The sequence below is a fragment of the Macaca thibetana genome, chromosome 8 (genome assembly GCF_024542745.1).
Source record: "Macaca thibetana thibetana isolate TM-01 chromosome 8, ASM2454274v1, whole genome shotgun sequence".
Taxonomy (NCBI): Eukaryota; Metazoa; Chordata; class Mammalia; order Primates; family Cercopithecidae; genus Macaca; species Macaca thibetana.
In genome coordinates, this window is record NC_065585.1 from 21555750 (window position 1) to 21627838 (window position 72089).

Below are 72089 nucleotides of genomic sequence, written 5' to 3' on the forward strand. Positions count from 1 at the left end.
CACACCCAGTGTGCATCACCCCGGGGCCCAGCAGGTTACAAAACTTTGTTCAAATGCTTTGACTTAAGAGATTTTTAATAAAGGGACCAGTTACAGAGGTGCAGATGATAGGGTTCGTGGAAACTACGAGACTAGCATCTGTGGGAAGCTGTTGCTACCTCTGGGTCTTAAGGGAAAAGGGGAGGAAAGTGCTTTCACAGAATCCAGTGACAGCTGAAATCAGGGCAGAGGGGTGGCCTGGCAGGAACTGAGGTCACAGAAGAACTAAGGCTTAGGTGCTGATGCCTAAGTTCTTCTCATCTTCTGCTAAGTACCTTCAGCGACCAACAGCAACTGGAAACCAGACAGCAAGAGAACCCAGGTGAGGTGGTTTGGAGGGCTCAGCCTCCTTAGGCCTAAAGAAGAATACAGAACGGATTGGAGAGAAGTGAAGGGGAGAGATGCAGAGAATAACCTGCATGGTCCACCCCTTTTGTATCCACTCAGCATCTATCTTGCCCCTCACTCGGGTGAAGAAACTCTCATCCTCAGCATTTTCGAGACGGAGTCTTATACACTGTCACGTCATGGTAAGAGATGTCAATACAGTCATACTCTCACCTGGAACCTAAATTGTAGTGTGCCTTTCACACAACGGAGCGGAAAGGTGAGAGGGAAAAGAAAATTATAATCCATTAGATAAGACGAGCATAACAGTTACATTCCACACCTCAGTAACTGGTCATGTAACGGAAATCAACAGCCATAGCTTCCTCCTTCCCACCTCTCCTTACCCTCAGCATCTCAGATGGGTGGAGTTTTTACCTGATAGAATGACTCAACCCTTTATTTCCCAGGATCCAAGCCCTAGTGATCCTGTATTACTGAGCTGTCACAGTTTGCCATCAACCATTATGATTGCACATAGGAGTGCTAAGAAGTGACCCACTGAGTCTTTTAGGCTCCTAGACATGGTTTTGTTGCCATCGTTAGATAGCAGTGGCCTAATTTCCCTTGATTAAGATCAGTCACTCCAGTCACTACAGTAACCTTCTTGTCTGTCTGTTGATTCAGTAGCATGAGGATCTTAAAATGCCTAGGGGACAGTTTTAGCTTCAGATTTAATAGAAGCATGTCTGTTTCCTCAGTGGCAATCAGAATCTGCAAATGCACCAACCCAGGGTTTCAGGGATGAAAACCCAAAAGGCTACATCTAAGTTACTATGTGTGATAGTCTCAAACGAGATCGGGCTACACCCATTCCTTCCACCCTTGGTTCCAAGACCACGTACTCTGGACATAGAGGAAACAACACCATATCGACCTCCTTCTGTAGGGCAGTATCCCTACATTTTTACAATGTTATTTCTTAGCTGGTCTTTAGAAGGTCATTCTGCAGTTCTACAAAAGCTTCTGAGTGATGAGTTACATATAAGATCAGTTCATTTCACCAATAAGAGCGCGGGCCTGTACTTCTTTTGCTGTAACGTGAGTTTCTTGGTTATTTAGAGGTGATATTGTATGAGTTATCAAGACAATCAAAACTCCTCAGACTACGCAATGACGGCTATGAAAAACCAGTCAGCTATGTCTTCAGTCCCGATTCTCATTTACATGGAAGAAGAATGTTCTTCTAAATTCTAAAGTCTCTCTCTCTGTACTTTTCTCTCCTGTTGACCTCAGGAAATCTTTGAGAGAGGCAGATATGGTAGGATAGGAAGAACACAAGCTTTGGAGTCAAAAGTCCTGGATTCAAATTCCAGTTCTACCACTGGTGAACTGTGTGATTCTGAGCAAGTCACCTACTTAGTTTCCTTGTGAATACAACAGAAATGTTATACCTCCTTTGTAAGGTTTTGAGGTAAATTAAATAAACCAATGTAAGGCCAGGCATGATGGCTCACACCTGTAATCCCAGCATTTTGGGAGGCCAAGGGGGGAGGATCATTTGAGTCCAGGAGTTCAAGACCAACCTGGGGAACATAACAAGACTCTGTCCCTATAAAAAATATAAAAAGTTAGCCAGGTGTGGTGGCACATGCCTGTAGTCCTGGCTACTCAGGAGGCTGAAGCAGGCAGATCCTTTGAGCTGAGGAATTCGAGGCAGGAGTGAGCTATGATTGCACCACTGTGCTCCAACCTGGACGGCGGAGCGAGACCCCATCTCAAAAATAAAATAAATACACAAAGCAACGCAGATGAAAGTCATTCACACGATAGGCACTCAATAAATGTTAGTCCCTTCCTCCTGCCTTCAAACTAAATTTCATGTCTGAAGCATGAATTTTAGAAATCATTTGCAACAAAACACGTGCCTTGGGTACATTTATAAAATCTCGCCAAATGCACTTTCTCTGGGCTCGCCCTTGCTGCAGTGATGATACTCTTGCCATGGTTTTATAAGCAAAATCTACAGCTCTAAGCTTTTCAATACTTCATCTTTGACTGTCACAGAGGGATAATTCAACATTCTTTTCTGTCTCAGTATTTCTAAATCTGCCAGTTTTGTGCAACACAAAATCCTTTCTCTGGGCTTGAGTCCAGTTTTCTCAGCAGATGATTTCTTTTGGTAAGTCCTAATACAAATCATTCTTTCTGGTCTAATTCAACCCTTGGCCCCAGTACACACATAAGCACGTAAGATTGGAGGGGCTCTGGGGAGTAACGGGTGAAGGAGAAGGTGAGTGTGTGTGACCCTGTCTCTGGATACTTCTCCTGCATGGAAGGTCTACACTGTCAGGACCAGTTTGCAAGCAACAGAAATCAACCCTGGCTCAGGCAAAGATTTTATTAAAAGACTATTTGGGTGCATAGTATCAGCAAGAGGCTGAAGACACAGACTTGAGAAATGCAGGAACTGAGAAAGCTCCGGAGGACCAGGCCGCAAGAACCATAGCAAAGCTCCCACCACAGGAACCATTTGTGGTCAGCACCCCTCACCGATGCTGGCAGGAATGCCCTCCCAACAGAGAACCACCAACCTCCTTCCCTCACTCCCCCAGAAGAATGTGTCATTCGCCAAACCTTTTAGTCACATCCTGGTACCCTGGCTGGACCACAGCAGAGAGTGAAAAGATCAGATCTTTTTAGGTCCTGTTTTGGAAGTGAGTGTGACCTCCCACCAACACTGCACGCAGTGAAGCACCCTCTAAAAATCAGGGGGCTAGCAGAAAATGGGTCTTAACCAGATGGCAAAAAAAAAAAGAGAATTTTTACCATGAGTTCATCGACTTACTGATTTCAGGTCATTTCATTATTTGTTTGTTTGGTTAAAATAAAGTTTATTATAACCACTTTATAGAGAGAACTAGCATGATATATAAAATATATAATATATATATATATTCATAACATTTTTAAGGCATTTGAAAATGGAACATGTACAGGAGTGCTGTAACCACTGGCACAGAAAGACCATTTTATTCAAGATGGATCAGATAGGTGAAGGTAACAAGAACAGATCCCTTCTGAATGTTGTTCCAAATACAGTTCCTGCCTCTTCCTCTGGGCAGGCCTGGGCAATTAGGAAGAAATCCTTCCAGCAACACAGGCCATCTCCCCAGGGGCACAGGAAGCACAGAATTTGTTCTGTTCTTGGCCTGAAAGCCAGAGAAAGTGAAGTCTCTCTCAGAACAATGAGACTGCAGTCCTCAGGCTTCCACTCAACCATTTATTTCTTCTTTTACCTAAACCAGAATCTTGAAAGGCCCTGCTTGGCGCTTCCCTTTCCTCATCCCTTGCAAGGAGGCAGTCAGGGTGTCCTACAGTGTTTGCATCTTAGGTATGGAGTAAGTCTGTCCCGGCTCTCTGTGGCACTCCCAGTTCTGCTGCTCATCAACTGCTGCTTGGAAATAGCCACATCCTCCTAACTGGTCTCTTGCCCTCTGTCATGTACTTCTTCTATCCATCTCTCTACTCCGCAAGAGAATCTCCCATAGCGCTATCTGCCCATTGGCGGTCTCCTGCTTACAGCTCTTCCATGGCTCCCATCATTTCAGACAAAGCCCGGGCTTTCCAGTGAGGCACATGGAGGCCTCTGCAATCTCACCCTTGCCTATTTCCCCATCACCAGCTATCCTCATGTCCTGCTCCACATACTATTCTTCACCATGTCCTATGCTGCTCCTCTCCTCTCTGCCATTGTTCCTACTGTCTCCTCTCCCCGGAATGCCCACCCACTCCCATCCTTACCTCCATTTGCTTGATTAGTTCCTACCCATCTTTTAAGACCTAACTGAAGACCAACTCCATGAAGCTTCCTCTGACTATTCCAGGCTGATTAGGTGCTTTACCCTCCTAAGTGTTCTAATAGTACCCTGTATCTATCTCTCTGTCTCTCTGTCTCTCTCTCTCTCTCTCTCTCTCTCTCTCTCTCTCTCTCTCTCTCTCCCCGCCCCCCCATCCCTCCCTACCTCCCTCTCTTCTCCACCCCCCTCACTGCACATAGGCTCAGCTTTAGATATACATATTAATGTCTCTCTCTCTCTCTCCTTACAGCCTGTACACTCACTAAGGGTAAGTGTTCATCTTTGTGTTCTCAAAGCTGCTTTAGAAAAGCCCCAGGATCATAGCAAGGGCATGATGCATCCCTATTGAGACAATGAATGAATAATAATTTGTAGTAAATTTTACCACCCCAAGAATGCTCTAAAACAGAACTAAAGATAAGCATTCCTATTGCTTAGCTGATAGAGCAGGGGAAAAAAAATCTAAGACATGCACCATCTCTTCAAAATATACACAGTTTCAAGACATTTAGCAAAGGTTTTATGGCATACCATTTTTAGCAAAGCAGATGCTTAAAAGACTAAATTATTTCTTAAATTACTATCAACCATGGTTGAAAATATTATGTCCTTTAAGGGACTGAACTTCTCAGGCTGTAGTTGGAATGAAAGAGAAGATGAACATTCTGTACTTCTTTTTAAATCACTTTCTTCTTCCTGAAATGAAGGCACTATTTAAAAGAAATCAAGGATCCATTTGCTTTTTATTCTTATTGAATCGCCTGAGAGAAGCAGTTAAGACGGCTTGCAGTTGATGGGCCATAGTTGACACACACTGAGATCTCCTATGTGCCAGGGATCAGGTATTTTTTTTTTCATAAAATAACTTCTATACAGGATTAGTAGATCTGTTTACATACAAAAAACAGAAAGGACCTCATTACAGTCAGATTTCACATAAATTACACATTGACTTTTAAAAACTACTATTCAATTTCATTTAAAGTCCCTTTTAAGGACAGCATTAGGAGAAATACCTAATGTAGATGACAAGACGATGGGTGCAGCAAACTACCATGGTATGTATATACCTATGTAACAAATCTGCATGTTCTGCACATGTATCCCAGAACTTAAAAGTATAATAATAAAATAATAAAGTCTCTTTTAAAAATTTCATTTTTGCTGGGTACCGTGGCTCATGCCTGTAGTCCCAGCACTTTGGGAGGCCTAGGTGGGCAGATCACAAGGTCAGGAGTTTGAGACCAGCCTGGCCAACATGGTGAAACCCTGTCTCTATGAAAGATACAAAAAATTGGCTGGGCGTGGTAGCTTACGCCTGCAATCCCAGCACTTTAGGAGGCTGAGGGGGGCAGATCATGAGGTCAGGAGATCGAGACCATCCTGGCTAACACGGTGAAACCCTGTCTCTACTAAAAATACAAAATCTTAGCTGGGCGTGGTGGCAGACTCCCGTAGTCCCAGCTATTTGGGAGGCTGAGGCAGGAGAATGGCGTGAACCCGGGAGGCGGAGCTTGCAGTGAGCCGAGATCGCGCCACTGCACTCCAGCCTGGGCGACAAAGTGAGACTCTGTCTCAAAAAAAAAAAGAAAAAACAGATACAAAAAATTAGCCGGGCATGGTGGCACACTGTAATCCCAGCTACTTGGGAGGCTGAGGCAGGAGAATCGCTTGAACCTGGGAGGCGGAGGTTGCAGTGAGCCGAGATCATGCCATTGCACTCCAGCCTGGGCAACAGGGCAAGACTCGGTCTCAAAAAAAAAAAAAAAAAGTCATTTTGAGGCCAGGCACAGTGGCTCATGCCTGTAATCCCAGCACTCTGGAAGGCCGAGGCAGGCGGATCACTTGGGGTCAGGAGTTCAAAACCAGCCTGGCCAACATGGTGAAACCCCATCTCTACTAAAAATAACAAAAATTTGCTGGGCATGGTGATGCACGCCTGTAATCCCAGCTACTCAGGAGGCTGAGGCAGGAGAATCACTTGGACCCAGGGGGTGGAGTTTGCAGTGAGCCAAGACCGCATCACTGCACTGCAGCGTGGGCAACAGAACAAGACTCTGTCTCAAAAAAAAAAAAAAAAAAAAAAAAAAATCATTTTCAAGGCACAGTGCATGAAATAAACCAAAGACTGAAGCACTTGAGATAAGTGGGTGTTGGGCACCTCATATAAACAGTTATAGGTTGCTCTGGAACTGGGAGTATCACTTGGAAAAAACTGGAGAGGTGAAAAGTTTGCAGACTACAACTGCAGACTTTTGCTTTCTGTGAAAAAATGACAGACACAACAGGCAAAAATAGACAAACCACCCCAGAAAAAGGACAGGAGGAATTGTGTTTTTCTATTTCCTAATGAAAAAATGTCATCACTGTTAATGATCATCCTTCAATCAATAATGTCAAAGATCCATACAACATGGCTGTGCATGGTGGCTCACACCTGTAATCCCAGCACTTTGGGAGGCACAGGTGGGCAGATCACTTGAGCTGAAGAGTTTGAGACCAGCCTGGGCAACATGGCAAAACCCTGTCTCTACGAAAAAAAAAAAAAAAATTAGCTGGACATGGTGGTGCACACCTGTAGTCACAGCTACTTGGGAAACTGAGGTGGGAAGATCACTTGAGCCCGGGAGGCAGAGGTCACAGTGAGCCAAGATCACACCACTGGACTCAGAGCAAGACTCTGTCTCAAAAAAAAAAAAAAAGAACCATACAACCACAACCATCTTTATAATGTGTGTGTGTATAAACGTGAAAACAGAACACCAAACAGGTTACATGACTTCTCCAGAATCCAACAGATCAAGAGCTGACTCACACAAGGAAACACACTTAAATGACTCAGAAAACGCTTCTCCAATCACTAGAGTCGACCAGTCAAAACATGCAGTGGCTACAAAAATGTGTGCAAGAATAACCAGCAGCAGATCTGCATTTATTCTGGTGGTCAGGGAAGGGCTTCCAGGGTGCCTGATTTTCAAATCTGTTGTTTCTCTAGGATTCTGGTTGACTTTGAAGAGTAATCGCTTTCGGGGCTTAAGTACCTGTTACCGTTTTTCTTGTATTCTTTGGACAAAACTCATTAGATGAGAAGTCCTGAAAATATTCAGTTACTGGGATGTGTAAATCAGATGATTTGAATTTTACTTCAACATTATATTTCTCAGGGACATTGGTCAGAACAGTAAGTGTAATGGAATATTCTGTCCCTGTTGGTTTGGTCTCATGGTGTCCAATTCTGCTACTACCAGCTAGCTCTGTGTACTTCAGTGAGTCTCTCTTAGCTTTCTCATGGGTAAAGGAGGACTGGACTAGGTCACCTCTAACATCTATTCTGGGTTTTTTAATTTTGTTTTTGTTTTTGAGACAGAGTCTCGCTTATGTGACCCAGGTTGGTCCCAAACTCCTGCTGGTCAAGCAGTCTTCCTGCCTCAGCCTCTCAAGTCGCTGAGATTACAGGCATGAGCCACCACAGCCAGCTCCTGTTATGATTTTTAAGCAGACCTATGAGTAAGTTAACACATCTGAGCCTCAGTCTCTTCATCTGTAAAATGGGAATAAAAAGGTCTACCTTGCAAAGTTACATGAACATTGTTGATAAAAGTAAACCACCAGACACGTATCTAGACAAATTTCAGTCCAAGCTATTTTTGCACATGAGAAATCTCAGAACTAAAATATGACACTCACTCATCCAAGATACCATTTGAAGGATTATTGATAGGCTGGTTTTAACCAATTTCAGGCACTAATATTGTATTGAAAGCTCTGCATCCATAACAAATTTAACATACAAAATTGACGGTCACAAATTTAACATCCTCACTTTAAAATCTTTTTTTAAAGATACACTAGAAATTTGACCTATTGATGTAAATGTTGTGGTTTCATTCACTTCCTTATATTACACAAAATTTAGCAGGCTTGTCTTCAAATCCTTTTTGCTACTTATTAAGAGAAAAAAAAAAAAAGAATTTTCATTAAAACTGAGCAATTGGCCTACAAAGGGGGGAGGAGGATTACAAAATCCCCTTGACTCTCTCTCAGAAACAGAACCAGGCCCACATTTGAGGAATGCCAAATGATTCTCATTAAAGTAATGAGCATACTTTCAGTGACATGTGTCTGACCGCCTTTAATTTAGTTGGCAGGACTTGTGGCAGCCAGAAACCCAAAAATATCACCCAGCTGGCAATTCCTGCTCACACACCTAACAGACGTATTTCACACTGTTTCAGAGATGCCCCACCCTAGACAGATGGGGTGTAAGGTCATATGCAAATTGTTGTGACATTAAACATACATTCCTTGTGACCACACTAACAGGTTGAATTTAATACATTGAATTCCCCTAGTTCCTTCTTTATAAAATTCCCTCTAACTTGAACAGATTTAGTTGCTTTCTGCTCCTGCCCTACCCAACAAGCTAAAGTTATTTTTAACTTACAACTACTACTGATAAGTACTTTTCACCAAAAAAAAAAAAACCCTTTCAGAAAGAGACACTATGAAAAAACAAAGTATCATTGCACTTCAGTGAGAAGTAGTCAGCCCCTCAGCCAAAGCTATAAACCAAAGTCATTTTGGTTTAGAAGCAACAAAATACTTTATGTTTATGATTTTTTTCACAGTCCTTTCTACAATTTCTGTAAACAGTCTTATGAGGAAGTGGACAGATAAATTTGTGTTGTGTGTACCTTTGAAAATATAGTCTTCCAGCCGGGTATGGTGGCTCACTCCTATAATCCCAGCACTTTGGGAGGCCGAGGTGGGTGGATCACCTGAGGTCAGGAGTTCAAGACCAGCCTGGCCAAGATGGTGAAAACCAGTCTCTACTAAAAATACAAAAAAGGCCAGGCACGGTGGCTCACACCTGTAATCTCAGCACTTTGGGAGGCCAAGGCGGGCGGATCACCGGACGTCAGAAGTTCGAGACCAGCCTGGCCAACATGGTGAAACCCTGTCTCCACTAAAAAATTACAAAAATTAGCAGGGCATGGTGGCAGGTGCCTGTAATCCCAGTTACTCAAGAGGCTGCAGCAGGAGAATCTCTTGAACCCAGGAGGCAGATGTTGCAGTTAGCCGAGATCACGCCATCGAACTCCAGCCTAGGCAACAAGAACGAGACTTCGTCTCAAAAAAAAAAAAATTAGACGGACGTGGTGGCGTGCACCTGTAATCCCAGCTGCTCAGGAGGCTGAGGCGGATAATTGCTTGAACCTGGGAGGCGGAGGTTGCAGTGAGCCGAGATCGTGCCGCTGCACTCCAGCCTGGGTGACAGAGCAAGACTCTGTCTCAAAAAAAAGAAAAGAAAAAGAAAATATAGTCTTCCACATTTTCTACTGAATAAGGCCCATTTCCATAGTTCAAGTGTAATAAATAGTAACTAATAAGATGCAAGGAATTATTTCATTATACTTGTACTCCATTAGACACATTTGTCCCACATCTGGAAATTTGCTGAGTGAGCTATGCTCCATGCCCTTAAAACCTTACAGTTTGATGGGGAAGGTGGACATGACTTAATTGAGTAAAAGATGGAGGTGCAAACTTTGCATAAAGATAATGACAATAAAGAGCCATTAGCATTGGCACTGTTAGAAGTCCTTCATACATATTACCTCAATAAATCCTCAAAACACCTTTTGAGGTAGGTACTATCATTATTCCCATTTTACAAAGGAAGGAAGTATGGTACAGAGATGTTAAGTAACTTGCCCAAGATCACACAGCTTTTTAAGTGGGGACTATGATTTGGACCCAGTGAGTCTGGCTCTAGTCAGGGTTAGAGGTAAGCCTGGGTACCCGCTGGAGTCCCACCACATCTGCTAGGTGATCTCATGCAGGCTATTTAACTTTTCTGAGCTGAAGTTTCCTCATCTATAAAATTGGACTAGCCAGGAGATCGAGACCATCCTGGCTAACATGGTGAAACCCCGTCTCTACTAAAAAATACAAAAAAAAAACAAAACAAAACAAAAAAAAAACTAGCCAGGTGCGGTGGCGGGCGCCTGTAGTCCCAGCTACTCGGGAGGCTGAGGCAGGAGAATGGCGTAAACCCGGGAGGCAGAGCTTGCAGTGAGCCGAGATCCGGCCACTGCTCTCCAGCCTGGGCGACAGAGGAACACTCCGTCTCAAAAAAAAAAAAAAAAAAAGAAAAGAAAATTGGACTAGCAATTTCTAGCTCACAGGTTTATGAGGAGTATGAAACAGGAGTGTGTTTGCAAAGTGACTGGCACACTGTCCTCAGCATGGCAGACATCTATCATCAGTGGAATAGGACATTCATTTTTTTTTTCTAAGATGCCACCTTTTGACTACCTTCCCCATCTGCCTCACTAACCCGTAAAGCATCACTATTGGAGAATGCAGCTATACGAGGCAGGACTGTGGACTGCCAACGCTCCCTTTGCCCCACCCTGCTATGTCCCTAGAAGTAATAAAATGTCAATAGGTAAAGACATGGGAGTTAGTGTTAGTGCCTTCCAGGTCAGCTCAACAACATTTGTTGATTTATTTTTTTATTTTTTATTTTTTTTTGAGAAGGAGTCTCACTTTTGTCACCCAGGCTGTGCAATGGTACAATCCTGGCTAACTGCAACATCCACCTCCTGGGTTCAAGCGATTCTCCTGCCTCAGCCTCCTGAGTAGCTGGGATTACAGGCACACACCAACACGCCTGGCTACTTTTTATATTTTTAGTAGAGATGGGGTTTCACCACGTTGGCCAGGCTGGTCTCGAACTCCCGATCGAGGTGATGCGCCCTCCTTGGCCTCCCAAAGTGCTGGAATTACAGGTGTGAGCCACTACGTCAGGCCCATTTGTTGATTTATTGATGTAAATGTACCATGTACCAAGAACCTTGTTAGACACTGTGGCACTAAACTCCTAAGACACAGTCCTGCCATCAAGGAGCTCACACTCCTAGAGGGGAGAAGAAAACACAAAAAATGAAATACCCAGCATGTAATTTGGGTAATGTGTTATACAAAACTACGCAGGAGAGGTAGTAGCTAAGTGTCTAAGCAATGAAACACACAGCCATGGTACACACGTTGTGTACACTGCCAAACCATTATGCTGCATGGGGTCCTAACCAGTCTGTGCTGTGCCTTGTGAAATTCTCTGAGTATCCACCTGTCTCTATGTCTTCAACCTGAAGCTATAACACTGATATTTTGCCTTTGGTGATTCTCAAATGCTCAGCTATGATAGGGTTTACAATCACAGAGCCTTCACAAAGTCAAGCCAGCATCTGATGTGAAGGTAACTGTTCTGGACATAGCCTAGCAAGTTCTTTTTCTTGAGGGGTCCAGCATCACAAAACTTCCCAGTAGAAACCATGTGTTTAAGTAAGTGTCAGCTGCCTGTACTCCTAATGCTTTGGGAGGCCAAGGCAGGAGGATCACTTGAGGCCAGAAGTTTGAGATGAGCCTGAGCAACATAGCAAGACCACATCTCTCAAAAAAATTTTTTCTTAATCAACCAGGCATGGTGTTGCACGCCTCTTGTCCTAGCTGCTCAGGAGGTTGAGGCAGGAGAATCACTTTAGCTTAAGAGTTCAAGGCTGCAGTGAGCCATGAATTGCACCAGTACACTCCAGCCTGGGTGACAGAGAAAGATCCTGGTTCCAAAAAAAAAAAAAAAGTGTCAATTTAGATTTTTTATGGTGGGAAAAATCTAAAACAGTCAATCATACTTCAGAAGAAGCCTGCATTAAGATATGATAGCAACACTTCTGGGTTTTTTTGTTTTGTTTTGTTTTTTGAGCAACAGAAAGCTGAAGGACTAGAGACAAACACTGAGGCTTCCTAAGATTAGTTATTAGACAAAAAGACAAGGACAAAAATAATTGTAATCTCCTATTTGTGCTTGAATTTTAGAAGTTAAAGAAACTTTCACCAACTTTGAGCCACTCAACCCTTTATAGTAGTCAGCCATCGACACAATGATGCTGTGTAACAATAAATCACAAAAATCTCAGTAGCATTCAACAAGACACATTTATTTCTTGCTAACACATCTGTGGGGTCAACTGGCGTGTCTGCTCCATGTGTCACATCCTGGGGACACATGAACATCACGCAAGCCACTCCAGGAGCAGTGGCTACTCAGGGTATGCTCTTTTCATGGAGCAGGTGAACACACAAAACATCAAGACCAACCAGGCAAGTACATACATCAGATCCTCTGCTCACATCACATCCATCAGCATCCCATTGGCTAAAGCCAGTCACATGGCCAAGCCCACTGTCAAGAATTAGAAAAATACACATCACCAAAAAGTGTGGGCGCATGATGCTACTGGAAAGGAGGGAAGAATGGTTACTAATAATTCAATCTACCACAGCTTTTAAACCATCATGAAAGGTAGGCATTATTGGCTCCATTTTTTCATGACAGTTGAGTAAATGGGGCCTTAAGAGTTTAAGTCATTCATCTGAGGGAGGACAGGTAGTAAGTATGCTGCTCCAGCAGAATTAGAATTCAAATCTTCTACCTTCTGGCCCTTTGTGGTTTCTATGGGTATGTAGCTAGCTTACTAACACATAACTAACACACATCTTTAATAATCACATCCCAGCTGGGCATGGTGGCCAACGCCTGTAATCCTAACACTTTGGGAGGCCAAGGAAGGAGGATCAGTTGAGCCCAGGAGTTCAAGACTAGCCTGGGCAAGATGGCAAAACCCCATCTCTACAAAAAATATAAAAAATTAGCCTGGTGCAGTGGTGAGTGCCTGTAGTCCCAGCTACTGGGGCTGAGGTGGGAGGATCGCTTGAGCTGGGGAGGCTGAGGCTACAGTGAGCCATGATCACTCACTCTAGCCTGGGTGACAGAATGAGATCCTGTCTCAAAAATAATCATAATCACATCCCTTAATTATGCAGATACCAATTCTCTCCAACAGAGACCAGACACAACATTGCCTCATTTGTTAGCACCATCACAGTGTTTAACATTTGTTTGGGACTTCTGTAATGTTTTTACAAGCTTTTTTTTTTACTATTATTACACCAATAAATTATTTACAGTGGGAAATCTAAATCAGAAAGCTCTGGCTACTTGAAAACAAACTTTATTAAAAACATCTTCCCAGTCCAACATGTAGCCTCATAGGGCACACACAGTTTCTTTGCCTGAGCCTTAAAGATTACAGCGAGTCATTGGACGAGATGATATTGACGGCAGCAGAGAAAGGAGTATGGAAGAATCAAGTTTGAAGCTAATGCTTGAGCGTGGGATTTTTACTCTGCTGCTGCTGTCCTGTGCAAACTAATTGCCAAATAGACCAGGCTGTAAAGCATCATAACTAGAGGTGATGAAGGGCAAGAAGCCACCCTCACGCCAGCAGCCTCCCATGTCCATTCACTTATTCACACAGTTGTTGAAGGCCTGCACCGGGCCTGGCAGGGTGCAGGGGCTGAAATGCCTCCAGAACAAGACAGACCAGCTCTCATGGAGTTCCCACTGCTGACAGGGCTAGATTGTTACAACAACAACATAAAGTAAAAGCAAACAGGGTAGTTTCAGATTGTACTGTAGCATTGGCCCTGGGTACATCATTTAACCCCTGTCTTAGAGTGTTCGGGTAGGGTGGGGGCGCTGTTCTTTTTCTCCACTCCCACCCTGCGGGAACCAGATACCTCCCGGGGCTTCCTCTCCTTCCCCTCCTTTGCTACCCCAGAGGCAGGCCTGATGGAGGACTGGTTAGTGACAGCTAAGAGGTCCGGAGGGCTGGGAGGCTGTCCCTCCTCCCCGCTCCAACCCCCGCGCGCTAGGGCGGGGTTGGAGCTGTGAGCGAGGTCAGTAGGCTGCGCCCCCTACTCTCCGCCCGGCTACGCGGTGCCGGCCACAGCTCTGCGGACGGTCTCGGAGGCTGATCTGGCTGCGGAGGTCCATCCTGACAGCTACAGGGCAGGAAGGGGGCTGGCCCTGCTCCCCACGCCCACCACGCAGGGACCCAGACGCCGCTCCGGCCGCTTCCCTGCACCTCGTCAGCCCGGGAGCTGCAGGAGACCCGAGGACAGCTTTCCGAGCGCCGGGCCTCGCTCTGGGACGACGGTGTCCTGGGGGAGGGGAGGGCGCGCGGAGGTGCCAGGGGCTGCGGGGGACCCGGCCTGGCAGCACCGCTTCAAGTTTCCACCGGCGCGGTTGTGCAACCGGGAGAGGAGCGTGAGCCGCAGGCGCCTCGGAAAACAAGCCGAGCCCATAAACAAAGCCACGTGGCCTCCGGGCCGGGGGGCCGGGCTAAGAGCAGGCGGCTCTTCCGGCAACAAAGAGCAGCGGCCGGCAGCGGGCATAAATACTGCGGCAGCGACTGCCGCGCAGCACTCCCGGAGCCTGCAGCGCCTGAGACCACCACCCCCGCCCCCCGAGCCCGCCGCCCGGCAGGGTGCCCCGCGCCGTTCCCGCCGCCCCCACGCCTGTTCCCGGCCGTCGTCCCCGTCGCGGGCCCCTGCACCCCGAGCATCCGCCCCAGGTGGCGCGTCCCCGAGGCCACCAGGCCGGCCTCTTTTCCCCATCCGTCCCGTCCGCTCGCGGTGCCATGCCATTCCTCGGGCAGGACTGGCGGTCCCCTGGGCAGAGCTGGGTGAAGACGGCCGACGGCTGGAAGCGCTTCCTGGATGAGAAGAGCGGCAGCTTCGTGAGCGACCTCAGCAGGTGAGGGGACCCGCCACCAACTTCCAGCCCCCGCGAAACTGACCCGGGCTGGTCTAGGGGGCGCAGGGACCGCGAATGAGGGGTAGGCAGGGCTGGAGCGGGCTGAGGAGGGAGACCGTGGCCCGGAGGGTGGGACTGCAGTGCCTGATTTCTGTAGAGGTCTCCGGACCATCGGAAACGGGAAATTCGGTTTCTCTTCTTGTTCAAGGTCAGTGTCTCCAAGTGGACACGACTCCTTACAGAACACCTGGTCCCTCTGAGAGTCTGATGACATTCGCGGATCGTGTCCCCAAACGCTCGCTGAAACTTAATGACACAGCTTTAGTGGTCCATGCTTTAAGGACACAGAAGTCGCGCACTTTGCCCTTGTGGGGGCGCGGGCTGGTGGGCTGAGCCCCTTCACCGCGGGGTGGCCCGGCTCCCAGCGCCCAAGCACTGTGGACGCGACGGGTGACGGGATCCGACGCAGGTCCCGCCTGGAGCGCTTCCAGGCCCTGCCCAGGCACGGGCAACCACAAGTGGCCGGGAGGTTGAGTAACTAGGAAGGGACAGACAGATGGTCCCTGGAGCAGCCGCTTACTGGGCGGACTTGGGAGCGGTGGAGGCTCGGGGCTGCAGAGGTGCAGAGGAGGGAAGTGGGCAGGGGATGAAACCCACGACAGCTCTGCTTCTGGGAGGACAGGGCTCTTGCACCTGTTTCCTCGGTGGCCCTCTCGGTCGATCGGCTTTATATAGAGAGTGCGCTCCGTTTCCAGGGGTGCCTGTCAGCTGCGAAAAGCTTGCCTGGCCCCGGTGAACCTCTGGATTTGAGGTCTTACCTGAGCCCTGGGGTCTGATGGGAAACCTGAGGTCCGCTGCGCTCCCCGCTCAGCTTGGCGAACGACGCTAGCGCCCGGCTAGTAAGTCAGGTAGCCTGGAATTTCTCAGCCCCTGATCTCAACAGTTGACTTTCAGAGACTCTTAGCATTTAGCCTCGTGAGGCGGGGGGGCGATGAAAGTGGTTCCAGAAGGGACTGGTGCAGCCAGAGTCACCCTTGGGAGCCTTTTCCTGCCGCCTTTGGTTAAAACCATGGGCCCCTGCACCCTTAAATTGGCTTCAATGGAGAATTCTGTTTCTGGGCCAGGTTCCCGCTTACTGAGATTTACCAGTGGTTGCTTGGAAAAAGCATTGGCAATAAATTTTGAGAAGACTATCAAGAAAATGTGGTTATTTTGTCAGCTTGACCTCCCGTGCCTCCCATTTGTTTGCGATTTGTAATGCATCAAATTCCCATTGTCTCACAATGTAAAGAAAGACATTATTTAATCCTGGTGGTCTGTCCGGAGAGACTTAAGCATATTAACTGCCAGCATATAACCATTTATGTTGGAGTTACTTGGAGGCAGTCCCAGGGGAATTTAGGGACCACCATAAGGAAATCTTATTTACATAAAATCAGGTAATTTATTTACAATAAAGTAAGACCAACTGCTGTTGACAGACTGTGTCTTTTATCTACTGGAGTTACCAATTATGCCTAAATTATTCTCGCTCAACAAAATGGGAAACGTCCTTCCTCCTTGTTCCTAAGGACAATGATCTAACATTTTGGTACTTTATTTCTGTCTACAAGTTCAGGTTCTTTCTAGAAAAGTGCAGAAAGGGTCTGAAGAGTCATATTAGAGCCACTCACCCAAATATAATTTCAGGATGCTTCTCAGTGGATAGCAGATGATTGCGTTCAGCAGGAGAAGATTTAAAATGTAGGGTTGTATTAATACTCACCCTACTCGGGAGGCTGAGGTAGGAGGATCGCCCAGATGTTCAAGGTGGCAGCAAGTCATGACTGTGCCACTGCGCTCCAGTCTGGGCCACAGACCAAGACCCTGTCTCTAAAAATAAATAAAAAATTAAAATTGGCTTTAAAATACCCTGTACCAGCATCAGGAGAGAAACTGGTGTCACTCTCCTTTAGAAATAAATAGTGGCATCTCTGTCTTCACAGTGTGGAAGACCTGAAGATGGTCTTAACTTACCACAAAAGTTTAGACTGGGCTGGGATCAGGTGGCTTCCTGCACAGCCCCCCTCCCATGTCCCTGTCCCCTTCATAAGCCTCTTTTCTTTCTTCCCATTTCACACCTGAGCTGGAGCTGTCACATCCATCATCATTACCGCAAATAGTCATTGATATACTGACCACCTGTGGTCTCCTTTGAGTCAGCGTTTAGGAATCATTGGGTAGCCTCCTAGCAAAGCAGCTGGCTGTTTGTTTGCAGGGTATTTTTTTTTTCCAGCAACTGTAAACAATCCCTTCCCTACTTAGCATGAGAAGCCTGCCAACTTCTTAAAAGCAGTTGGCCTTCTGTGATCTGGGTTTGTCATCTTAAATATCCTCAGTTTTTGGTGTTGGTGACGTTTCCCCATGATGTCAGGTTTGGGCTGCGTGTCTGCCTACACAGGTGAAGCTGAATGCTTCTCCTGTTTTGAGAAAACAAAAGGCAGGCCCTTAAGCGGGCAAGGATCATGAAACAGAACTACAGAGACATGGTAGACTAATTCTCTAATTCCACAGACCATTCGGCAAGCGGCCCGAACAAGAGCCCAGGATAAAGGATGCATGTGTTGGTTTTCAGCCTGGGGTTATTATTTTGTGTTGACCAAGGCTTGTCCACACAGCACACCTATTCTGGACTCAGCTGGCCATCTTCTCTGTGGTCCGGGACTCCAACCTTCTCCGGTGTAAAATGTTACAAATCCAGTCTCAGCCTTGTGTCCAGGAGTGAGATCATGGGAGGATTTAAGATAAGCTTAAAGCAGGACCCTTTCTCAAAAATGTTGAAATTATATAAAATAGAAGGGGAATGGCAAGTGTTAAATATGGTGGGGCAGATTTAAAATGCAAGGAAAGAGCTTGGCGTGAATTGGGATGATCCAAGAATGCTTCAAGGAAGTGGTGGTTCAGGCGCCTGCACAGCCCTCCTCAGCAACCACCCCCTCACCGCCCACCCCCAGGATGAGTAACCTAAGCTGTCTAAGCCTACACTTCTGTCTTTGAAAACTGACTCAAATGTTGCTTTACTGTATAGCTAAGGCTGGACCCGGAAGCAGGAAGTTTACCTTGGTGCCTGGATAAAAATAATAGTTCAGATTTTATGAGTGCTTACTGTGTGCAAGACACTGTTCTATGAGCGTTATACACTAGGCTGTTGGTTTCACCAGAGCATTCTGGGTACTAGCCTTGTGAGTTTGGCGATCTAGAGATGTGTCAGTAAATTGGCATAGAAATCTCACTGGCTTTCATCAAGGCTATATAACTACAATTAAGCCTCTGGGGGCACGTCACAGCTTTCTTAAATGGTTTTTATTGCAAATGAAATGAGAAATAGGGCTTTATTTTTTTTTTTAATTTTCTTCTTTATCTGCTGCCAAAACAGTCTTATTTATGGTCTTATTTTGAATTTTTTCTACATTTTTAAAAAGTTGCCTTAAAGTGTCTTGGTATGTGGTAATGTGGGGCTGGGGAGTGCGTCTTTTTCTTATTCTAGGCCTGTGCCTATAAAAATCAAGATTAGTAAATAGTGACTACAAAATAGCAACTTGCTGGCTATTATTGAATTTAGTGAAGAAAGCAGCCTCGTTGAGATGGTTTTGCTTATTAAAAAAAAAAAAATCCAGTGCTCCAATTCCTAAATGGTGGTGGTTTTTCTTGTTAAAAATTTCGGTTGTAATTTTCCATTGGCTTTGCATTTTCTTGAAAAGGACACAATTGAACTCTCAAAATAGCCTCTAACTGAATATATTATTGCTTAAAAGAAAACATATAAGTAGGCAACACAAATAAACCCCATAGGCCTTCTTTCCAGGCCCTACCTCCGGAATCTAAAACCTAATACCAAGTGAAAATATAGGGTTTCTCTTTGGTTAAAACTTTTCTACATTCGACAGTGAGAGAACATCATCAATTATGTAAAATTCTTTCTAAACTAGCTTTTGAAATGAGTCACTCAGGCTTAAAGCAGGTTATTGTAGTTTCTGAGGAAAGTGAGTGCTCCAGTTCCTTTAAAGAATGTTTTCAACTGGAAAAGAAAAAGATGAAATATAAATATTTGACCTTGCTAAGTAATGATCACAGTGTATGGCCCAGGCTCGGAAAATCTGCTGCTGAACCTTAAATGTTGAGAATAAGACAACCTCATTTTATGATTCTCTCTATGTGGAATTTATACTGTAGGTTTTTGTTGTTTGTGGGGGGGGTGTGTGTTCTTTCTAAGGAAGCCTTCATGTGGTATTTTTGCACACAAAATGTTCTAGCTTTGCTTTCTAAAGCTGATCTCAGCTGTGGTACATCACGGACCACTCAAATGACCTTCCATCTTTTGCTGTTTTTCTCAACGTTGATTGAAATGTCTTAAGTTAGCCTCAGGAATTCAGCTCTGTTCTTTGTTCTGTCCCTCTTTTCCTTCTGACCTTGGAGCAGAAAATCAACTGGTCAGTGATTCTATACCCCTATAGTCATGCAAATAGACAGAAACACACTCCTGTGTTATACAAAGCTTGGCCCAAAACACTCATCCTTGGCTTGTTTTCAAAAGTGCCTCTGAGAGGACATTTCTGCAGGACTCTATCTGAAACCTAAAAATATCCTGTTTCCCTGGATGAAAAGAAGGCTATCGAGTTTAGTAGGAAACTCAGTAAATGGTATTAAGCATGGCCTTATGAAGGAAGATTAACAAATGATTATTTATCATGTTAGCCCTTAAGGGTCCAGAAAAGCAACACTGAGTATATTGTTGGAGATGTCATATGTGAGCATATTAGCAAGATACTTGTACTAACTGAAGTGCTACTTAAGACAGTATTGTATTAATAACAAAAAGATACTGGAAGTTGCTTCAAATCTTTTTTTCTCTTCTACCATTTATACAATGCCAAGGAAATAGAGAAGTGCAGATGTACATAATTATACCCAACAGATGTATATCCAAAAAAGATATAAATCAAATTGCATTTTAAATTCAGCAGAAAAACTCAGAACATTAAAGGAGTATAAAATATCGGTGGTATAGCAAAAAAAAAAAAACCTAATTTATGTTTTACCAGTTGGCATTATAAATCCTGTTTTATATACTTCGTGGGGGTTGAGGGAGTTAGGGAACCTATCTTATCATACTTCAACATTTCTCCTGCATTCCTTCTGTGGAAATTATTCAGATTTACTTTGAAGTAACATTGTATAGTTGAATAGCTTACTACCCCTCAAATGATTGCTCAGCCCACTGAGGGAAATAATCGCCAGGCCCGAGGTGAGCCTGCCCATCCTTCAGTGACCTGTGAATTAGGCAGGTACATCCAATGTCTGTTCAGCCCTTATAAACTTATCAATTATAAGTTTACCTTGTACAGTCAAGACCCAAAGTCTTCGCCTCACAGCATGATGCCTAGTGTGTGTTAGTCAAGGCACTACATGAAACCTAAGCAACTAGCACTATACACAAAGCATCTCCTAGAAATGGAGTTTATATGTCAGATTTCTGTAAATGTGATTGTGTTTTAAAGACATGTTGGAAGGATACTACTTAAAAGCAGCTTAAGTATACTTTAAATGGATGAATTGTATGGTATGTGAAGTTTATCTCAACGAAGCTGTGTTTTTTTTTGTTGTTTTCTTTTTCTTAAGCAGCAGTAGCAGCTTGGGGTAGATGCTTTCGCAAAATGAAGGCATTGTGTAGTACAGCGATACCAGTAATCACCCCTCCCCTCCATTCATCATTTTTGTTTAAAGTAATATCGTAGTACTCTGCGTTGCTCTTAGTTGAAGAGTAGAGTGCTGTGTGTCAAATTACAATGCAAGGCACTGTTAAGGAATTCAAAAGAAGTAGAAGCTCCCATCCCCGCCTTCCACACAGATGTGAACTTGCTTCATCCTAAAGGAGAAGTCTGTGCCTGTATAGACTTTTTTTTTTTTTTTTGAGTGATCATTTTATTGTTTTATTTTGTTTGAGAAGCCTGTATGTTTGTTTGTCTTATAACTCAGTGAGTTATTGATAAAAACAGCTCAGGTTCATGTATAGCTGTTACATCTCATCCTCTTTGTCTTCTGTTATTCATAGTTACTGCAACAAGGAGGTATACAATAAGGAGAATCTTTTCAACAGCCTGAACTATGATGTTGCAGCCAAGAAGAGAAAGAAGGACATGCTGAATAGCAAAACCAAAACTCAGTGTAAGCCATTTGTTTTGAACTTCAGAAAAAATCTGTTTGAAGATAGTTATGATTGGTTCTTGGAGGAAAAAAAAAAAAAAAAACACCTCCCATGTCACACGTCTGCCTCAGTGTTTTACTGTGTGTCCCTGACAGAGGTTACTGAGATCTTAGCACTCAGAAACCTGGCTGTGCATTTTACAAGCGAGATTAACATATTCTTTATAGTCTTGTTTATAAGTCAGTTGCTAGTTGAGGGCCTTTTTTCCTGCCAGTCATTTGTATTTGGTTATTTTACAGTGATGTGGTCGGCTGAATGAGTTCCAGTATGTATTTTTATTTTGAACTGTTTTGAGGCTTTGAAAACAGATTTTTCTCCCTCTTTCCTTCTATAAATCCTATTAACATTTCTAGATACTATATGTAAGTATCAGCAGAGAATATAAAGTTGTATTAATAGCAGGAATTACAGGTTACTTTATCTGTAACGCATGTTTTCCTCATGTTATCTGTTTGATTTCCACTTTTCATGGGCTTATATAAGTTTCAGGTTTGGCATTGAAAATAAACTTGTACTTGAGTATTAGGTTTGTGTGGTTTTTTTTATTTTTTTATTTTTTATTTTTTGGTGTTTTTTTGTTTGTTTGTTTTTGTTTTTTGAGACAGTCTCTCTCTGTCACCCAGGCTGGAGTCAGTGGCATGATCTCAGCTCACTGCAACCTCCACCTCCCGGGTTTAAGTGATTCTCATGCCTCAGCCTCCTGAGTAGCTGGATTACAAGCACCTGCCATCACACCTTGCTAATTTTCGTGTTTTTAGTAGAGACGGGGTCTTGCCATATTGCCATGTTGCCCAGGCTGGTCTCAAACTCCAGGGCTCAAGCCATCCACGCCCCTCTGCGCACAGCATGTGACTCAGTCTGTCAAAGCCTAATTTCATTTTTTGGTGGGGACGGAGTCTCACTCCGTCGCCCAGGCTAGAGTGCAGTGGCACAATCTTGGCTCACTGCAACCTCCATTCCCGGTTTCAAGTGATTTTCCTGCCTCAACCTCCCAAGTAACTGGGATTACAGGCGCCTGCCACCACACCCAGCTAATTTTTATATTTTTAGAAGAGATGGGATTTCACCGTGTTGGCCAGGCTGGTCTCGAACTCCTGACCTCTAGTGATCTGCCTGCCTCAACCTCCCACAGTGCTGGGATTTCAGGCGTGAGCCATTGCATCCGGACTGTAATTTCTTATGGCATAATGTTTTAGAAAATAATAATAATAATTTGGAGCTTTGGTATAGGAAATCTGGCTATCAAAGATTTAGAGTGCTTCAGACAAAGCAACTTATAGCCCCAGTATTTCTACACTGCAGAAATTAAGCACTTGAAACTCCTTAGGTTGTCAGTAGAGTCCTTATCTTTTTTGTCAAAACTTTTAAAACTTTGGAATACATGAAATGAAATGTTTTAAATCTTGAGCATGTTGCAGATATTAAAGCTGTGTATTCTTTTTGTCTCTATAGATTTCCACCAAGAAAAATGGATCTATGTTCACAAAGGAAGTACTAAAGAGGTGAGCATCCATTCATTTACTAAGTTATGCTAAACCTTATCCCTTCCTGATAGCGTAGGGAGGGAGGGATATGGTAGGGAGGGAAATTACTTCAAATCATGAGTGTCTTCTTGGATGTGGGAGACAGCAGCTATTAGTCTATTATCTAGCCAACCATCAGAGTTTGGAACAACAGAGAGAGAAAGAAGCAAAAGTCACCAGGTGGACCCTCTAGTCGTTCAATGAAATTATGTATGTAAAAGTGCTTTATAAAGACTGACATGCCCATCTCAACCATATTATTATATCGTCCTGGGTTTTGCCTGAGGGCAATGTCTCCCTTTTGTTCTAAGATCTCTTTGGACTTCAACTCAGTTAAATTTCAGTCCTGGAAGGAATAATCACTAAATATAGTAGAAGTTTTCAGTGCCTGCTCAGTGTGATGTGGGAGGGGACAAGACATTATAATAACTACATTTGTATGGCACTTTATAAAGCCCTTTTATGTATATTTTCTCTCTGCACAGGCATTTGCTAAAATAACTAGGATACAAGCATATGAAAGAATTTCTCTGACTGTCAGGGACCTCAGTGAACATCTAGTTCCCTCTGTGATTTGAGGTCCAGAGGGGGTCACTGATAGTCCCAAGACCACCCAGATACCCAGATACCAGGACTACGAGCCAGGACTTTATACTCCCAATTCCCTCTGTGTTCATAGGTTAAAAGATCAAAACTTCTTTGCTTTCTCCCAAAACCTTAAAAACACTTTTGATGATCACAGTGAGAAAAGCACTATTGGTATAAGGCAAGCTGGTGACACAGTTGGCGCAGGTAGGTCTAATTCTCCTCCTAGGAGTACGTTACAGTCACCAACCATCATGACCTCCCGTATCCCATACCTTGCTCCCAGTCTTCTCTTAATACACAATTACTTATGATTTTTCTAGACTAATATGTGGAAAAATCATAAGCAAGGTCCCAAATGGTACAAGTCAAGAAAAGGGCGTGTTTAACATGTGAGGGGCTGACTGAGGCAGCTGCTGGCTGTGTTACCCACCTTGGTGCCTCTCAAGGGCTTGTGGGTACAGGAAAGAAGCCAGTGCCCCAGGTCACCTAAGACAGGCATCAAGCTCATTTGGCAAAATCCAGTTGGGTTGTTGTGACTGGCTCATTCTGACATGGATGACCTCTGCATGCAGGAGTAACTTCTGTGTCTTTGTTTTCGCGTTCAGCGCCATGGATATTGCACTCTGGGGGAAGCTTTCAACAGACTGGACTTCTCAACTGCCATTTTGGATTCCAGAAGATTTAACTACGTGGTCCGGGTAAGTCTCAAATGCCTAAAGGCTCATCCAGGCCCTTTCCCAAGTTGAATCATCTCTTTGGGTTGTCTTGAAGTGGTTTCCCCAAAAAGTAACTTTTTAGGACCTTAAGAATTTTGAGGCAAGCAGAAAACAGACCCCTCAATCTCCTTCTTCCCCAACATACTTCAAGTTCTTAAGTGGGTCGCACTAGGATGTCCCTGAGATTGGCCAGGACGGGCAGGGGCCGCCATATTACCCCCGTGAGTGGGTTAAAGAGCCAGCCTCTTCAAGTGAAATTTCACGCCAAGCCCCTTCCAAGCCCGCCCTGTGGATACATGGGAACATGTCACAGGCAGCACCAGCCCTGGCAACAGCCTTAGCAAGAGAGAATTCAGCAGGAAGCAAACCCTAGAGCACTTTGGCCTGTTTCAAAACCCAGCACCTCTGACTGTTCTCACTGTCTCCCACTTGTCCTACTTCAGCTGACTCTGGGGGACCCCAAGGCATTCTCAGAAGAGGCCACAAAACTGGATGAGTTAAAGCACCTCCGTGTTTTGTGCCTGTGGTTCCCTTCCACCCCCGTGTGATAACAATATTCAATCCCATGTCCACCGAAAGCTTAAAACTGCCTGTTTTGGCCAAGTGCAGTGGCTCACACCTGTAATCCCAGCACTTTGGGAGGCCGAAGTGGGTGGATCACCTGAGGTCAGGAGTTTGAGACCAGCCTGGACAACGTGGTGAAACCTCATCTCTACTAAATTCAAGAAAATTAGCCAGGCGTGGTGGCACACACCTGTAATCCCAGCTACTCGGGAGGCTGAGGCAGGAGAATTGCTTGAACCCGGGAGGTAGACATTGCAGTGAGCTGAGATCACGCCATTGTATTCTAGCCCGGGCAACAGGAGTGAGACTCCATCTTAAAAAAAGAAAAAAATACAATTCTGACTGTTTGGATCTGCCATTTTCCATTTTAAACCCATTTTGAAAAAAAAAAGACTGATTGCGGTGACTCATGCCTGTAATCCCAGCACTTTGAGAGACTGAGGCAGGCGAATCACGAGGTCGGGAGTTCAAGACCAGCCTGGCCAACATAGTGAAACCCTGTCTCTACTAAAAATACAAAAAAAAATTATCCGGGTGTGGTGGCAGGTGCCTGTAATCCCAGCTACTCAGGAGGCTGAGGCTGGAGAATCACTTGAACCTGGGAGACAGAGGTTGCAGTGAGCTGAGATGGCGCCACTGCACTCCATCCTGGGCGACAGTGCGAGACTCCATCTCAAAAAAGAAAAAGTTAATGAGCAAAATATTAATGATGAATATGGTAAAGCAGATCAGCTTAACCATGACTGTCATGTTATTATTTTTAATTGGTTTATTATTTTGTTATCTCTGCCTACCCTCCAAAGCTCCCTTGTGTATTTTTGTCAGCAGTCAACCTGGGAGGTAGCAGCTGTTTGGGTTTTAGGCTCAGAAGTAGGAGGGAATTTTCCCCCGTGGGTGTGGTTGGTTTGGTTTTTATTTTCTTTTTCCTGGATTGTTGTGCTTCTCGGTGCTGTGCCACTGAGTCAGATGATTGCAGAGGCTCAGCCAGGGTGATGACATTCAAGGCCCCTTGAGACCTGGATCCTTCACCTGTCATCTGGGCAGATGCAGGCTTGGCTGTCCAAAGTGACCTGATAAAAACCCAGGCCTGCAAGAAGCAGGTTAGGAGCTGTGAGCTGAGCCTGTGACCAACAGAGCAGATATATTCGCTCTTCAGCTAAGCTCTTCTTCCAATCCAAAAGGGATAAAAATAAGAGACCTTCTTGGGTGAAATGTTCACGCCATTCAGTGTGACTCTGCAAGTTCACGGAGGTCACCTAGTCCTCCTAGGGCCCACAGACTAGTCTAGGCTGGTTGGAAATGGGCCCAGGATGATCTGGAAGCTTCTACTGCTAAGAATACGAATAGTTTCCATCTTCTGGGTATTAGAGGAAGACGCTTAGATCTGATGTCTTATTACAAACTGATCTTCAAAATGGTCAGTTTTTAGATGGCCTTCCTTTCTACCTGCTTTTCCTTTTACAAGAAATAAAGCAAAGGAACAAGCATCATGATAGTGAAAATCTATTTCATCCAATATGTTCATTTTCACCTTTTATCTTTTTAGTAACCCTATAAAATATGGGTGCTTTGATTATCTCTCTTTAAACAAATGCTAGTACAGTAAGATAAAATGACTTGTCCACGATCACAAAGGGATGAAATCAAGATCTGAAATCTGGGCAGTCTTAGAGTCTACACTTTTAACTGCTACCATGAGTTCTCTGTGAGCAGAGGATCTGAAGTAAAACAGCCTGAGGGCAGGTCCCAGCTCCACTGATTTCAAACTGTCTCAGCCTCCCTAGAGACGTGGTTTCCTCCTCTGTAACAATGACTTACCTCAACTTTCCAAGGTAACTGGGGAAACTTAGTGATATAAACAGAAGCACTTTGCACAGTAGAATCTATAAGCACTTTGCACAGTAGAATCTATCTACTGTGCAAAGTCAGCCGCTAATGTTTACTATTACCCACTTACCAAAATTATTGATTTCCCCCTAAGATGCCTTTTCAGTTGAGTTGATTAAAATGTTTTCTACTTTTAAAAAAATAATTGGTGAATCTGGCACTTGCGTAAGACGCAGCACAGAGAACACGTATCCAAGAGTATCTAATTGTAAAATACATCATGAGCATTTTGCTTTAAATAATCTTAGAGAAACTGCTGAATGCTTTCAAAGTTGTTAGGCTCAGAAATAGTGGAAAAATATGTCTATTTTGCAAAGAACAATTTTTCCCCATCACTATTAGAGACCTCTGTAATTTGAGGAATAATATGTTATTTTTATAAAGAACTTAAAACTTTTTAATGATAGCCACCGTGTTTTGAGGTTTTCCTTCTTAGGAACTCAGTATACTTCTCATACACTCTTATCCTTAAACCAACTCTGCAAAGTAGCTTGCCAGTATATTATCCCCATCATACTACTTTGACCTAATGGTGTTTAAATGCTACAATGATTACTGGTTTCACTAAGGAGCTAAACTGATTTTAAGGGCCATTTGGAGGAAAAAAAAAAAAGTTCAAAGCCTTGAGAGCCAAATACATTTTCTGAAAATCTGTTATGTTCATGCTGGTTGTCATCTTCCCAAAAAGAGCCATGCAGAGGTAATAAAAGAGACGGCTAACACTGCTATCTCAAAGTGTTATCACTCAGCATGAAAATTTCATGGAATGTTTAGAGTTGGAAAATTTTTTACTATAACTTGGAAAGATGTTTATATAACATTTCTACATCAATTTCACTGGCTACAAGCTACATGTATTGGCCCTGCTCCCTCCCCTACACAGCCCCAGTGACATAAAGACAGTTCTAGCTATGTGTTTTAAAGATTTCACATCTCTAGAAGCAGCAGCTTACCTACTCGTAGAAGGACATTTAAAACATAGTTTACCCTATAGCTCAAGACCAACACATTTTGGAAATTCCCTCGGGGAGCTGGAGAGGATTCCAGAGGCTGAGCCAGTCGGACTGGAAGTTTGTAAACATGAGTAGGTGAGTGCTGACTAACCAGGTCACAGAGAGGTCAGAGGATTGAGTGAGTCTTGAGCATCAAGTCAACCAGGAGAAGGTTTCAGAGACCATCACCCATGTAATGGCTCTGCAGTGAGCCTGCTGTGATCCCAGTGGTTCTTAGCCCTGGCTGCACATTGAAATCACCTTCGAAGCTTGTTAAACTACAGAAGCCCACCTCTGGAGTTTCCAATTTAATTAGTTGAAGGTGGTACCCAGGCATTGCTACTTTTAAAACGTCTGCCTGGTGATCTCAATGAGTTTTCAAGTTTACAGACCAGCTCGGAAACTACTTTGGAGCCCAGATATTACATTTTGCATATTAATGAGAATTTTTAAACAAAGTGCATGGAGACATTAAACTCTAGATATGACTTCTGGTCCTTCAGGAATTTAGTGATGGAAAGAGGACAGCCCCTCCTATATTCCAGCTCAAAGTTCGAAGCTTGTTTTTTGTGGTACCTTCTGCGCATCAATCACTTTACTTCTCTGAACTATAAAACTGGGATAACCATACCATACCTATACTGAAGCATTTTTATGAGAATGAACAAATAAAATGTAAAAATAAAGGCAGTGGGTGTGAACGTGTTATATACATTTCAAAATGCAATGTAACTTACTTTTCAGAAAGTTAAGTAGGATTTTAGCATATGCAACCACCTTTCTAGGGTGACTAAACCTGAAGACTCAATTCATAGGCCAGATACAGTTGGGGACAGAGATTTGCCTATTTGCAGTGGGACTTCTGAGGCCCTTAGAATGGTTGTACATTTTTAAAATCTTTATATTCTCGCCAGAGAGGCTCAATGACAGAAAACACCAACATTTATCCAAACAACTGCCCCTGTTCCCTTGGTCCCTAGTGAGTCCCTTGAGAAACTGCATTATTGGGATAAGATGGAATTAAGATAAAAACTGAGCAGTACCAATAAAAAATATGGCTTTAAAAGGTCATGAAAGCAACTGTTATTTGGTGTCTGTTATTGCTGAGTACAATGTAATACAGAGCTTAAACTTGAATTCAAACTTATACTCCTCTAAAACCTGTATTATTTTCTCCAGGCCCTGCCACTATAGCCAGTGAGGGAAATAGATGAAATAAATCTGACTCTACCTTGAAGGTCTGCAGCAGGGGTCAGCCAACTCCTAGCCCTCAGGTCAATAGCCTACCATCTGTTTTTATATGGCCCATGAGCTAAGAATGATTTGTACGTTTTTCAATGTTTTAAAAAATTAAAAGTATAATATTTCATAACACATGGAAATTATGTGCAGCTCAAATTTCAGTATCCATAAATAAAGTTTTATTGGAACAGCTATGCTCATTCATTAGATACTGTCTGTGGCTGTTTTTGTGCAAAATGGCAGAGTTGGGTTCAGAGTTGAGCAACAGAGAGCTTATAGCCTGCAAGCCTAAAATATTTACTATCTGGATTTCTACAGAAAGAAAAAAAAGTATTGCCCCCTGCCATACAGTGTAACTGATAGCCTGAGAAGTGTGCATTAGAAGAAGTTACCTACTCTGACACCATGAGAATGAATTTGAAAAGAACCAAGATGTGCTAGAGGCAGATAGGCTATGAAGTTTCGGAAGGGTAGCATTACTGTGGGCAGGATATTCAAGAAAGACTTCAAGGAGAAAGTGGGATTTAAACTGGTCTTGAGTAAGGGTAGAACTCAGGGGTCTTGAGTAAGGGTAGAACTCAGGGGAACTGGTTTGAGGCAGGCAGGCAGGTATAAGGTCTGTTGAGAGATCAGTGAGCAGAATATTCAAGTATGGACAGAAGTAGCACAGTGTGCTTTAGAATATAGATCATGGGCTGGGTGCAGTGGCTCATACCTGTAATCCCAGCACTTTGGGAGGCTGAGGCAGGAGGATCACTTGAGGTCAGGAGTTCAAGACCAGCCTGGCCAACATGGTGAAACCCTGTCTCTACTAAAAATACAAAAATTAGCCAGGTGTGGTGGCGCACACCTGTTAATCCCAGCTACTTGGGAGGCTGAGGCAGGAGAATCACTTGAACCTGGGAGGCAGAGGTTACAGTGAGCTAAGATCGTGCCACTGCCCTCTAGCCTGGGTGACAGAGGCTGTTGTTTTAGAAACTCTGTCTCAAAAAAAAAAAAATAATATAAGATCATCGAAGGGTGTTGCCACGAGCTGGTTATTATGATCTTGGGCAGGCCTCTGTTGCCCATCTGTAAGATGGAAATGATGACAATAGCACCCTGCTCCTAGATATGATGAGGACTAAATGAGATAAGCAGTTTATGAGTGTTAGTCATGTATAGTAAGAAGTTTATAAACGCTACTGATGATTGTTCATTTAAATATGGCTAGAAAAGGAGATTGGACAGACTTGAGAAGAGGCTTCGAGTGTGAGGCTACATTATCTAGTACGCAGGAGGAAGCCACTGGAAAAAAACAAGAAACAGCACCTTGGCCAAGCAGTGTTTCAGAAGGTCATGACTTCTAACAGGCTCTGGCATCCCCAGATGCCATCAACCAGCAAATTATAAATCTGTTACTTTGTGGTTTACAAATTCCATCTTTGTGTATCTACGTCTTTGATAAGCACAGTCAGGCTGTACAGTAGGCAGATGTTGTTAACCCATTTTAGAGGTGAGGAAGCAGAGGCCAGGGAACTGGGTGATTTGCACAAGGTTGCCTGCCCAGGAAGGGACGTGGAATAGAGGCAGGACCTAAGCCTGGTTCTCCAACTCCTGCTCCAGTGCTCTCTCCTTTCAACCGCATTGCTTAGAAGGCAAAATGCAAAATGGAGCCTGCCTTTTATCACCACTAAAATATTTGCACACATGCACACACGCTATCACAGGAGAGGGTCTTAATGCCAGAATGACCTTTGATCTGATTACTCCTAGCTCTCTCTATGGGATGAGAATGAGCCCAACTCTATAGTAACTGTAGCTGCCATTAACAGCCCAGGAAGGTCAGAGAGAACTTGAGTACCAGTTTTCTCACTGGAGTAAACTGACCCATACATGCTAGTGGATGAAGAAGGACAAATAAAAGCTTGCAACCCCAGTTTCTTTGTCCCTCTGCAGCAGAGCATCACAACCTAAACCGATGCACATTCCTATTTTTTTCTGCGTTACCACCCTAAGTGCATTTGAATGTTTCCAGCAAGTTACTGCATTCCTACCACCCCTGAAAGCATTTTCCAAAAACATGTTTCAGTTTAAGTTGACTGGCGGTTTGGCAAACAAAAGGCTGGAATATGGCACAATGACTCAAATTTAAACCCAATGCCTTAAATTAAAGGCATGCTGTTGCCAAGCCCCTGGTGGGCCTTGATGTGCATCAGCATCCTGGCCCCTTCACACAGGTTCCTCTGCCACAGTGACCTTGGATTCACTGGAGGCTGTACACCCTCTGATGGAGGGTGGCCTCAGCCACCTGGGCTTTAAACTGGTGCTATCTGGGATGAAGGAAAGGCCAACCACTGCAGCAGCAATAAAGGCAAAAGAGCCGAATCATGGGCCTGTTTGAAAATGATGCACAGAGCCAGGCGTGGTGGCTCACACCTGTAATCCCAGCACTCTGGGAGGCCACGGCAGGCAGATCACCTGAGGTCAGGAGTTCGAGACCAGCCTGGCCAACATGGTGAAACTCCATCTCTACTAAAAATACAAAAATTAGCTGGGCTGATGACACACTGCTGTAATCCCAGCTACTCTGAAGGCTGAGGCATGAGAATCACTTGAACCCGGGAGCCAAGATCTTGCCACCGCACTCCAGCCTGGGTAACAGAGGGAGACTCTGTCTCAAAACAAGAAAAAAGAAAAGAAATGATGCACAGAAATGATTGTGATCCCACCCTTCTGAAACTTCCAAGCCTATCTGCCTCCACCATATCTTGGTACTGGGAGCATTCACTTAGTCCCAGCTTCTCAGAAGGCTGAGGCAGGAGAATCATTTGAACCCAAAAGGCGGAGGTTGAGGGCACAGGGTGGGTCCCTCAGTGACTGCTGGTTAAACTGCTAGTGATTTCATGGGAGGAAATCTGTATCTCCTGGAATTTCTGGCCTTGTTATTCATTTTTATTAGCATTCAGGCAGGCAGATCCTGAGGTGTCTAGGTGCCCACAGAAGTGGAGGCTGCTCACAGACACGGGGACATGGCCACAGCATTAGAGGGGGCTGTGCGGAAAAAGGAGGCCACCTGAAGAAGTGGGAGATGCCCGCACCACCCTAGGTGTAGTAGGGTATTTGCAGAAGTAGGAGGGTACCCACAGAAATGAGGGCTCCCGTGGAAATGGGGGAAGATTAAGAGACTAGAGCATAGACTCCTAATAGTATAAAATAATTTAAGCATGCACTCTCAATTTATGCATATTCATAAATTCACTTAGAACTCATACACCTCTAAAAGATGCCAGTAATGACATCTACCCTGCAGTGTTGCTGTGAGAATGAAACTGAATGTCAACCTGGTAAATGCTGTAGAACCACACCTGGGATGTGGTAACATTCAAGGAGTGTAGTAGTTGTTGCTGTTACTGTCATCATCAACTTGAGGGACCTTATTGTGGGCATTAGAAAATACACAAAATCAGAGATTAAAGATCATATAAAATACTGAGATTTCTGTTTTGTTAGTTTTCTACCTGATTTTCTTTCCAGTACTACTTCAGAGACTGCTGGATTGAAAGTGTGCCCATTTTGTATAATTTTTTTTCTTGATGACTCAGGATCTAAACCTATAGCACTAGCATCCCAGCAGTGTTTTTTCTTTTTTTTTGTTTTTGTTTTTTGTTTTTGTTTGTTTGTTTTTTCTTTGTTTTTGTTTTGTTTTGTTTTGAGACAGAGTCTCGCTCTGTCACCAGGCTGGAGTGCAGTGGCACGATCTCAGCTCACTGCCACCTCTGCCTCCTGGGTTTAAGTGATTCTCCCGCCTCAGCCTCCTGAGTAGCTGGGATTACAGATGCCAGCCACCACACCCGGCTAATTTTTGTATTTTTAGTAGAGACAGGGTTTCACCATGTTGGCCAGGATGGTCTCTATCTCTTGACCTTGCGATCCACCTGTCTCAGCCTCCAAAAGTGCTGGGATTACAGGCGTGAGCCACCGTGCCCGGCCAATGTTTTCTATTAAAATTCTAGCTAAGCATCTTGGCCCTGTCGGGGGCTTATCACACCTTGGGATGTGCCAAATTGTTCAGGTGAGCTGGGTTTTCAGTGCCAGTCCCACAGACCTTTTCTCATCCAAGGAGGGATGCTCCTGAGAGCATTTACACTGTGCTCTAAGTATCTGGGACCCAGAATCTAAAGGCCTCATGAGTCCAGTAAAGGAAGAGGTCTCCGACGGCAAGAAGTGGGAATTGACAGCATCCTCCTGCTAGGTCTCCATATGCAGCAAATTGCTTCAAATGAATGCTTTTGAATCCCTGAACAGGTATTTCTACATTGGGCCCAAACACCTAGTGTTGCCATAGCCACTTGAGAATCATGTCAGACCTGGCCCCTGCTTGTCAGGTGCTTCTGGGCTACTCTGGGGGGGACAAAGTATAACTATTCAAATGGCAAATTGAATTAGCACAGTCTGGGAGCCTTGGAGATGGCTTCTTGAAAGAGGTAGAACCTGAAATTCTCCTTCCTTGGGGGACGGCCAGTATTTGGCCAGATGGAAAGACAAGTGGAAGGCTTTGCAGAGACAAGCGATGTAAGCAGAACCTAGAAATGGGAAGGAGCGAACGTGAAGGGGAATGATTTTGGGTCGGGGTCAATAGCAATGTGACATTCAGCCTGTAAAACTGTAGGGCAGAGGTGAGCGTTGCTGGAATAGATGGGAGCTCAGTTTAAGGAAGATCACTGCCAAACGTCACTGTTCAGATGGATGCAATGGGGAATCAACGGCCATTATCAATTCAAAAGTAACCAGGGCCAGGTGTGGTGGCTCACACCTGTAATCCTGACACTTTGGGAGACTGAGGCGGGTGATCACTTGAGGTGAGGAGTTTGAGACCAGCCTAGCCAACATGGTGAAACGCCATCTCTGTTAAAAATACAAAAATCAGCCGGACATGGTGGCAGGTACCTGTAGTCCCAGCCACTCAGAAGGCTGAGGCAGGAGAATTATTTGAACCTGAAAGGGGGAGGTTGCAGTGAGCCAGTTCACACCACTGCACTCTAGCCTGGGCAGCACAGTGAGACTCCGTCTCAAAAAAAAAAAAAAAGAAAGAAAAGTAACCAGGATGGGTGAAAGATGAAGAGGCAAGTCTCTCTCTGCTGAGAATACAATTAATGCATATAAACTTGGCTCTCCTTATTATTTTAACTCCCTCTGTTAAAAGAGAGCTGTTTCACTTGCAAATAATATTTATCCAATCTTGACATGCCTGCAGATTATTAATGTCGCTGAAATTTTTTTCTCTTTCAACCTGTCAGTGTTCAAGCTCAAAGTCAGAACAAAACTTTCCAGGTTTTTTATCTGTGTTATTCGCTGAGTAAATAAGGGTCTTGGAAGTACCCAGCACTCAGAGCAGGGAGAGGCACTGCCTAGTCTAACTGAAGGTTTATTATAGAAGACGCCACCTTCCTATAGATGGACACCCAACTTGGGTATTGAGCATGTGAGGCATGGCAAGGCTGCTTGAGGCTGGGCCTCGTTTCTGCCTTTGATAACTCTGGCAGATTTTCCAATCAGACATATACTTCATACTGTAGCACCCCACTTGTATACAAGATAAGGAATTTGGGGATAAATTGTGTTCTTATTCTTAACAATTCTGTATGAGAATGATAAGAGTATACTTAGGCAAGAGCCTTGTGGTTTTGTCCTTTTAAACTAACAGGTAGAAGAAGCTGCTATTTTTGTTGATGCTTCTGAAAGCCCAAGTGTTTACTGTCCCTCCAGATCTCAGGCTGCTTGCCCTTCTGGAAAGTGTTTGAGATGTGTTTGCATTATAAGTAATTTACTCCTAGGCCCATGCCACTCCTGGGGCATCAGTCTGGAACCAGTCCCCATACAGATATCAGCCTGACCAGCCAGATGGTCTGCCATGGACCTTGATATGTCATTTGGCCATCATGAGCCGCCTCACCTGTAGCAGGAGGAAATTTGGGTAAACTGTTTCCTGAGTCCCTTCCAGCTACAACACTCTTTGATTCAAAAAGACAAATGTATGTTTAAAAAAAACACTATTTGTTGAGTGCCAGGCTGGGGGTAGAGTGGGAAACAGGACAACACTTGCTGTCTTGAGGGTTCCATCCTAATTAGCCCATCAGCAAGTAAGTGAGCAAGACCAGTTCAGATATGCATAAATGGAACAATGAAGAACAATGAAACCATAGTAAGATGAAGATGGCACCAGGGAGGCTTTCACATGAGATGGCCAGGAAAGGGTCCTCTGAGCCCGGGGCAGGCCACATTTGAACTGAGACCTGAGGGATGGGATGGAGCTGAGCATGTAAAGATGTGCCAGAGGCAAAGGCCCAGAGGTGAGAATAAGCTTGACCTACTCAAGAGACAAATAACCTGTGTAGCCAGAGCAGAATGAAATTGTGCAAAACTAGGCTGGAAAAGGAGTAGAAACCAGATCAGGGAGAACCTTGCCAGTCATGGTAAGGAGCTTGAGTTTTTTCCTAAGTGCAAGGAGAAGCCATTTGAGGATTTTAAGCAAAGAAGTAATGCTTTAGCTGTAATGCTGAAGCAGTTGCTTTAGCTGATGGATTTTTTAAACTATGAATGCTATACTAAAATAAATTGTAGGGAAGAAGATGTAAGAAGCCTGCTCTTGACACAAGTGTAGTGAGATAAGAGGGAAATCTCTCTTCTGCCCATTCATCTTGCACACACCACTTCAAACTTTGGTTCATATCCGCTCTGAGATTTGCTAGACAATATTGCTTGCAACTAGATTTGTCTCCTGTTCGTTGCCTCCAGAACTAGCATGAGCCAAAGCTGAAGGGCAGGATGTGGTTTCAGCATGTGGTGACCACCATCCCTCCCTCCAGTAGCTCAGAGCCGTTCCTGCTACTGCACAGCTCGTCACTGCAGATCATGCCGGATGCCCAGAGTGCCCACACGATAATGACACCATGGAATTCCAGAGGAGCCGAGAAGCCTCCTCCTCCTTCCCCTTCCCTCCCCCTGCCTCTCTTTAAACATAGCCACAAATTACTGGCACCTGGGCTAAAATTTGCCCAGTCAAAAACAAGCAGCCACTTCCAAACAAGACATTTTCCTCTGTTCTCTTTTTCTCTTGTGGCTAGGGGCAAAGAATCCAATTGGCTAAGTCATCTTGGTACACAGATTGCTAGATACAAACCTACTTTCCTAGGCACACAGCTCTCTTAACACAAATAAAAGCGATAAATTTGGGCTGTGCGCGATGGCTCACGCATGTAGTCCCAACACTTTGGGAGGCCAAAGTAGATGGATCACCTGAGGTCAGGAGTTCAGGACCAGCCTGGCCAACATGGTGAAACTCAATCTCTACTAAAAATACAAAAAGTATCCAGGTGTGGTGGCGAGCACCTGTAATCCCAGCTACTCAGAAGGCTGAGGCAGGAGAATCATTTGAACCCGGGAGGTGGAGGTTGCAGTGAGCTGAGATCGCACCATTACACTCCAGCCTGGGCAACAGAGCGAGACTCTGTCTCAAAAATAAAAAAATAATTTGAAAGTCGGTAAATTCTGCTCTCTTCACCACTAGTTCCATACATCACTACCTAGTGGCTCTGGGCCTATAGAGTGATGCTGATGTGGGAAGTAGAACCTGTGGTTTACCTAAAGCAGTTGCTTCATCCTAAATGTGCTGTTAGCACTTTCTGGGCATTATAGCGCCCTTAATATTAAAAGTTGATTACCAGTCACAGCATAATATTATGTAAAATTTCTAGACTCTGTTTCCCCAGAACACAACAGTAAATGGTATTGCTCCATTTTTGGAGTAAAATTTGGCCCTCCATGCAAATTGATTGGCCTTGACAAACTGAAGTCCTGAAACTGTCAGAATATATGTTCTGCCAGGCACAGTGGCTCATGCCTGCAATCCCAGCACTTTGCGTGGCTGAAACAGGAGGATCACTTGATCCCACAAGTTCAAGGCCAGCCTGGGTAACATAGGAAGACTCTGTCTCTACAAATAGAAATAAAAAACTTAGCCAGGCATAGTGGTGTGCCCCTGTGGTCCCAGCTACTTGGGAGGCTGAGGTGGGAAGATAACTTGAGCCTCGGAGGTCAAGGCTACAGTGAGCCATGACTGTGCCACTGCACTCCAGCCTAGGTGACAGAGTGAGACTGTCTCAATAAAAAAAAAGAAAATGTGTTCTCTGTTAGACATACCTGGGCTCAAGTCCTGGCTCCACCATTTGCTACTGCTGGTATGGCTTTAGGTGAGTGCTTCTCTGAGCCTCAGTATCCTCATTGGTTAAATGGAGAACCTACCTCATTGGGTTGTTGTTAAAGATAAACAAGATTACACATGTATAGTGCTTAGCGCAGTTGCTGACACATAGTAAGCACCCCATTGTTATTGTTATTGTTATTGTTAGCAAAATAAGACTCCATGGTAGAAAAACCATGCAAGTCATAAAATGTATCAGCATTAACTTTTATCAACAGATAGGGTGCTATTAAATGTATCACCAACATAGTAAAATGATAGAAAGGAATATTACAGTGTGAAAGCATTTATGCATTTGTTTGACAACAGGTACAATTGAAATACAAATATGCATTTGTTTGACAACAGGTACAATTGAAGCAATTCCAAAGGTCTTTAAATGGGTTGTATTTGCCCTGTTAACTCAGTATTTCCTGACTGGCAATAATTTTACTTGGTAATGCTCTGTATTATGGTAAAAGCTAACGATAATAATTTATCGAGTATATTCTTTGTACCAGGCACAGTTATGAATGCTATGTGAACACATTTAATCTTCACTGCAACTCGGAAGTAGGTACTATTACTGTGCATATTTTGCAGGTGGGAAAACTGAAGCGGACAGTTTGCCTCTGGAGCCCTCACTCTTAAACTCTATGATATATACCAGAAACTCTATGATACAGCCCAGGTGCCAAATCTGGCGCTCCACCTGATTTGTAAATAAAGCTTTATTGGAACACACCCACGCCCACTCATTGACACATTGTCTATAGCCATTTCTGTACTATAGCTTCAGGGTGGAGTAGTTGCTCCAGAGACCATGTGGCCCACAAACCTTAAAACACCTACTGTTTAGCACTTTATGGAAAAAGTTTGCCAACCCCTGATGTCAACTTTAAACTTCACAAAAAGACTGGAGTTCAGAAAGGAAAGAAAGAATACCTTGTAATAAAAATTCTTATGTTTGGTATTTACTGTGGATTTGTACATATTTATCTCACTTAATTCTCATAGCAATCCTGTGAAGTAAGTAGTCTTTTTATTTCCATTTTAGAAATGAAGAATCAGGAGTTCAGAGGGATTAAATGATTTACACTGTAGGCTGGAGAGCAAACTCCATGAGTCTAGGGATCATGTGTCTTCATCGTCATGTCCCTGTCACCTACCACGATGCTGGCACAGGGTGGACACTCAGAAAATACTTGCTAAATGAATGACAGTTACAAAGGTCATCCAGCTAGAGAATCCAGGTCTTCTCCTATTCCAGGGTTCTTTCTCCTGACTCCACAACTGTCTGACAGTTAAAAAAAGGGTCCGGGGGTGGGGACTTTCCCTTGAGATAGGATGAAGCCCAGAGTGGTTAACATGTCATTATGCTGTCAATTGACAAGTTTTTGCTGCTATGTTCCTCCTTCTCCTTAGTCAGAGAAGATAATCAGACCAAAAGGCAGTTCGTTTCTCCTCCAATGCACAGTCATGGTGTTGAGAGTTTACTTGTCCTTGTGATTGGTGCATATTTTGACAAGATTAAAACTGACACCCTCATGAGATGGTAGTCACATGGAATCTGGGTTTTGGATGGATTTCAGGCAGTGCTCTGGCTGCCTTCCTCCCAACCCCTTGCCCCACCTCCTACCCAGTGATGAGTCACAGTGCACAGCCGATTGCCCTTCAAGAGCTGACCCAAGGCTTTTGTTTTCTTTCATCTGCTTCATGCTGGTCATGTGAGGATCAGGGTATTATTAGACCATCATCTTGGGCTTCTAAATCTTGCTGTTGGTCAGGGAGATACATGAAAGGTTTAGTCAGTCCCTTTGTGCCATTTTCACTCCTCTCTTGACTGTCACATGCTGGTTGGTGGCAAAGCTAAACCACAGAATTCAGTGTGATCACCGCCCCTGGCCATGGTCTCTACTGGTGTTTTGATTTCCCGCCTCTTTTAGCAGACACTCGGTGAGCTCCTAACTTCAGACTAGATCACCAGTACTGATTGTAACAAACCACCTCCTCCTCCGGTCAGCTGGCCTCATCTCTCCCTGCATGTGGAAAAGATACAGAAGCAGGGAGAAAAAGGAGTTTGGATGGGGGTGGGTTTTTTTATATGTAAAGTAAAATTACATTCAGGAAATTAAAAGTCTGTGTGTGGTTTAACAGGCTCCTAAAGGACTCCAGAGGGACAAAAATTTTACACAAATGCCATGGAAGCAGAGGTGCTCTGAATTGCCTAGGCTGTTGATCCAAAAGTTTCCATTCTCCTCTGCCACCCAATCTTTAAAATTTCATTTTGCTTCTTCCCTTGGGCTTGATTCCAGCGCCCACCAGAGTGTCATGCTCAGTGTTTATTGACCTGAAATGAAGTCGGGCTGAAACCTAGCCAGGAGATGAAATTCTCTTAGAGAGTTTCCTAACAGCGAAGATTCTAGCTTCAATGTAAAGGAGGGTTCTCGGTTCTCTATGTCTAGTCTACTGAGTCTCAGGCTACTTATTACCCCAATTACTTTTGCACCAGCCTAATAGTTTTCTCTGGGGGCCTGGTGGGTTCTCATGAAGTTAATTACTTTCACTTTATATCCTCCTCTTTTGTTTGTTAACCCTGTGAATGCATGAAGTGTGTTCTTTTATTTTGCTGTGTTGAGAAGGACTCTGCTGAGTCCTCACTGGTTGTGGAGTGGCTCATAAGGTGGGTCTCTTGAGCCTCACTTTGCTCATCTGTTAAGTGGATTGAACTAGATGGTCTCTTAAGATTCCTTCCGGTCTAAAGTTTCATTTTTCAACAATAGGATCTTTGTTTTTTATTTTTATTTTTTTATTTTTTAAGATGGAGTCTTGCTCTGTTGCCCAGGTGGGAGTGCAATGGCACAATCTCGGCTCACTGCAACCTCTGCCTCCTGGCTTCAAGCAATTCTCCTGCCTCAGCCTCCTGAGTAGCTGGGAGTACAGGCATGTGCCAGCATGCCCAGCTAATTTTTTGTATTTTTAGTAGAGATGGGGTTTCACCATGTTAGCCAGGCTGGTCCTGAACTCCTGACCTCAAGTGATTCTCCCGCTTTGGCCTCCCAAAGTGCTGGGATTACAGGCATGAGCCACTGCACCCTGTCTGTATTTGTTTTTTAATCTTGCCACATCGGTAAAGAATTTTGCTATAGAAGGAAAAAAAGATTGGACTAAGTATGCACTAACCTCAGTTATTATCTTCCTTTATTTTTGTCTGGCGATTATGGGGTGGTAGGAATGGGACATACTTTTTCAACAAACAAACTGGCTGGGCTTGGTGGCTCATGCCTGTAATCCCAGCATTTGGAGAGGCCAAGGCGGTCGGATCACCTGAGGTCAGGAGTTTGAGAGCAGCCTGTCCAACATAGCAAAACCCTGTCTCCACTAAAAATACAAAAAAAAAAAAAAAAGAAAATTAGCCAGGCATGGTGGCGGGCATCTGTAATCCCAGCGACTTGGGAGGCTGAGGCAGGAGAATCACTTGAACCCGGGAGGCGGAGGTTGCAGTAAGCTGAGATTGCACCATTTCACTCCAGCCTGGGCAACAAAGCAAGACTCCATCTCAAAAAAAAAAAAAAAACACTCTGTTTAGCACCGAATTAGTGCCAGGCACTTGCTGAGGGCTTTATGTGCATTCTCCTATTATCACTCACAACAACCTTGTATTATTGACTCTACCTTGTATTAAAGGTATTAAATACTCAACCTTGTATTAAAGACTCTAAGTATTACTAGTATAGGTGAACAAACTGGGTGGGGCACCAAGAAATATAGTAACTTGCCCATCATCATGGAGCTAATACATGGTCAAATCAAGACTTGAATCTAAGGCCAAGAGCTACAAGGATCCAAGTTTTTAGCCACAGTGACATCATATAAAATACATCCCTGCATTTCTCTCTCTTTCTGTGATAGGCATCTTTCTGCAGAAATTTAAGTGCGATGAAAGAGTCTAATTAATAGACATGTTTATTGAACACTGCAGAAGCAGGAGGTATCAGGATAAGACTCTCCACTTCCATGGAAAGTGCACGTGGCTGCTGACCATGGGCTTTAGGTGCCTTGTGAGCAGTCAGTGCCAATAAGGAAGAAGTTCAAGCGGGGGCAGAAGAATTCCCCTGGGGAGGTGATTCTGCAGAACTCAGCCATTCACAGGTCATGGGAGATTTTGTTCCCTTCAGGATACGTCAGCTTCACTTGCTGAAGTAGGACAAATAGAATGAATTAGCCCTGGTTGAAGCCAAAATTCTTTATATTTAAAAGAAGAAAAGCAATTAAATACTCAGCCCAATCCTGGGTTTTGAATTACCCCATTTATCTTTCACTCTGAGCATCTGCTTTTTATTGCATTGTGGCCCCGCCTGCCATTTATCTCTCCCTGTCAGTCTGTATCCACGTGTCATGGGACTCAAAAGTGAAGATTAGAGGAGAAAAATATCTCTGTATTCTAAGCCTGGCAACTTCTATTTTTATCCTCAGCTGCTGGAGCTGATAGCAAAGTCACAGCTCACATCCCTGAGTGGCATCGCCCAGAAGAACTTCATGAATATTTTGGAAAAAGTGGTACTGAAAGGTGAGCCTTCTGCCACTCTCTCGCCCCTTTTAATAGGCTTGGAGGTGGGCAGATGGGTTTTCCAATAGAGTGGACATGTCATTAGATTTAAAGATGTGTGAATGGATGAAATGAACAACTCCAGCTACATTTCAGAGGCACTAAATTCCAGTTCAGAAGGGGGTGCAGTGCATCCTCATGGCAAAGGGTGAGACCGTCGCCCTCCTGTCCTTCCTTTGGGACCATCTACTTGCCCTACTAAAAGCCTCATAGGCTTCTCAGTGTAGACACAGGTCCCAACACTGGCTCCCGAGCCTCCAGGTCCCAAATTCCTAGAAAATCGACACGTGTACAAAATCAGAATAGATTCGTAGACTATTCGAGCTAGAAGGAACCTTAGGTCTCTGGTTCACCTGACTCATTATACACATGGAGAAACTGAGGCCCGTGAGGAGAAGTGATTTGTCCACAATCACACAGAGTCAGCCAGACAGGATTAGAGCCCAGGCTCCAAACCCCTGAAACCATGCTCCTTCCACTGACTGTCCTAAAGGGGGGGGGTCACTTCTGGGCAAAAGGAGTGGCTTCTGATCAGGTGAGCCATGGCTGCTGGGAGAACAATGAAGAGAAAGAGGCTTTATAGAAAATGAGAGAGAAGAGAACAAAGAGGGACCTAGATAATGGAAACTCTACCTTTTGACCTCAAGTGCAGAAGTTTGGCCAACCGTATAGTAAACACGCGTGAGGAAGAAAACCGTATCCCCAGAGGCAGTGCCTGGGTAACATGACTGGAATAGAGACAGAGAAAAGCTCATGTGTAAAATACAGGGTGTTCCAGTATCATAACTTTGATTATTTTTTTCTTCCCCACTCAAGTCCTTGAAGACCAGCAAAACATTAGACTAATAAGGGAACTACTCCAGACCCTCTACACGTCCTTATGTACACTGGTCCAAAGAGTCGGCAAGTCCGTGCTGGTTGGCAACATTAACATGTGGGTGTATCGGATGGAGACGATTCTCCACTGGCAGCAGCAGCTGAACAACATTCAGATCACCAGGGTAAGCGGGCAGGCCCAGCCTCCTCCCAGCAGTGGGTTCCTCCACGGAGACACTGAACAGCCTCGCCAAGACTTTGAATTCACTCCCGGGACAGAAGAGTCCGGTCTTTTCTGATGGCTGCTTTGTCCTGGTGCTGAGGGCGGGCTGGGGGACCTCCTGATAAAGGGAGGTGGGAAGAAAAACTTGGCAAAACGGGATCAAAGTACATGAAAGATGGCAGCCTGGTGAACTACTGTGGGAAAGCTGGAAACTGGGCTTTTGGGGAGAAGCAGCCCCGCTGCTGAAATCTTTAGCGGGGTTCAGAGATGTCTGTTTGCTCATTTCCTCATAAAGGATGACTTGCTTGCCACTTTAGGTTGCTGTCTTGAATATAACAGAGCTGGGAAGGCTTGGAGAACTGGTACCAGCCTTTTAAAATCCTAGTTCCGATTATTGGTAGTTATGACAAAGGAAGCCTTTGATTAAAGTCTGCGAGCTTACATGTGGGAAAATGATGAGCAATTCTCAAAGCACAAAGGAAAAGCCCTATATTACCAGTGAGGTTTGGCGATCTACAGCAGTTGTTCCTTTTGGCTTTCACAACCTAGCTTGGCCCTCAGCTCTTGTCCTCCTAATAGTGAGCAGGAGGACCAAGGCACAAAAAAAAAAAAAAAAAAAGGAAGATGCTGGTGCAATCTCTTAGGACTCACTAATGGACAGACACACTCAGGCGGCTCATGTAGCACTTTGCTTACTTATCTCATCACAGACTGTAACTGGCTTAAGTGGTTTCCGGGACCCACACTGATAAAATTTGAGGTTGCCTCATATCAGGAGAAGGTAGCAGGAAGAAATCCTTTGACTGCTTTTAAATAACTCTTTTACTAGATGAAGTTTTTAGAATGCATGTTCATGACTTTACTGGTAATTAACTCTCTGTCCCTTCGCTTTTTAAGCTGTGAAACAGAATCATTCGAAGGCTCAGAGTTACGTGACTTCCTTAGAGTCACGTAGGTTACAACACCTACACGCTGTTGCCACAGACACACACGCAGAGCAGAGCACAGATGCAAGTCATCTTTCAGAAATCATCTCACGTATTTGATTTGTTTAAGAGAATGTACATATTTATTATGAACATTCACCTGATTGATTCTAATAATTTACCCCATTCCTACATCTCAAGTGTAGGCACATAGTCTGACCATGTGAACGTGAGACCCAAGTTCCCAGCTTCTCTCTCACAGAAAACCCACATACACGTTCTACCTGGTTTCTGGCGTTCTCTATGGCCTGGACTGACTGACTAGGATTTTTCTAAGACCAGGAGAGAACTGCCAAGCCAGTGATATAAACAAGCAGGTCCCATGTGTCCCACGGGCACTTCCCTTCAGCAACTTCAGAACACCCATTTAGATGGTCACAGTTGGCCAGGTGCGGTGGCTCATGTCTGTAATCCTAGCACTTTGGGAGACTGAAGCAGGCAGATCACTTGAGGTCAGGAGATCGAGACCACCCCAGTCAACATGGTGAAACCCCATCTCTACTAAACATACAAAAATTAGCCAGGTGTGGTGGTGCACACCTGTAGTCCCAGCTACTCGGGAGGCTGAGGCAGGAGAATCACTTGAACCCGGGAGTTGAAGGTTGCAGTAAGCCGAGATCACACCACTACTTACCAGCCTGGGTGACACACTGAGACTGCATCTCAAGGAAAAAAAAAAAAAAAAGGAAAAACTCTAGATGGTCACACTTGCCTGGAGCTTGCCTCTGTTCCCTCTGTCCACCTCCAAGGACCCCTTCTGGCCACATCTGCCCGCATACCCTGCACTGCCATAGGCTTACATGCTCAGAACCCTTCTTAGCTGATCCACCAACGCTCTTCGGAGCTAGCTGTTGTAGCTGTTGTTACCCCTCTTGGAGTGGAGGTGGAGTGGCGACCAGAGATGCCCAGTGACTTTCCAAGCGATATACAGCAGTTAGGGCCAGAGCTGAGGCCAGAACCCTGGATTCCATATTCCTAAAATGTCAAAGCTTGCTTGAGTTTCCAAACTTTTTCAATCCAGCTTTCTTCCAACTATTTATCCAATGATCCAGCTGTTTAAAAAACTATCTTTGATGCAATGAGATCCCACAAAGAAGAGATCAAACACTGAAGTTCACTCACTATCTCTTCTACATGAGGAGGTCCAGCCAAGCCAAGTCATTCTCTGCACTCTCCAGGCTTGGCCCTGCCTCAGGGTTTTGAAGCTTGCTGCCTTCTTTGACCATCCAATCTATGGACGTCACCATCATATCACCTTCCTCTGAGCAGTTATGATCTGAAATTGTCTATAATGTGTACTTTTCTGTCTCTGTCCACTGGGTTATTAACTCCACAAAGAAAGGACATTACCCATCTATTCCCTGTTCCTGGCACAGAGCAGGAGACAGTCAGTAAATCTGAGTTGAATGAATGAGTGGTTGAAAGGGAGTCTCCTTCCATTGCCTGCCTGAGTACTCGTTCAGTGTTCAAAAGAACACAGTTGGAAAACATGGCCCTGTATTATGAATGATGATGATCATTTACCAGCTGCAGGATTTCTTTTTTTGAGACAGGGTCTCTGTCGCCCACGCTGGAGTACAGTGGCACGATCTCAGCTCACTGCACCCTCCACCTCCTGGGTTCAGGCGATTCTCCCACCTTAGACTCCCCAGTAGCTAGGATTACAGGCGTGCACCACCATGCCCGGCTAATTTTTGTATTTTTTGGTAGAGACAGGGTTTCACCATGTTGGCCAGGCTGGTCTCGAACTCCTGGCCTCAAGTGATCCACCCACCTCAGCCTCCCAAAGTGCTGGGATTACAAGCATGAACCACCACGCCCGGCCCCAACTGCAGGATTTGAGGCAGGTTATTCAGTCTCTCCATGCCTCACTTTCCTCATTTGGAAAATAGTTGCAGTAGTGTCAACTCATAGCCATCGTGTGAGATTTAATAAGTTAATATATAGAAAGCAAATGGCACAGTGCCTAATGTACAGTAAATATTGTAAACATGTCAGCTGTTATTATTAAGGGCTGGCTCTGTGCAGGCCCTCTTCTTTTTTTTTTTTTTTTTTTTTTTTTTTTTTTTTTTTTTGAGACAGAGTCTTGCTCTGTCGCCCAGGCTGGAGTGCAGTGGCCGGATCTCAGCTCACTGCAAGCTCCGCCTCCCAGGTTTACGCCATTCTCCTGCCTCAGCCTCCCGAGTAGCTGGGACTACAGGCGCCCGCCACCTCGCCCGGCTAGTTTTTTGTATTTTTTAGTAGAGACGGGGTTTCACTGGGTTAGCCAGGATGGTCTCGATCTGCTGACCTCGTGATCCGCCCGTCTTGGCCTCCCAAAGTGCTGGGATTACAGGCTTGAGCCACTGCGCCCGGCCTAGGCCCTCTTCTAAGTCCTTTACATGTATTGATTAACTCACCTAGTGAAGAATTGTTAAGTAGGAGTCATCACAGTGGCTAGCATTTACTGGGCACTACACTGAATGCTTCTATGCATTATCTCATCCGCCCCACCCAACAACATTGGAGGATAAGCTTTTTCTCATGTTATAAATGAGAACAATTAGAACGAGTAGTTAAGAATCATTTGGCTGAGGCCTCATGCTCAGTAGGATGTAGCACAAGAACTGAACCCAGGCCTGTCCACAGAGGCTGTGCTTTCAACCACTGTGCCTTCCTCCCGCTGTCCTCTGTCCCAACCCTCCTTGGCTCTGAGCTTTCTTATGTTGAGAGCTGTACTGGAACCCACAGAGCCTTAAAGGGCTTTTCTTTTTTTGTTTTGGTTTTTTTTTTTTTTTTTTTTTTTTTTTTTTTTTTTGAGACAGGGTCTTATTCCCATTGCCCAGGCTAGAATGCAGTGGCACGGTCCTAGCTCACTGCAGCCTTGGCCTCCCAGGTTCACGTGATTCTCCCACCTCAGCCTCCCAAGTAGCTGGGACTACAGGCACTCGCCACCACACCCAGCTAATTTTTGTATTTTTAGTAGGGAGGGCGTTTCACCATCTTGCCCAGGCTGGTCTCGAACTTTTGGGCTCAAGCAATCCTCCTGCTTCAGCTTCCCAAAGTACTAGGATTACAGGCGCGAGCCACTGCGCCCAGCCTCCACACAGAAGCTTAACTCTCCAGGGGAAGGAGAAATGGAGAGAAAGAGAAAAGACTTAATTACTTCAGTCTGGACTGTATTTTAAAACTTACTTTTTTTAACAGTTTGACCCAGAGAGAAGTACATTATTACATGCAAATATGAAGTTGACTTTCAGAGTAAATGCTTTCTATTTTGCCAAAATTCTATCATTCTCCTCCCAGCATAAAATCTTATTTTCCTGCGAAATGTTCATATCTAATTCTATGGAGCCCATTTTTACTGGCAAAATAATATAATAAAGAATGAAGGAAAGAAATTAAGAGAACTGGGTCTTAGGGGGAAAAAAATCAAAGACAGTGACAGTATGCGGTGGGCAGGGCACTGTTTTGAAGCATGTGAGGAGTGACATAGACCCGAATGGATGTTAGCCAAATGCTTGACTAGAGGAGCGAGAGTGACTAATTTTTCTTTTATACGTTTATATTCGAAAGGAGGAGGCATGTAAGCAGTTAACCACTTATCAGGAGGAAGGGCTCAGCATGGGGTCTGGGCACGGATTTTGGAAAAGTTCAGGTTTGAAAATTTGACAGTGAACTCCGCCAAGTGGGCTTGCCTTTAGTAGGAGTTAATGTAATAATTGGCCTGGGAGTTTTAACCAAAAAAGTAGAGGCTTTGAAGTATTGGAAACGAAAAGAAAATCTCATGGCAGTTTTATGAGCTCATATGATCAGCAGCAGATGAAAAACGATAAATAGGTCTAGGGCCTTCTGCGGCTGGCAAAGACCTGAAGTTTGCAAACAATTGAGAGTTCTGCCCAGCAGCCTGGGGTAGAACCGAGCCCTATAAATTGTCAAGTCATGGATACTTTGAATGAAACAGGAGGCTGAAGTCCTTCTACAACTGAGATTGTTGGAGCTGGGAGGGATCCTCAGAGTCTTCTAAGCCATTCATTTTGGACATGGGGAGACTTCCCAGGGGAGCTGGGATCCAGATGTGCTGCCTGTCCGTCGGTGTTCCTCCCCTGCACCTCCCATTCTTCTCCGTAGCTCAGCCTTCCCAAGGCCCCTTGCCACCGCTCCCTCCCCACCTCATGCCTACCCAGCCTTGCCGGGACACAGGAGAGAATTGCCCAGACCTAGTGTCTCCTGGAATCCTCCATGTGTTTAGGCTTCCATGTGCTTCATACAGAGTTTGGCTCCTGTAAAAATTTGGGCAGGGAAATTGATACCCATTCTCAGGATATTTTCCCCTGAGCTAAGGGAGGGTTTCTTCATCCTGTATTGTTTTTCTCAGAGGTCACAGAACATTGATCTAAAAATGTGAGTAGTCCAAAATCAAGAGCTCACCCAGAACCAGCAGGGGCAGGACAAGGAGTCGCAGTCCCAGGTGGTCTATTGACCTATCTGGATGGCAGCATCCTGTTGCCGTTCAAGACACATCAGCAAATACATGCGCGGATTCCCAGGTGCAGATTCTCCCCACGGAGCTTTGTGCTTCCCTCCATGACAGCACTTACTGTCTTATTTTATATTATTTTATGATTATTTGTTTCTGCCTCTGGGTCTCTCACCAGCCTAAAGAGCTTATTGCAGCCACTTCAGCACCAGGCCATAGCAGACGCTCAGGAGAGGTGGCTTGTGCTGGGCTGGTCTACAAGGGACATAAAATTAGACCCTGCCTTCAAGGATGTAGATCTGGGCAGGGTATCATAAGCTCATCAAAATTTAAAACAATAAAGGCTTAAATATATTAGTAAGTTCAGGGGTGTACCAGAAGCTCTTGGAGAAGCTCACAATTAATTGCCAAGGTATTATCCACAGACCAACAGTTTTCACAATGTTCCACGGAGGCCTCGGTTAGAATAGAGATGTCTCAAGGGATGGTGGAGCTTGGGCCAAGGGCTTCTGGACCTGCCATTCCCAATGTGCGTGCGTGCACGCGCGCACACACACACACACCCCAGCACAGAGTCTTTGTGTTGTTTTCTACCTATTTAATTATTTGGGCTTCATTCATTCCACCGGTATTTGTTGAGTGCCTTCTATGTGCTGGGTACTCCTGTAGACACCCAGGACACAGTAGTGAAAAAAGATTAAAATTCCTGCCTTCATAGAGTTTAAGTTCCAGCAAGAATGTTCCTTTCAAAGTTTCTTTTAGAAAGAAAGCTCATGTTGCATGACAAAAAGAAGGATATTGCAAGAAGTGTCTCAAAGAGATCCTAGGAATTCTAGGAAGGTGCAGTGGGTAAGGGAGTCACAAAAACAGAGAAGGCCTTTCAGAGGAAGTAGGTTTGAACTGGATCTGAGCAGGACGACCACGTGGCCAAGCAGAGAGGACTGGGGAGGCGAGGGCATCGAGGTCAGGCTGAGTCAGGTGTGTTTAGGGGCCAGTGAGTAAACCTACTTGGAGGGACCTGAGGTCTGGAGGGCGGCCAGAGAGATGGGTCTTGGGGTGGCTGGCTGGGCCACTCCATCCAGGGCAGTGAGGCCTTCAGGAAAGCAGCAAATCTTGTAACTCTGTGAACTGAGTAAAGCACATGCACCATTTGGAGAGTCTTTAAGAGTGAAAGTTTCAAGCTTTGGAAATGTAGGGAGATCCCTCTGGCACCACTCAGCTCAGCCCACTCCACACAGTTCTTTGTGGCTCACGGCCATGGCCTCGTGTCTGCTTTTGGGATGGGGAGATTTACTCTGCTTTCGAGCTCTTATCAATAAACTGCCTCGAGGGTGGAGGACGGGGGCAGCTGCATGCCTAGAAGGCCTGGTGAATCGCTGCTCTCTGGCATCCCACCTATTGTCACCCTTCTCTCTGCAGCCTGCCTTCAAAGGCCTCACCTTCACGGACCTGCCTTTGTGCCTACAACTGAACATCATGCAGAGGCTGAGCGACGGGCGGGACCTGGTCAGCCTGGGCCAGGCGGCCCCCGACCTGCACGTGCTCAGCGAAGACCGGCTGCTGTGGAAGAAACTCTGCCAGTACCACTTCTCTGAGCGGCAGGTGGGCAAGGCCCAGCGGGCTTTCCTCCCACCCTCCTCTGGCCCCGACCCCAAGCTTCCTTGGTGCCCTGCTCAAGCCTGAGGTCTGGGTTCGCCCTACTCCAGGTTTGACTGAACCTTCCCTGGTTTGACTGAAAAATGACAGTTGAAGGAGTTTTGTGATTTTGTTTCTTGTTTTTTGAGACAGGGTCTTGCTCTATGGCCCAGGCTGGAGTGCAGTGAGGCAATCATAGCTCACTGCAACCTCAGCCACTTGGGCTCAAGCGACCCTCCCACCTCAGCCCCCCGAGTAACTGGGACTACAGGCTCATGCCACAACACCCGGATAATTTTTTTATTATTGTTTTTGTAGAAATAGGGTCTCTCTATGTTGCCCAGGCTGGCCTCAAACTCCTGGCCTCAAGCGGTCCTTCTGCCTCGGCCTTCCCAAAGCACTGGGATTACAGGCATGAGCCCCCATGCCTACCCAGTCTTGAGTTTTTAAATAGAGATGTTGTCGTGTGTTTTTTTCAGGTAGTTTTTATGAAAAAAATTGAACTTACATTCTTAACCTATTCTTATTTTACAACTCACTCAAAAAAATCATAAATTGGCACCCATCCTTTTTATCTATAACCCCATAACTTACATTTTCTGAGTGCCTTAAAGTACTTTTTTTGTTGTTTTTTTCTTTTTTTTTTTGAGACAGAATCTCACTCTGTCACCCAGGCTGGAGTAAAATGGTGCAGTCTCGGCTCACTGCAACCTCTGCCTCCCTGGTTCAAATGATTCTCCTGCCTCAGCCTCCCAAGTAGCTGGGATTACAGGTGTGCGCCACCATGCCCGGCTAATTTTTGTATTTTTAGTAGAGACAGGGTTTCACCATGTTGGCCAGGCTGGTCTCGAACTCCTGACCTCAGGTGATCCGCTTGCCTCAGCCTCCCAAAGTACTGGGATTACAGGTGTGAGCCACCGTGCCCGGCCTTAAAGTACTTTCATAGATATTATTTCATTTTATTCTAATGGCCCAGGGAAGGATAGGTATTGTTGTGCCTACTTCAAACAGATGAAGGGACTAAAGCCACAAATGGCTAAGTGACATATCCAAATTAATGAAGTAGCTCTTTGGGTGAAGAAACTGGCCCTGACCTTGAATTTGGACCTTCAGATACCAACTCCAAGCCTGTTTCCCTTCATCATGCTGCCTCAAGTTTGTTGGTCTTTTTCCAGTTTCTTTATATGGATGTATGAGTTCAACAAGTTCTGTTCATGAAGCCACTAATATTTAGATATAAACTAGAGCCCTGGTGCCAAGCAGTTATTGCATCTCCCTGGAAATGATCACTCAAATCTATAGCAAAGAAAAGATTGAAGTTGTTTATTGAGATCCCCTAAACTTTAAAGGACCATCCAGCTGCAGTTTAGTAAAGGTCACTAGCAACGTGTCACCAGCCACCTGTGTTTTTGTTTTGTTTTGTTTTGTTTTGTTTTAAGCTTGGTGAAAAGCTACTGTTTAACTGAGGAGAGCTAACAAGGTACTTGTTTATATAGTGACAGTTCTCCCCTCGCTATTGTAGAGCTGAAAAGAGGGGGAAAGGGTGAGAGTCAACCTTTTCAGAACCAGAAAACCACAAGCCATCTTCTTGCAATTTCTTTTATTCATTTGATTTTTTAGATCCGCAAACGATTAATTCTGTCAGACAAAGGGCAGCTGGATTGGAAGAAGATGTATTTCAAACTTGTCCGATGTTACCCAAGGAAAGAGCAGTATGGAGATACCCTTCAGCTCTGCAAACACTGTCACATCCTTTCCTGGAAGGTATGTGTCTCAGAGGTGGCTGCCACAGACCCCCAGCCCAGTCCCTAAGAGCCAAGAGTGCCAGCCAGCATGGTGAGGCCAGCGCCTTTCCGCCTCTTCCCCATCATAGCCCCCAGCTGAAAGTCAGGGTAAACTGATTCAGTGCCTGGGAGGGTGGGGGTTCCCTTTGTCTGACAGACTTTCATAGACCTCCATTTTCTTCACTTTTCTTATGTTTACATTTTTCCGCATTCCACCCACCCACCCACCCTTAAATCCTCCTCTCTCTGTGTGTACCGGTACACACACTTACACACGGAAACACATGCCTTTGAGTTTTTCCAGACTTGTAAAATTTTTTCATTGATGCGTAATACATAGTTTCAGGGTCCATGTGATAATGTTATTCATGTAATTTGTAAAAATTAAATCAATGTACTTGACACATTCATAACCTTAAGTGTTTGTCACTTATTTATGCTAGAACCATTCCAATTCTTCTCTTCTGGCTATTTTGAAATGTTCAATAGTTTTTTTTTTTTTTTTTTGAGGCGGAGTCTCACTCACTCTGTCACCCAGATTGGAGTGCAGTGGTGGGATCTCGGCTCATTGCAACCTCCACCTCCCAGGTTCAAGCGATTCTCTTGCATCAGCCTCCCTGAGTATCTGGGACTACAGGCACATGCCACCACACCCAGGCTAATTTTTGTAATTTTTAGTAGAGATGGGGTTTCGCCATGTTGGCCAGGCTGGTCTTGAACTTTTGACCTCAAGTGATCCACCTGCCTAGGCCTCCCAAAGTGCTGGGATTACAGGCATGAGCCATCGCGCCCAGCCTGAAATAATCAATAGATTATTGTAAATTACATTCACTTACTGATCTAACAGCAGGTCTTACTCCTTCTATCATACCATGTATTTGTACCCATTGATCCACTTCTCTGCATCCCCTTCCTTTTCCCTTTCTCTGCACTGGTAACCACCAGTCTACTCTCTGTCTTCATGAAATCTACTTTTATAGCTCCCACATACAAGTGAGAACATGCAACATTTAGGCCTGGGGCGGCATTATTGACAGAGAGTTGTTGCTTTGAAGTTGGAAAATGCCTTTTGGTGCCAAAAGCCAATGAGAGGCCTCTGAGAACTTGAAGCTAACCGTGTGTTCCTTTCCAGGGCACTGACCATCCGTGCACTGCCAATAACCCAGAGAGCTGCTCCGTTTCACTTTCACCCCAGGACTTTATCAACTTGTTCAAGTTCTGAATCCCAGCACATGCCAACACTTCAGAAGGGTCCCCCTGCTGACTGGAGAGCTGGGAATATGGCATTTGGACACTTCATTTGTAAATAGTGTACATTTTAAACATTGGCCTGGAACTTCAGAGATAAGTCACGGAGAGGACTTGGAGGGGAGAAATGCAGTTGCTGACTGGGAATTTAAGAATGTGAACTTCTCACTAGAATTGGTATGGAAAAGCAAAATACTGTAAATAAACTTTTTTTCTAACAATTTGCCAGCAAGACTATAAGGGCAATAATTCTGTTTCAGCGGTGAAAATGGAATCCTCTTAATGGTCACAGAAACTCCCTTATAGTTCCCTAGGAAGAAAAAGGCAAAACTCAAATACAAAATAGGACGCTTTGTTTACAATGTGAAAATGTGTTTAGAAAAGAAAAAAGAAGAAGGAAAGCTACATAGGAGAAATCCCTGGGCTTTGGGGTTTGATCTGGTGTTTGTTTTGAGAAGGCGAAGGAAGCGCCACCCATCCTAAACCTGCATGGGCACAGAGCCTTACCCTACAGAGATACCACACAATGGTCTACCTCTCAAAGTGTAGAGTGCCCTCTCTGACGACGCATGTGATCCAGTAGGCAGTGTCTGTTTTTCTTGTAAGTGTTCTCATCACTATAAAAAGTGATTTAAAATGGAAAGGGATATTGGAGGCAACCCTCATCTGGTTCCACACTTCCTTTTCAGGCAAACAGGGCCCTCCTTGGAGTTATCTGTTTACCAGAACAACCCAAAAGCACACGTTCCTTTTTTCCTGTCATGTTGTAGCTCATTTGGGGGAAGAGAAGGCCAACTTAAAACAGTCCCAGGGGAGGATTGCTTGAGCCCAGGAGTTCGAGGTTTGCAGTGAGCTATGATCGTGCCACTGCACTCCAGCCTGTCTCCAAAACAAAAGCCATCCCAGAGGAAGTCCTGCTGCAGAAAAGATGATAGAATTAGTCACCCAACTGATAGCTGTGAAGACTTTCTTATTCCTGCTTAACTTTCTTCCTTGGATATCTTCATGGATAAGCCTGTGTCTGTGGACAGAGTGGGGCCCAAGTGCTGAGGCTCGGAAGACAGGTTTTACAATCAGCCAGTTAAACATCTTACCAGTTGCCGTTCCCCTTGCCAGGGGGATGAGCTGAGGAGCTTCTTTTCTTTAGGTCCAACATCAAAATGCAAAGGTGATTAAAAATCAAGGCTGGAGTTCCAGCCAAATAGGGAGGAGAGGTACCACAAGTTCATCTTAAACTTGCTTCCAGGCTGGATAGTTAAAACAGGAAGATCCCAAGGGGATTTTGCGAGGCAAATATCAGCAGGTAACTGTGGAAGAAAGGAAATCTCAGGACCTAGTGAGTTCATTGTAAAATATTCTTGGGAGTAGATGGGGGATCTACTCCCAGTTTTTTACTTTCCACAGAATGTTGTTGCTTTCCTACAACAATGTACATATATTTGCAGTTGTATATGCTTTTCTTTTTTTTTTTTTTTTCCCAAATAAAGTTGTCACCCTGCATGCCCTTGGCAAATAAGTGAAGCAGAAATAGGAACATGATCCACATGCAAGTTGAGGAACAGTTTATCTTTAAGAACTGACCTTTGGGGTGACCTGGAAAGGGGGAAAGATGGCTAAGCACGGAGAGAAATGAGGCAAGAGACAAGCTATGATACAACACCTCTTCAACCCCTGCCCTCAATAGCACACAACCCATGTATCAGCTTTCTGAAGAGAAGGAACTTACTATTCAGTGCTCCTCACTTTGCAATGTTTCTGCTACGCCAGGATTTCTCCAATTTTTTTTTTCATTATCATCCCCCCAAGGAGAAAAAAATTACATTGAATTTAGATTTTCGCTAATAAGGAAAATTAAATATGAAAGAGTAGGATTTTGTTGGGTAAGATTGAGCTTTGGAAGATCACGAACCATTATACTATCTAAGGTGTGTTTTCTTTTTTTTTTTTTTTTTTTTTTTGCAGTCCCTCTCCCCCCTGAATCAATTTCACATTGGGAATGCGGAACCTAGACTGTTGAATAAAAAGCTACTTCTTCCATAATTATCAGGTTCTCTGCAATTTCTCAGCCTCCTCAAAGACGTGGGGTGGAGTTGGGTGTGCCACCACTGAGAGAGCTCTGGAACCTTTGACTCTCAGTGACATTTTTAGATTTAGGGGTTCGTGGCCTTCCACATGTTGCCACCAACTTGTGATCTCTGCCCCTTCATGCTGATCAAGAAAATAGAAACTCCTTGTCGCCTTCAGGTTTGCAATCCCAGAAACATTGCCTGCTGTGGACTGTCAGCACAAAACTGGGAACTGGTCTCATTTAGACTGTCAGCAGTGCACGTGATTGTACGATAGACCCCAGGCAACCACGTGCATCTGGCAAGATGACCCCTGCCCCAAGAGAAGGGTTACAGTCTTCTTAAATGTTTACCAAGATGGTGCTGGTGGGCTCTCCCCATGTCCTTTGGTGTTACTGGAGTTGGTGTATGACAGAGTCAAGGAAATGTTTTAAGGAAAATGAAGAATAAATCAACCTTTATGGTTCTCTTTCATTGGAAGAGGAGAATAAAGAAGGAAATGGCAGGTAGAGAGGGAGGGGGAAAGGAATAGAAATGGCATGTCTTTGATGTTGTGGCTTGTGTGGGGATGATGGGAAGAGCACAGCAGGCACAGCGTATCTGTGCTAGTGCCACGTGGTATCTGTTAAGTATGGCCAGAGCCTCACATATAAGTGAAGAGAGTTAAGACAATTATTGCTCTTTGAACAATAATAGTCTATAGAATTTCTATTGGCAAACTGTCCCAGACAATCTGACCTATCAAACAAAAGCAAATAATCCCTGTCTCAGAACTGCTGGTCTAAAAGCCAGAAGGGGCACGACGATGGAAATTGCTAGAAAAGAGAGAATGCTCTACTCTCTTTCCTGGGCCTACCTACCCCCATCCTAAACCCTGTAAAACAGAATTTCAAAATAGATGTCAAATACGAAGTAACTCAGACTTCCAAAGAAGGAAGGAGTTCTGCCCGGGGCAGTATGAGCAAATCCACAGGGATGTTAAGATTTGGTCCAACTCAAAGGTTTATGGGCAGTGAGCCTAGAGTCTCTTGAGAGTAAGCCCTTGCATTTGGGACAAGGAGAATATGTGAAGCTCAGGAGTGCTCACACTAGAGCAAGATCTGGAAAAAAAACAATCCAATGGCATTTTAAACTAGATTGCATTATCACTCAATGCTGTTACTTTGAGCAGACAAATCAGTTGAATGGGAGGGCAAATGGCAGAAATGAACAAAAGCTGTTAGGTGAAAGCATCCCCAATGTATCAGTTGTGAGATGATTTTTGTTTAATGATGATCAGGTTTACATTGAAGTGGCTTGGAAGATGTATTTCAGAGGGACTGGGTTTGCACTGCAAATCTGAACACTAGAGCAGGTTCCACTAGCACTTGGGCAGTAAGGTAGTGGGTGTGTATAATGCTGTTGCCACAGTTCTCATCTTTGTGGATTCACATACCCTTTCCCATGAAGAGCTTGCTACTAACAGAGGCTCCTTGTTTCTGTTGTTTTTATACGGGAGAAGAGAAAGACCTTGGAATTTCAATTGTCTAAACAAGTGGTATGATTTACTAGGAAGCAAACTATTCAAGAGATGTTCAACAGTATATCATTCTTAGCATTCAATACAATGTTTATGATAAAATATACACCTGAGTTTATGTTTTTCTGCCAGGCTGAAAGGCAATAATGTCTTGCTATGCAAACACTATTTTATGTGTGGATTTTTTAACTGCAATTTTATGTGTGAATTTTTTTTAACTAAACTCTATCATCATTTTCTATGTTGACATCTTTTTTTTTTTTTTTTTTAATCTGTTTCCAACTCTGAGTCTGTGAACTGTCTCTTCTGACTGGATGCTGGCCTAAAATCCTATTAGTGCTTAAACAGACCTCGAAACACTCTGATCCTCTAGGCCAATACAGAGATGTTGTTATTTGATATATCTTGGGTCCTTGATGGCTTCAACAAACAAGGTCATAATTTGTTTAAATTCAGTGTTTTCTGTAGATACTTTCTTCTCAGTTTCATTAAGGAGAGTAACCATCTTTGGTTTTCCAAAGAATGGAAACTCCTACCCCAGACTTCAGACTTAGAGCTTCTGCCTTTCACGATCACGATGAGGAAGAGATCCAGAATGTTTAGGGGACGTGCGTCAGCCCACCTGGTACTCAGTGGCAGAGCTGAATGCCAACTTGAGGCCTCCTGAGGCCTGACCTTGTGTGCCCCCAGCCCTCCACCCCAAGCACCTTTTGGTGTGGCTGGAGACACATGACGTTGGATGTGATTTCTCTCAAGCCCTTCACTGTGGAAGGCATGGGAGACTGCCCAGCACTGGGCATCTGGCTGTTACCGTTTCCATTTCAAGTCCCTGATTCTTACTGGAGAAGTTAAGGAGCCACTTAATGTTTTTACAGACCTCTGATTCTGTTGTGAATGTGGCATTCCAGTGAGTACAACCTGCTTGCTATAAAGAAAGCAGCATATTTTGACAACTTTATTTTTTCCTTGGGTACTTACATTTTTATTACAAAAACGGCCCTTATAAAAAAAAGGGCTGGGCAGTGACTTACTTCCTAGAAACTGAGATTCCAAAGCAGGTGTTTCCTCTCCGCTAGACTCAGAGGTACATTTAATCCATCTTCTCCATTTCCTCCTTCAGGACCAGCTATGAGATTCAGTGCATTTCTGTCCCAGCGGATGTTCATTCTCCGCTAAACTTCATCTTTTACTAAGCAAAGGGGGATTATTCCATGAGGCAGCCAGGAGCAAGGGGCCATGATATTCATGACTTTGTCTGCTGAGCATTTTTCAAAGTGTCCTTGAATTCACTCAGCAAACAAAGCTTTCTGGAGAATCTCTCAAAACAGGCCCTGCTCCATTTGGCCAAAAACGATGGCTGCTCCAAAACTCTGAACTTCTTGAAACTCCATCTGCTACATTATTTCTGGAGTTTAAACACGACTTTTTCTGTCTTTGAGTATAGATGTGTTTGTTTAATTAACGAAGCACAAATCTGTTAAGCAGAAGGCTCCAAGCTGTATTCTATACTTGGGAACCCTTGGTGCCATCTTTATTTTACCAAGTGCCAATCACCATGGCTAAAGTGGGTGTATATTACAGCCTGTGTCCTAAGCTTAGACGCTTTAATGTACTTTTTTAAATGAAAAATATTAGAGGGGGTTGAACATTGTAACTAAAGCATAAAGCTAGACCAATTACATGCAGAGATGTTTATTTAATATTGTGTGAGCTGAGTCCATCTGTATAAATTATTTGCACACTTTACTTGCATGATGAACTGATTTTTTTATAGTTGTTTGTACCAGACGGTGGCATATTTTTGTAAAAAACTTTTGACACTGAATTGCAATAAATGTTTTTCCAACAACACACACTGGTGCATTTTTAGTATGTCCCAATTCAAGTTGGCTTTTTATCATACTAAATATGTTTATCTTTTGCCTATTGAGACTTATATTCCTTCTCCCAGAAACTTGTCACCATTTTTGTAAAATTTCTAGGAATCCATAGAAAAACAAGCTTGTTGCTGAATACCAACCTGAGTCCATAATACAGCGTTATGCTTAAACTGAAGGTTTTCATATACTCTTTGCACAGCAGTATGATTAGGGAATAATGAATTTTGAAGTCAACAGCAGTTTATTCATCAACAGGCATTTATGGAACAGCTGCTATATGCTAGACCTGTGCAAGGCACTGGGAATAGGGTGGTGAACAAGATAGAAATTGTCTTTGCCTTTTGTGTGTGGTTTTGTTTTGTTTCGTTTTGTTTTTTGGTGACAAGGATGGGATCGTCCTTACCTTAATGAAATTTAGATTTTAGTAAGAAAGGGGGCCGGGGTGCAGTGGCTCACGCCTGTAATCCCAACATTTTGGGAGGCCGAGGCGGGTGGCTCACTTGAGGTCAGACGCTCAAGACAAGCCTGGTCAACATGGTGAAGCACCGTCTCTACTAAAAATACAAAAATTACCTGGGCATGGTGGCACATGCCTGTAGGCTCAGCTAATCAGGACGCTGAGGCAGGAGAATCTCTTGAACCTAGGAGGCGGAGGTTGCAATGAGCAGAGAGAGCGCCATGCATTCCAGCCTGGGTGACAGAGGAAGACTCTGTCTCAAAAAAAAAAAAAAGGCAGGGGGAGGGAGTGGAGGAGAAAGCAAGTAAAAAAAATTATTTGTAATAACCAATACGAAGGGAATAAACAAAGGGTTGAGATATAGAATAACAAGTGGGACCCAGTTAAGACAGTGAGAACCGAAGCAGCGGGGGCTTCTCTGAAGAAGTGATGTTGAAGGAGCCAGCCCCAGAGGAATGAGGGCAAGAGCATTCCGGAAAGAGAAACAGCTTGTACAAGGTTCAAATCATGGTCCTGCCACTTACCTGCAGAGTGGCCTTTGTCACCTCACTTCACCCCTCTGTGTCTCAATTTCCTCAACGCTAAGAATACCTATCTCTTATGGCTCAGAGGGTTAAGTGAACTAACACATATGAAGTGCTTGGAGACAGGCACAAAATATGAGTACAGCCAGTGTTAATGATTATTGTTATTCCCTGAGCAACAAGAGTCTAAGAATCGGGTTCAGAATTGCACTGTGTTTCCAGGAGGGTATGATATATTCAGGTGACTGACTTGCGGGAGATTGGCTTACTTGATACTTTCACTCTGGTACACCCTCCACTCTGACCACTAACTGTCAATCAGAAAATGACAAAAGGTACATGAGAGTAATTAGAGATCATTTTTTTAAACCTCCACCAGGGTCACAAAATCTCACCATTCCCTAAATATGACAAGTCTTCTTTGCTCAGGTAGTGTGCCTCCTTAGTATGTTCTACCATCTGTCTGATTAGCACCTTTGGGCCACTTCCTCACTAAAGTCTCCCCAAGCCGAGTAAATCTCATTTCCCATCACACTTCTTTGCCTAGGGACTCTGTTACATTGTAGTCTTACTTGTGGCAATTGCATGGTACCTAGCACTGTGCCAGGACTTAATGAATTAATAGGACCATATCTACCAGGGGTCCCCAACCCGCAGACCATGGACCAGCACTGGCCCATGGCCTGTTAGGAACTGGGCCATGCAGCAGGAGGTGAGTAGCAGGCAAGTGAGCGTCACCACCTGAGCTCCACCTCCTGTCAATCAGCGGTGGCATTAGAGTCTCATAGGAACATGAACCCTGTCGTGAACTGCGCATGCGAGGCATCTAGGTTGTGTGCTCCATATGAAAATCTAACGCCTGATGATCTGATGTAGAACAGTTCCATTCCAGAACCATCCCCCCCACACCCCCTGGTCCACAGAATCCAGTCTCTGGTACCAAAAAGGTTGGGGACCACTGATATATACACTCAAAAAATGCTTTTGAAAGTCTTAGGACCATATACTTACCCTTAACTAGAACAAAAATTGGCATGAGTTTATGTGCATAGATAGAATTACTTACAGCTTTTTGGTTTAAAATTACTGTTTGTTGATAAAGTAACAAATACAGAGACCCAGTTTTCATTAAAGTTTCCTTTAAATTCCACTAACAAATCTTGATATTTACAAGCCTAGTAAATTTTAATACAAAATAGTAGGACCTTTTATTCCTCTTAATAAACTCAAATTTAATAGATCACATTCCCTCTAAAAAGTAATTCTCTTTTACAAACTTAATAAAAAAAAAATCCTTTAAACATTTTAAAGCTGCAATTATAAATCTGTTACTTTTGATTTGTAAGCACTTCAATTATAAATTGAATGCATTTGCTTTTTTAAAAAGCACTGCAGGCTGGGCGCAGTGGCTCATGCTTACAATCCCAGCACTTTGGGAGGCCGAGGCGGGTGGATCACGAGGTCAAGAGATCGAGCTCCAACCTGGCCAAAATGATGAAACCCCATCTCTACTAAAAATACAAAAATTAGCTGGGTGTGGTGGTACAAGCCTGTAGTCCCAGCTACTCAGGAAGCTGAGGCAGGAGAATCACTTGAACCTGGGAGGCAGAGGTTGCAGTGAGCTGAGATCGCACCACTGCACTCCAACCTGGGGACAGAGTGAGACTTTGTCCCAAATAAACAAAGAAACAAACAAAACACTGCAAATACCTGCTCAGATAAGCTTACAGCCTTAATAAGCAAAACATTCTCAAGTAAGTTACAAATTTAACAAATTAAGCATGAATATATTTTATCTCAAACTCTCTTAGAAACTCTAACATTGTTAAGTAAAATTATCATACCTTTCCATTTAAAATCATATCTTACACTAATTACTTATTTTAAATGGAAATCATAAGGCTACCACGGTAGGCAAAATAATAGCTCCCTAAGGATGTCCACATCCTAATTCCTGGAACCTATGAATATGTTGCTATGTGGTAAAGAGAAAAACGCAAATGTGATTAAATTAAGCACCTTTAGATGTCGGGGTTATCCTGGACTACTTGGGTGGGCCCAATGTAACTTCTTTTTTTCTTTTTTTTTTTTGAGACTGAGTCTCACTCTGGACTACAAGCACATGCCACCACGCCCAGCTAATTTTTGTATTTTTAGTGGAGACGGAGTTTCACCATGTTGGCCAAGATGGTCTTGATCTCCTGACCTCATGATCCCTCCTAGGCCTTCTAAAGTGTTGGGATTACAGGCGTGAGCCATCACGCCCAGCCTTTTTTTTTTTTTTTTTTTTTTTTTTTTTGAGATGGAGTTTTATTCTTGTCGCCCAGGCTGGAGTACAGTGGTGTGATCTCAGCTCACTACAATCTCCATCCCCCAGGTTCAAGCAATTCCCCTGCCTCAGCCTCCCGAGTAGCTGGGATTACAGATGCCCGCCACCACACCCGGCTAATTTTTGTATTTTTAGTAGAGAACGAGGTTTTGTCATGTTGGCCAGGCTGGTGTCGAACTCCTGACCTCAGCTGATCCACCCACCTCGGCCTCCCAAAGTGCTGGGATTACAGGCATGAGCCAGCGCCCCCAGTCCCAATGTAACATTTACGGCAGGGTCTTTAAAAGTACAAAAGGAGGCAGGGCACGGTGGCTCACGCCTGTAATCCCAGCACTTTGGGAGGCTGAGGCGGGCGGATCACAAGGTCAGGAGATCGAGACCACGGTGAAAACCCGTCTCTACTAAAAATACAAAAAATTAGCCGGGCGCGGTGGCGGGCGCCTGTAGTCCCAGCTACTCAGGAGGCTGAGGCAGGAGAATGGCATAAACCCAGGAGGCGGAGCTTGCAGTGAGCCGAGATCGCGCCACTGCACTCCAGCCTGGGCGACAGAGCGAGACTCCGTCTCAAAAAACAAAAAAAAAACAAAAAAAAAAAAAACAAAAAAAAAGTACAAAAGGAATGCAGCAGAGGTCAGACTGATGCAACACAAGGACTCCACTGGCCCTTGCTGACTTTGAAGGTGGAGGGGGAGGCTACCAGCCAAGGAATGAGAGCAGCACCTATAATCCAGAAAAGGCAAGGAAAGGGATTCTCCCCTAGAGCTCCCAGAAGGGAACAGAGCCCTACCAACATCTTGACGTCAGTCTACCAAAACCTGTGTCAGATCTGACCTGCTGAACTATAAAAATAACAAATTTGTGTTGTTTTAAGCCATTGAAAGTGTGATTTGTTGCAGTAGTAATAGGAAACGAATACAGTTAAGCTGGCAGCTTCTCTAGTATGTCTACAACATACTAGAGAACAGCTTTTCCCTGCCAGTTCTGCCCCCACCCCAGACAAACTCCCACTGTCCCTACTGCTGCATAGCCCTCAACCCAAGCTGGGCAAAGATCTGTCTGAAAATAAAAGGCACAACCATCTTCACTGCCTAATTCAGCAGCAAGACTTATTTTGACCACCAGATATGTGGAAGTGCAAAAGCTAGACAGGGGGTGTCAGCCTCTGTCCATGGTAGGTGTGAAGTTTTCTCCTTCCTGTTTCACATACGCTTAAATTGAGGATGACACCAATCACGTTTCTGCCCAAGAAACATCACAGAGAATCGGCGTTGCAAATTATCTCCACTGAGCAATGTTTATGAAGCAGCAGTGTCCTGGGCACTGGAGCAGCCAGGAAGAAGAGTGAGCTTAGCCCTTGCCCTCAGGGAACTTACCCCGCTGGTGGAGGAGTGGGAGGGGCTGGAAAATGTGTATCAATTACAATACAGGAGCCAAAGTTGTAAACGCCCAGAGTCAGTTACGATGCACTAGAGGAGTTCAGATAGGAAGAAGAACTGAGTTCACGCTTTTGAGAAGGAGAACTATGTGGGATGAAACATGAGCTCCTTCATTGGAAGCCAGAAATGGGATTAGGGATCAAAGGCCAGAGAACAATACTTAACACTTCCCAACCAAAGTCCATTCTGTGCATTGATAGATTTCTTGGGAGGGGAAAAAAAGTACTCTAAGGTTTGGACAGAGTTCCCTTTTAGAGAGAATTAAAGCTGTGTCCCTGGGATCTCAGTACCAGAGCTTTCCCAGTGTTCTAGAAAACTGACAGAAGCTCAAATGACCTGAGGTTCATTTGGTTCTAACCAAATGAATCAAATGAACCTTCAAATGGTTCTGTGATGGTTAATTTTATGTGCCAACTTGGTTAATTTTATGGGCCATGGTACCCCAATGTTTGGTCAAGCATCAGTCTAGTTGTTGCTGTGAAGGTATTTTTTAGGTGTGATTAACATTTACATCAGCAGACCATGGGTAAGGCCTTCCATAATGTGGGTACACCTCATCCAATCAGCTGAAGGCCTTGAGAGAACAGAGTGACATCTCCTGAAGAAGGAATTCTGCCTTTAGACTGCCTTTGAACTCAAGATGGCAACATCAACTCTTCCTTAGCTCTCCAGGCTGCCAGCCTACCCTGGAGATTTTGGACCTGCTACTCTCACAATTGCATAAGCCAATTTCTTTCCTTTCTTTCTTTTTTTTTTTTTTTTTTTTTTTTTTTTTTTTTAGGTGGAGTCTCACTCTGTCGCCCAGACTGGAGTGCAGTGGCACAATCTCGGCTCACTGCAACCTCCACCTCCCAGATTCAAGCAATTCTCCTGCCTCAGCCTCCCGAGTAGCTGGGACTACAGGTGCCTGCAACCATGCCCTGCTAATTTTTTGTATTTTTTAGTAGAGACGAGGTTTCACGGTGTTAGCCAGGATGGTCTCCATCTCCTGACCTCGTGATCCACCCGCCTCGGCCTCCCAAAGTGCTGGGATTACAGGCGTGAGCCACGGCACCCAGCAAGCCAATTTCTTAAAATAAATCTACATACATACTGTATTAGTCTGTTTTCATGCTGCTGATAAAGACATACTCGAGACTGAGAAGACCATGCTGCTGATAAAGAGATACCCAAGACTGGGAGAAAAACAGGTTTAATTGGACTTACAGTTCCACATGGCTGGGGAGGCCTCAGAATCACGGCAGGAGGTGAAAGGCACTTCTTACATCCCAGCAGCAACAGAAAAATGAGGAAGAAGCAAAAGCAGAACCCCCCAATAAAGCCATCAGATCTCTTGAGACTTACTACACAAGGATAGCACAGGAAAGACCAGCCCCCATTGTTCAATTACCTCTCCGTAAGTCCCTCCCACAACACATGGGAATTCTGGGAGATACAACGCAAGTTGAGATTTGGGTGGGGACACAGCCAAACCATATCACATACATACATAGATGATAGAGATAAATAGAGATAAAGGTACAGAGAGAGATTTTTTAAAAAATTTTTTTTGAGACGGGATCTCACTCTGTCGTCAAGGCTGCAGTGCAGTAGTGCAATCATAGCTCACTGCAACTTTGAACTCCTGGCCTCAAGTGATTTTCCTGCCTCCGCCTCCTGTGTATCTGGGACTACAGGCACACACCACACACTGGGCTATCCTTATTTTTTGTAGAGATGGGGTCTTGCTATGTTGCCCAGGCTGGTCTCAAACTACTAGCCTCAAGCAATTCTCCTACCTTGGCCTCCCAAAGTGCTAGGATTACAGGCATGAGCCATTGTGCCTAGCCAAATATAGGCCAATTTTAAGGAATAAAACATTTCACTTTACCTAATAAAGTAGTTAAAAGAATAAAATATATCAGCCAAGTGCAGCAGCTTACACCTGTAATCGCTTTGGGAGGCCAAGGCGGGCAGATCACTTGAGGCCAGGAAGTCGAGACCAGACTGGCCAACATAGTGAAACCTGCCTCTACAAAAAATACAAAAATTAGCCTGGGGTTGTGGCACGCACCCGAAACCCCAGCTATTCAGGAGGTTGAGGCACAAGAATCGCTTGAACCTGGGAGGTGGAGGTTGTAGTGAGCCGAGATCATGCTGCTGCACACCAGCCTGGGCGATGGAGCAAAACTCTGTCAAAAACAAAAACAAACTACCTATATAAGCATATATGGAGATGATAGACGATAGATAGATAGATATAGATAGATGATAGATAGACAGAGATACTAGACAGAAAGAGATTTAGAGACAGAGAGATCATATATATATATATATACACACACACACACACACACACACACACACACATTTATAAATAGAGAGAAAGACATGCACCTCCTACTGGTTCCATTTCTCTGAAGACTAATACAAGCTCCTAGAAAGAGAAAAAGGGCAAGGAAAGTCTAGAGGAAGGTTTCAGAAGGCAGGGGGAAAGGGAGAAAAACCAGAGAGAGAACGGAATCCAGTGGCCGCAAGGGCAGTCGGCCAACCACCACATCCTGAGAAATCAGGCTTGGCAGATGCCAAAGAGCGCAACAAAACAGTCACTCCTGACCCACATAAAAGTGCCTGTGTGGCTCCCTCTTTTTTGTACTTTTAAAACGCCTATTCAAACGTTTTCATTACATTGTACGATTTAATCCTTTCTTAATGTCAAAAGTGTCCCGAAGAGCCCCTACTTCCTTCAGAGAGGCAGAGCATAGCACAGTGGTGAGGGGCCCAGGATCTGAAGCCAGCCCACCACTTCCCAGCTGTGTTGGACAGTGTGTTAAACCTTGACCAGCCTGGCCAACAAAGTGAAACTTGCCTCTACAAAAAATACAAAAACGCCTCAGTCCCTCCATCTGCAAAATAGGCACAATGACAGCATCTGCATCATAGATTTGCCATGAGGAGTCATTGAGTTAGTGCATTTTGCATGATTTGATACGTTATGTGGTTAGAGCAGTGCTTGGCACATAGTAAGCTTTACATAAACATTTATTATTCATATTCACTAAGTCCACTTTCCATTTTTTGTCTCTGTCTCATATGCTCAAATCTGCCTAGCCTCATACCCAGTGTTGGGGTTTTTTGTTATTGTTGTTTTTTCAGAGACGGAGTATCGCTCTTTCACCCAGGCTGGAATGCAGTGACATGATCTCGGCTCACTGCAACCTCTGCCTCCCAGGTTCAAGTGATTCTTCTGCCTCAGCTTCCAAAGTAGCTAGGATTACAGGCATGAGCCACCATGCCCAGCTAATTTCTCTATTTTTTTAGTAGAGATGGGGTTTCACTATATGTTGGCCAGGCTGATCTCGAACTCCTGACCTCAGGTGATCCGCCCACCTCAGCCTCCCAAAGTGCTGCGATTATAGGCATGAGCCACTGCGCCTGGCCTACCCAGTGTTCTTTTATGACACCACCGTTGTCTCTCCCACACAGCACCTAGTGTAAAACTTTGGGAAGAGTCTGTGAAATATGTTTCCTGCACCAGATACCCAAGGTCTCTAGGATAAACCTTCATTAGCCTTGCCAACCAAATGAGCTTTCTATTGGAGGAAGACTTGCTGACAAATAACTGAAATATCTCAACTTGTGCTAAGACCCTGCCTCTGATAAGTGGGAATACACTAGACACAGAGCACTGTTCGGCTTCCATTTCCCTCATGTGGATGAACACAATGCTCTCTCCTTCCCCAGCTAGGATTTGTCCCTCTTTCTATGTCTGGCACTTCATAACTATGAAGTGCTTTGATATGAATGTAGTTTTTGCAACAAAGGTGAGAAGAGAAAAACCTTGAAACCAAGCAAACCTAAAACCATGAACTCTATAGACTCAAAGTGATACCTGACAGAGATCTGAAGAGGTGACGTGGTCCAGCTTCTGCCACCTTCCTACAGGCACACCCACCACCCCCATTTCACAGATGAGACAACCAAGACCTAGAAATGTTAATGACCTGCCCCCAAAAAACTGTAATAGGGCATCATACTCTGTAATTAACTAATTACTGTAATAGATGTTGAATGGAGTTTACTTTATTTTCCCAGAACTTTAGTTAAAAGTTAATGCTGGCCGGCCATGGTGGTTCATGCCTATAATCCCAGCACTTTGGGAGGCTGAGGCAGGAGGATCACTTGAGGCCAAAAGTTCCCGACAAGCCTGGCCAACATAGTGAGACGCCCATCTCTACAAAATGTACAAAAAAAAAAAAAAAATTAGTCTGGGATGGTGATGTGCACCTGTGGTCCTAGCTACTCAGCATGAAGGACCATTTGAGCCCAAGAGTTTGAGGCTGTAGTAAACTATGATCACACCACTGCACTCCAGCCTGTGTGACAGAGGAAGACCCTGTATCTAAAATAAATAAATGAATTTCTTTTAAAACCCAGTTCAGAGGACAAATGGCATTGAGTATCCTCCTGATATTCTAGTTTCCAATTTCAATAGTTGGAGCCAGCCACCTCCCTACAAGGTTTATCAAGAGGCCAGAATTGATCCTACTCATTCCCAGCATCAATATAAAAGAAGGGGTGAGGAGAAAGGACACCCTGGAAAGGAGAATAGTATTCATGGAAAGAGCCTGTCTTATCCTGTAAGTCATAGTGGGGACTCCAGGGGAATCATTCACAAAGCGCCGAAGTGGAACAGCATCGTTCATCTGGGGTGATACCTGAGATTCGTTGTCTCATGGCCACAGAAAACTAGGACACAGACACACAAAGAGTGAGTTTAAGAGCAGAAGTTTAATAGGCAAAAGCAAGAGAATAGCTCTCTCTGCTGCAGAGAAAGGGGTGCCCAATGGGTTTCGGTTCCATGGTGAAATGCAGGGGTTTTTTTCAGATGAGCTTGGGGCGGTGTCTGATTTACATAGGGACAAAAGATTGGTCAGATCAGGTGTGCCTTTTCCATAGGGTGTGAATTTCTGGACACTCCACCTTAATCTTTTATTATGCAGATGTTCTCTACCCGGCTGGCACCAGGTTGCTTCTTTCTGTATTGTACATGTGGTAACAAATAAAAGGGAAGATGGAGCCTCCATGTTGAACATACCTGGCCCCCAGGTAGCCCTTTCTATTGGCACAGAGGCCGGCATTCACCTGTTCGAGCTTCCAGCTTGCTTATCTGTTTGCAGCTTGATATTTTCGGTGTGCTCTTTATTAGAAAAAAGAATTTCTTAGGCTGATTTTTGTAAAAAGGGAAGCCCTGCAGAGGACTCTTTTACCCTCAATGTCTGCCTAAATAATTCTTTTTCTTTTTCTTTTTTTTTTTTTTTTTTTTTTTTTTGAGACAGAGTCTCACTCTGTCACCCAGGCTGGAGTTCAGTAGTGGCACGATCTCGGCTCACTGCAACCTCTGCCTTCCGGGTTCAAGCGATTCTCCTGCCTCAGCCTCCTGAGTAGCTGAGATTACAGGCACCCATCACCACGCCCGGCTGATTTTTGTATTTTTAGTAGAGACAGGGTTTCACCGTGTTGGCCAGACTGAACTCCTGATCTCAAGTGATCTGCCTTTCTCAGACTTCCAGAGTGCTGGGATTACAGGTGTGAGCCACCGTACCCGGCATGCCTTAATAATTTCTTTCTGTCTCCTGCACCAGAAGCTCCAGTTGGGCAAGTGTATGGGGAAATAGTCCCAAAGGACTTGCTCCCATGCCCCACGGGATAGCGAGCTTGGAATGCCTACCCCGGGGAGACCCGGCAGCAACAACCCACAGGGAGAGTAGAGAAACCTCTTCTTGAACGGCCAAGTCAAGAGGCAACTCTGCCTACTCCTAACTACCACCCCACCACACTCTTATCCCCCAACACCCATATAAGCTCCAGAAACAGAGACAGCTACAAGGGTCCCAGTGGCCATTGGGAGCTTTGCCCTGCACTGTCAGGGAGAAAAGGAGAACTGCAGATGGATCCAAGATAGACATTATGAAATCATGTTCTGTATCAGAAGTGCCAGCAACATGCAAGCCGGTCAATCATTCTCCTATGCATGGCTGCTGGGTCAACAGACTTGCATATATTGCTTGGGGCTGGGGAAGAGAGACTTGGACAGGACAGAGGCCTGGGAGCTGGAGGGGTGGTGAGGCAGCTTTCATTGCTCCCAGCAGCATACAAGGGTATGAGAGCTTTCCATAAATTGAGAGGATACCAAAAAGGTAGCTGGGTTTGAGCCATCTTTGCTGCTTCTCATTAATGGATGTCCCCCAGTTCAGCGGCCTCAGCAGCCAGTAAAGGAGGTGGGGACTGAAGTGGTGTTTGTGGAACCATCCCAGCTCCCAAACAAGGGCTGCTAGTCACTGTAATTACAGGCTTGCAGCCTGTTACTGGGGAGGAAAAAAAAACAAGGATAATAGCTCCATCTGCCTGTGGAATCCAAGCTCTCTCTGAAATCATTCAAAACATCTATTTTTATTCAATAAATAGAATATAGTTGCCCCCTACCTGAAGAGGACCATGGCCTCATAAATGACATCATTGCATCTGGGTAGCATTTTGTGAAACTGAGAGGCTCCTCTGAGGTTCCCAACCATACAAATCCCCCAAAACATATTCTTTAATCAAGAATAGTGAGTTCCACTTCATAAGCATAAGACATGTTCATTAATCCATACTGTGGAGCAGGATTCCAGATGCCCAAATCCTGCATAGCGTCTTAGATCCAGTGAAACAGACTCGTGACTGAGACACAGAGCCCGTCAATTCTAAACACCTTTCCCGGATCAGCCGCCTCCTCTCCTCCACTGCCTGCCCTCTGACACAAGCCCTCAGCATTGCTTGCCTGGAATTTTGCAAGAAGTGCTTAACCTATCTCCCCTCCTCTAGGCTGAAGCCCTCCAATCCACCCACTTAGCTTTCCCATAGGTCTTTCTAGAACACATTCCTAATCGTATCACTCCCCTGTTTATAATTACTCAATAGATCACTGTTGAATCTGGGTAATGGGCAAATAATTCCTTTTACTATTTTCTCTATATTTGGTAGATTTGAAATGTTACATCACAAAACAGGTAATTTGTCAATGAAGATGGCACTAGACCATTAACAATGTCTGTAGCAGGAAAAGTCACAAGCAAAACCCCTCAGACGCCAAGTTAAAGAAGGAAGAAGGGCTTCATTCCTCCAGGAGCGCCGGCAAGACTCACGTCTCAAAAACCAAGCTCCCTGAGTGAGTAATTTCTTTCCCTCTTAAGGGCTTACAACTCTAAGGGGGTCCACGTGAGAGGGTCGTGATCGATTGAGCCAGCAGGGGGTACGTGACTGGGGACTGCATACACCGGTAATTAGAACGGAACAGAACAGGACAGGGATTTTCACAGTGTTGTTCCATACAATGTCTGTAATCTACAGATAACATAACTGATTAGGTCAGGGGTCGATCTTTAACTACCAGGCCCAGGGTGTGGCGCCAGGCTGTCTGCCTGTGGATTTCATTTCTGCAGTTCAGTTTTTACTTCTTCTTTCTTTGGAGGCAGAAATTGGGCATAAGACAATATGAGGGGTAGTCTCCTCCCTTGTATCTATCTACCTCATTTTGGATGGGAGGAGGGATTCGGATGGACACACAGAGGGCATCCAAAACAACAAACAAAAAATAACTGCGTAATTTGGAAGTTTGCCAAGAGTTACTTTTTTCATTTTTGTAATAAATGTTAGAATCATTTGGAATCTTCCCATTAACTCTGGTCTAACACCCCAGCTCACTGCCATGGCAACAGGCCAGTACTCTCAAAGCCTCATCGAAAGCCACATGCATCCTCTGTTCCAGCCACACCAAATCGGTGCAGCTCCCTGAACGGATCGCCTACTTCATGCCTCTGTTGCACGTGTTGGTCTCATTGTCTAGAATGCCCTTCCCTGACTCGTCTGCCTGGTAAACTCTCTCCCTCCAAAGCCTAGCTCAATTAAAGGCTTCTCTAAGCATCACCCCCTCCAAGTCAACCCTTTCTTCACTTCTCATTCATTTTCCACCCTTCTTTGTCTTCTTTGTGGCCTGGGAGGTGGACCTGCTGAACGGCATCTGTGGGTTCCTTGGCTGTAGCTTCTGGCCAGGCCTGGCCTATAGAAGGAAGACAGGAAGATTGGAGCATGAGGCAGGGTGAGGGTGGAGTGTTTATTCCAAATGACGCCTACTTGCCAGCCCGCAAGAGAGCTGGGTGTCGATTGACTGTCCGTGCAGCCTCCCTGGAATCTGGTCACACCCACACCCTTGCTGCTGCTTTATGCGTAAGGGTGTGAAGCCCCTGCATCCACTTCCTATTGCTGCTATAAAAAATTACCTCATATCTGTGGCCTTAAAACAAGACAAATGTGTTGTTTTATAGTTCTATAGGTCAGAAGTTTAAAATGGGGCTGGGCGCAGTGGCTCACATCTGTAATCTCTTTGGGAGGCTGAGGCGGGCGGATCACCTGAGGTCAGGAGTTCGAGACCAGCCTGGCCAACATGGTGAAACCCCATCTCTACTAAAAATACAAAAATTAGACAGGCTTGGTGGTGCCCACCGGGAGGTGGAGGTTGCAGTGAGCCAGTATCTCACCACTGCACTCCAGCCTGGGAGACAGAGAGAGATTCTGTCTCCAAAAAAAAAAAAAAAAAAAAAAGTCTAAAATGGGTTGGCAAGGCTCCATTGCTTCTGGAGGTTCTAGGGAAGAATTCATTTTTTGTCTTTTTCAGTTTCTAGAAGCTGTTTTCATTCCTTGGTTTGTGTCCTCGCATCACTCTGGCCTCAGCTTCTATGGTCACATCCCTTTTCCATCTCCGACCTTACAGCCTCCCAGTTACAAGGACCTGTGATTGCATTGAGCCACCTGGATAATCCAGGATAATCTCCTTCCATGAAGGTCCCTAACTTAACCACATCTGCAAAGTCTCTTTTATCATGTAAATTAGCATATTCACAAGAACAGGCGATTTGAACCTGGGGACTCTGGGAGCCCATTGCATTACCTACCATGGCTCTCCATCATTATTTTTGTTTTATCTTATTTGAGACAGTCTCCCTTTGTTGCCCAGGCTGGACTGCAGTGGTGCAATCACAGCTCATGGCAGCCTCGACCTCCTGGACTCAAATGATCCTCTCACCTCAGCCTCCCAAGTAGCTGGGACTACAGGCACACGCCATCATGCATGGCTAATTTTGTTTATTTTTTATAAAGATGAGGTCGAGGTCTCACTATGTTGCAGAGGCTGGTCCCAAACTCCTGGGTTCACACAATCCTCTCCTGCCTCAA

The 72089-nt window shown here is 44.6% G+C and overlaps 1 protein-coding gene across 1 annotated transcript; it reads left to right on the forward strand.

Annotated features, from left to right (window-relative positions):
- Positions 1 to 14381: 14381 nt before the first annotated feature.
- FBXO32 (F-box protein 32) lies at positions 14382 to 58062 on the forward strand. The gene is made up of 9 exons (XM_050800224.1): positions 14382 to 14889; positions 20981 to 21093; positions 22586 to 22635; positions 23850 to 23942; positions 41343 to 41436; positions 42292 to 42476; positions 49379 to 49561; positions 51215 to 51358; positions 52511 to 58062. The coding sequence occupies exons 1-9, from the start codon at positions 14774 to 14776 to the stop codon at positions 52598 to 52600; spliced, it is 1068 nt and encodes a 355-aa protein (XP_050656181.1). The 5' UTR covers positions 14382 to 14773; the 3' UTR covers positions 52601 to 58062.
- The last annotated feature ends 14027 nt before the right edge of the window (positions 58063 to 72089 follow it).

What these genes read in the sequence shown, in the direction of transcription:
- FBXO32 (XM_050800224.1), top strand. Translation starts at nt 14,774, where the DNA reads ATGCCATTCCTCGGGCAGGACTGGCGGTCCCCTGGGCAGAGCTGGGTG. An exon ending in TTCGTGAGCGACCTCAGCAG is followed by an intron (nt 14,890 to 20,980) that starts GTGAGGGGACCC and finishes TGTTATTCATAG; the next exon opens with TTACTGCAACAAGGAGGTAT. An exon ending in TAGCAAAACCAAAACTCAGT is followed by an intron (nt 21,094 to 22,585) that starts GTAAGCCATTTG and finishes TTGTCTCTATAG; the next exon opens with ATTTCCACCAAGAAAAATGG.